General features: G+C 38.9%; 11 protein-coding genes across 11 annotated transcripts; 6 read left to right on the top strand and 5 right to left on the bottom strand.

Moving 5' to 3' along the window:
* The first annotated feature begins 2,858 nt into the window (after positions 1 to 2,858).
* On the top strand, positions 2,859 to 3,666 carry PSV08DRAFT_301651 (uncharacterized protein). Its single transcript, XM_014217106.2, has 2 exons — positions 2,859 to 3,015; positions 3,070 to 3,666. Exons 1-2 carry the CDS (start codon positions 2,930 to 2,932, stop codon positions 3,635 to 3,637), a joined length of 654 nt encoding a protein of 217 aa, XP_014072581.1. The 5' UTR covers positions 2,859 to 2,929; the 3' UTR covers positions 3,638 to 3,666.
* Positions 3,667 to 6,008: 2,342 nt separating this feature from the next.
* On the top strand, positions 6,009 to 6,761 carry PSV08DRAFT_301641 (uncharacterized protein). The gene is made up of 2 exons (XM_014217105.2): positions 6,009 to 6,307; positions 6,370 to 6,761. The coding sequence occupies exons 1-2, from the start codon at positions 6,037 to 6,039 to the stop codon at positions 6,675 to 6,677; spliced, it is 579 nt and encodes a 192-aa protein (XP_014072580.1). The 5' UTR covers positions 6,009 to 6,036; the 3' UTR covers positions 6,678 to 6,761.
* A 24,484-nt stretch (positions 6,762 to 31,245) lies between these two features.
* PSV08DRAFT_410013 (uncharacterized protein) lies at positions 31,246 to 32,487 on the bottom strand (the record flags this gene model as incomplete). Its single annotated transcript, XM_014217057.1, has 1 exon — positions 31,246 to 32,487. One exon carries the CDS (start codon positions 32,485 to 32,487, stop codon positions 31,246 to 31,248), a length of 1,242 nt encoding a protein of 413 aa, XP_014072532.1.
* A 127-nt stretch (positions 32,488 to 32,614) lies between these two features.
* Positions 32,615 to 33,472, bottom strand: PSV08DRAFT_180635 (heterokaryon incompatibility protein-domain-containing protein; the record flags this gene model as incomplete). Its single annotated transcript, XM_014217056.2, has 2 exons — positions 32,615 to 33,096; positions 33,157 to 33,472. The coding sequence occupies 2 exons, from the start codon at positions 33,470 to 33,472 to the stop codon at positions 32,615 to 32,617; spliced, it is 798 nt and encodes a 265-aa protein (XP_014072531.2).
* Positions 33,473 to 34,076: 604 nt separating this feature from the next.
* PSV08DRAFT_410012 (uncharacterized protein) lies at positions 34,077 to 35,691 on the bottom strand. Its single transcript, XM_014217055.2, has 4 exons — positions 35,342 to 35,691; positions 35,194 to 35,288; positions 34,555 to 35,139; positions 34,077 to 34,502 (listed from the first exon to the last, which is right to left on the bottom strand). The coding sequence occupies exons 1-4, from the start codon at positions 35,640 to 35,642 to the stop codon at positions 34,302 to 34,304; spliced, it is 1,182 nt and encodes a 393-aa protein (XP_014072530.1). The 5' UTR covers positions 35,643 to 35,691; the 3' UTR covers positions 34,077 to 34,301.
* A 138-nt stretch (positions 35,692 to 35,829) lies between these two features.
* On the top strand, positions 35,830 to 37,751 carry PSV08DRAFT_203301 (uncharacterized protein). The gene is made up of 2 exons (XM_014217054.2): positions 35,830 to 36,215; positions 36,279 to 37,751. The coding sequence occupies exons 1-2, from the start codon at positions 35,860 to 35,862 to the stop codon at positions 37,294 to 37,296; spliced, it is 1,374 nt and encodes a 457-aa protein (XP_014072529.1). The 5' UTR covers positions 35,830 to 35,859; the 3' UTR covers positions 37,297 to 37,751.
* A 272-nt stretch (positions 37,752 to 38,023) lies between these two features.
* PSV08DRAFT_224028 (tRNA-splicing endonuclease subunit sen54 N-term-domain-containing protein) lies at positions 38,024 to 39,603 on the bottom strand (the record flags this gene model as incomplete). The annotated part of the gene is made up of 3 exons (XM_014217053.1): positions 38,024 to 38,203; positions 38,370 to 39,429; positions 39,500 to 39,603. 3 exons carry the CDS (start codon positions 39,601 to 39,603, stop codon positions 38,024 to 38,026), a joined length of 1,344 nt encoding a protein of 447 aa, XP_014072528.1.
* A 480-nt stretch (positions 39,604 to 40,083) lies between these two features.
* On the top strand, positions 40,084 to 41,403 carry PSV08DRAFT_391115 (carbon-nitrogen hydrolase; the record flags this gene model as incomplete). Its single annotated transcript, XM_014217052.2, has 4 exons — positions 40,084 to 40,172; positions 40,236 to 40,489; positions 40,537 to 41,098; positions 41,149 to 41,403. The coding sequence occupies exons 1-4, from the start codon at positions 40,143 to 40,145 to the stop codon at positions 41,401 to 41,403; spliced, it is 1,101 nt and encodes a 366-aa protein (XP_014072527.1). The 5' UTR covers positions 40,084 to 40,142.
* Positions 41,404 to 41,833: 430 nt separating this feature from the next.
* PSV08DRAFT_203297 (uncharacterized protein) lies at positions 41,834 to 43,256 on the top strand. The gene is made up of 2 exons (XM_014217051.1): positions 41,834 to 41,931; positions 41,987 to 43,256. The coding sequence occupies exons 1-2, from the start codon at positions 41,872 to 41,874 to the stop codon at positions 42,959 to 42,961; spliced, it is 1,035 nt and encodes a 344-aa protein (XP_014072526.1). The 5' UTR covers positions 41,834 to 41,871; the 3' UTR covers positions 42,962 to 43,256.
* A 107-nt stretch (positions 43,257 to 43,363) lies between these two features.
* Positions 43,364 to 44,766, top strand: PSV08DRAFT_391113 (uncharacterized protein; the record flags this gene model as incomplete). Its single annotated transcript, XM_014217050.1, has 3 exons — positions 43,364 to 44,109; positions 44,182 to 44,270; positions 44,348 to 44,766. The coding sequence occupies 3 exons, from the start codon at positions 43,364 to 43,366 to the stop codon at positions 44,764 to 44,766; spliced, it is 1,254 nt and encodes a 417-aa protein (XP_014072525.1).
* A 32-nt stretch (positions 44,767 to 44,798) lies between these two features.
* Positions 44,799 to 47,095, bottom strand: PSV08DRAFT_402175 (major facilitator superfamily domain-containing protein). The gene is made up of 2 exons (XM_014217049.2): positions 45,661 to 47,095; positions 44,799 to 45,590 (listed from the first exon to the last, which is right to left on the bottom strand). Exons 1-2 carry the CDS (start codon positions 46,812 to 46,814, stop codon positions 44,927 to 44,929), a joined length of 1,818 nt encoding a protein of 605 aa, XP_014072524.1. The 5' UTR covers positions 46,815 to 47,095; the 3' UTR covers positions 44,799 to 44,926.
* Positions 47,096 to 60,343: the final 13,248 nt, after the last annotated feature.

Genomic DNA, 60,343 nt, shown 5'->3' with positions numbered 1-60,343 from the left:
AGATAACTAGTCTTCAACTGAATAGCTTCTAGAAAAAGAGCATATATCACGAATAGGCTTCTTACTTTTCCTCTTCCGCCGATGTCCGTCGTCTTGGTCCGCAGGGGCGGAAGCGATGTTGTTGGTTGATGCAAATCTGGCAAATTCATGTGCATCTGCAATATCAAGGAGAAGTCCGGATTCTTGGATATCAGATAACAACTGTCGAAGTTGTGGCGCAGTCCCGCGTCGTAGGAACTGTTGAAAGCTTTCTCTTGCCTGCCAAGCCCATTAGAATTGCTCACTTTCGACAAGAGTCCAGTGAAAAGCCCTTACCGAAGAACTCACCACATCCCCCGGCGATATTTTTCCAAGAACCCATTGCAGGACTTGTATAGGATCAGAGTCAGCTCGGTCCATATCTGGCAAAGTAAAGAGAGGATGCAATCCAGGGGCCGAGTAGACTGCAAATGTTGTACATGATATACTATGCTACATGGCAAAAATAATGTATGTGGGCCATTAGCAAGGGGACAATACAGGCCAGGGTGAAGAGTAAGCCCTATACTATAAAGAGTACCCTCTATACTCTATATAGTTGTGATTATTCAGAATATCTCTATAATGAATAAAGTTTTGTTATCTGAAGAAGATCCTAATCTTTATTTTAGCGCGCATCAACACATAACTTGTGCCATGTAGCGTTGTATGAGATAAGTCTGCTTCAAGTTTCCGAATTCTGTGTAACAGAATGCATGTACACGATTCAGATTTCGCCTATGAATTCCGCCGAAGATCACATGATACCAACGTTACCGGTTAGAAAGTTCGATCAAGACTAGCTTTCGCCGCGTCATCAGTTGCAGGGTCAAGGTTCAGGGAATGCTATCCCCGCATTTTCGCCGCGTCATCAGTTGCAGGGTCAAGGTTCAGGGAATGCTATCCCCGTATGTTCGCCGAGAAGATTAGCGCAGCATCTTCTGTTTCGGGAATAATCAACGTCATTCAGTAGCAGCAGATTTGTACAACACAGCAAACTAAGCTTAACAGAAGAGAGACATCATATTAACGTACACATCATATGTAAAAAGTTGGTGGTTGTCAAAAACGGATCTTGCTGTGACAATAATATTGATTCACTGTGCAGGGAAATCGGATGTTGTCTACTATGCTACATGGCAGAAATAATGTATGTGGGCCACTAGCAAGGGGACAATACAGGCCAGGGTGAAAAATAAGCCCTATACTGTAGAGAGTTCTCTCTATACTCTATAGAGATGTAATTATTTAGAATATTTCTATAATAATATAGTTTTGTCGTCCGAAGAAGAGCCTGATCTTCATTTTAGCGCGCCCTTACACACATAACTTGTGCCATGTAGCGTTGTATATCATTTTGTTTGGTCACAAGGGAGACGACTCAGTTCTGTCAGGGTAGTCGAAGGCTTCGGTGAGATGCTAGAACCTATTGTGCCGCTCAAAACACTCTGTCGTTGGACGTCGAGAGAGCAACGGAGTTGTTGATCCCCGACCCTGAAGTTGGGCAATCCGACACCAAACGAACATAATCAACAACAAAATAAGTTGTTAGATATCTAACTTCATGAAGCAGCCCGACTTAATAGTTAGCAAACACAAACTAGCCCCATGTAAGAATGAAGAATGTCAAGTCTACTAGATTGGTCTTAGCTCCAGTCTGCGCTCAAAGCTTATTCTTTTCTCTCGAATTCGGGTTTTCACAGGAAATCAGATGAACGGAGCATAAACCCCCTCAATGAAGTAGTGCATATCGCTTCTAGAATAGGACCGAAGGAGTGGCAACTGGGCCCACGTTTCACCAATTTTATGGTATGAATGGAGGAATTATCGGTACATGACTATCTCCATTCTGATAAGATGCGCAACAAACGGGTCCAGTGAGGCAAATTATCTGGAGCCATTACCATTTGCATGACTCTGGCCCTGCCTAGTTCACAGCTATCTGTATCCCTACAGGATCGTATAGAATGCGCTCTATCTTTAAGTAGTATGTACACACGTACATCCCTACTCTAGATGTAGCGCTAAAGTTACCTTCTATTGGTAGATCTAATTGAGATAACGATATTGCGGAGTCCCTGGATGTCCCTACTAGGGAGTTTGTCCTTTTCCCCTAGTAAGGTACCCTTGATCCCTGTGGGGTAGTTGGCCGAAGTAGATCTAGAACATAAGGTGCGTATACTTATACTTCCGTAAAGTCAATACGAGGTCGGTATGGCCAAAGCTGGGCATGGATGATGAGGCATTAATCTTCCGGCACTTCCGAAGGACTGTAGCTACAATGCGAACTTCCATTCCATACTGACACTCACTCCAAACAATTCTACCGCTTTGCATAAATCTACTGCTACTATTGCTGCTACATGCCTCTCTCTGCTAAGCAGATGCAGTAAGTATATAATACTTGACTTAGTTCTGAGGTTTGCGAGGGCTATATATCGGCCCGGTCCGGTGGGGCCTATCTCGGTTCGCTGGTATCCTACATAGTACAGCATGTCGGTACGTCGAGGTCCTTTGTCGGTGTTATAGGGTTTTATCTCGGTGCGCTAGGGTCTTGTTCCAAATCTTTGGGGTTCAGTTTCGATTTTGGTATCCTGACAGCGGATGAAGGGATATGTGCGGCTGACCCATTCACGTGCATGCTTTCTGTGGGATCTTAAGGTAGATCTTATTTCATCCAAAGAATACATATAATGGGGCAAAGCCTGCGCAATTAACCTCGTATCAACATCTGTACTGGGAACATACTCCAACATTTCTCACAAGCGGCACAAGAATGGTTACTTTCCAGAAGCTTACTCAACCGTATGGCATTTCACTTTTCGCCATACTCGTGGGTCTTTCAATCTCTTATATATGGCCAAGCCTCTCCTCTTCAATCTACAATGGTCGTCCAGTACACAAATACTCCATGCGAGTCCTCTCTTTCGATCCGCTATTGATACATCTTGAAGGATTTATTACAGACTCTGAACGCACGCATCTGCTCAGACTTGGGTACATTTGCTCTGCCCGTTTTCTGGTATATAGACTTTGCTAATCAGAGCTTAGAGAGCATCGGTATAATAGCTCCAAAATCAACCTGCCAAATGGAACCAAAATTATATCCCAACGGCGCACAAGCGACACGGCTCGGCTCCCCACTGACGATCCTATTGTACAACGTATTGTAACCCGGGCTTCAACTCTCCAGGGCTATACTCCCGAAGTAAATATCGAAACTCTACAATTGACCAAATATAATCCAGGCCAGTACTATATGGCCCACTGGGATCATTACCAAGATGTCCCCGTGCCCGAGAACGAATCCCAAAGAATAACCACAATATTTGCTATCTTAGATGCAGATTGCGACGAATGTGGTACTCAGTTTCCTAATCTGTCTGTAGATTGGTCAAAAGAAGACTCTAGGTGGTGCGAGTTCGTTGATTGTAACAATACTGGAGGCATTACAGTTCGGCCTATTCCTGGCAATGCTCTCTTTTGGAAGAATATTGATGCGTCTAGCAACGGTGTTAGAGAAACGTTACATGCTGGACTGCCTCCATTAAATGGCACGAAGATAGGATTGAACATCTGGACGCGTGAAAAGAAGTGGGAACAATCAACTTTATTATAATTGGTCGCGCATTGCTTCCTATCAACAAGACATACAGAAATGAGCCCTGCTTCTATCCTACATAATGATTCAACTCGTTTCTTTCTCAAGAGTACAGTCAGGAAGTCCTATTAGCTATTTTTCAAACCCCTTGATCCTGCAGGAGCTGTCGCGCCCTTGTTCCCTGTACAATGGAACAAGGAAAATCTTACAACAATTGAAGAGGAACACAATAGGCATGCTTTTTTCTACACGTACATAAGCTACAAGCAAGCCTTTCATATGTTGTAGAGTGTGTCAGAGCCTGGCAATTAGTATCTGCCGATTCACCATGGATGAATTGACATGAAACCAAGCGCGACGTGTCAGCGCTGCAACTTAGCTACCCCTTTATCACTGATCATCCAATCACGTTAAAACGCTCTCAAACTGCCCAGCAGATCGACGCTGACGTACCACTAGCATAAAACTCCAAGGTGCTTGTGTCGCTTGTCATCGTTCTATCACAGTAGCTATCACGATTGTGACTTAGCAAATCCATCTAGGGACTCAGATTCGTTCACACTACCTTGAGTTCCCTGGTAACTCAAAAGTATTAACAGAAAGTGGAATATGGAAAGTTTTGGACACTTATAGTTTTTGTGATCAAATGATAACTATCCGATTTCATAACGTTAAGTCATGGTCACCAACGAATGTTGCAACATTCTAGTTCCATGCTCCACTCATTCTACGTCCTAGCCTTTTCTGCTCTCCGTCACTAGGTAACTAGAAAAGCTTGAACCGACATGCATCCCTGTATCTTTTCCTCAGGTTATGCGTTAGTGACTTGTCCCCAGCATGTGCAATTGGTGCAATAATTCCTCACCTATATCGGTACGCGTTATCGCTCACTATGTATGAATAACTATTCTAGAAATGCTGAACGTTATCTTTCGGAGGTCTCTGTGCCATACTCTGAGACAAATCAGATTGAAGCTCGAGCACGTCTTTCAGGTAGAAAATGCCCTTTCAAACAAAATGCCTAGCGCGGTCGAATACAATGCGTAAGTCTGAGGCTACATCAAGATAAATCTATAAGAAGGCCTCAAATAACCCTCCAAAAGAATATCACACAATACACAACCTTCAGCTTTAACAACAGTTCCACTTTCCAAACAATCCAACTAACCTACTTATCCTTCAATATGAGGTTATCCGTCGCTTTCCTCTTCGCCACGTTGACGGCGTTCGTCGCTGCCAGTCCTTCTTTGCAGTCTCGTGCGAACTGCGACAACGTCTGCAATTACGATGGCCTTTGCTGCGGATGCCCTGGTGGATCCGGTTGCTACAGCTGCTCTGAGGGCAGCGATGCCGGCTGCTTCGGTGTAAGTACCGGGTCACTCCACCTTAGGATGTTCAGGAAAAGCTAAGTCGTGTTTCAAGTCCCCCGAGTAAGCTGCTCTAGTAGCGCTTCATACACCACCAATAGGAAAATTTCAACGTATGCAGTATCCTATCTTCAATTGAACACTCGGTTTCTGACTAATCATAGGGAAGCTTGCAGCCAATATGTCAAAACTCGATTCCGAATAGGTTGGTTGGTTATAGGGTGTGGTGCGGAGAGAATGGAGTAGCTGTAGCGCAGTCAATACCAATCTTCAGCTTCCTCATTCTGTCGTGCCCCTGTCTTGATCAACCTTGCTGCGTCTTATTCTATGTCATGCAACTCCTTTCGGCCCAAATTCGGGACTTGCCGATTTATCCGGGCTTCGGATGCGATCAAATTATTTACGTTTGTAGTGCGATATGCCAGCTCATCTTCAGCCTGTGAGCTTCGCACGCCTTTAACAATTCGAGGCTTTCATTGCTCCAGACAGCGCCCATTCGTAGACTGCTATCTGAAATAAAATTATCGACACAATAAATAACAGATCTGAACATATCTCAGGACATCTTTCGCGCGCAATACCTTCCTGATTCAGCTCTTTGTCATAAAGGTTTCAAGTGCTGCTTCAAGGGTCCCCTTCTAGAACCTCGAATTGCATAAGCACACCCTGATCTTTGCACAGACTGTCTGCTGTAATTCTGCGACAATTATGGCGCCTATAGTTCATAGGTCAATTTTAATGTGTTATATCTCTACCTCAAAACATCTTCTGAGTATTTGCGCAATTTTATGTTGTGGAAAATAACTCTGAGCAGGTCAAACATTCACTTGTGCAGTGTTAATATGCCATGAACTATCATCATCTATCGTGCAGTTTAGGCAGCTTTATTTTGACATGTTGAACTGAAAATCCTCGAACACTAGAGAATTCTGCGCGCATCATCCTCATTGGCTTTCGATAGTTCAGCACATATATAGACCGTTTCTATTGAAGTTTTACATGCTACCAAACTACTGTCTTCCAGGACACCTCATCGCAACATATTCTAAGATGTTCATTACAATCAGTACAGGCTCTTGGCTAGTTCTCGCATCTCAAGTCTTCGCGGTCATCATCCATAGCCTTGCTAAATTTCTAGAGACAACTGGCGATGTGGAACCATTGCAGATTCTTCAGGTCCGAATGTTCATCACTCTTGGCTTGAACTCTCTTTCCCTCCTTGCTTGGTCACCCCTTGAGCTTCCACTTGGCAGTTGTTCAATCGGAGGTTTACTAGCCACTCGAGTGCTGGGCGGAATATGTGGCTCATTTGGATTTTATTGTAAGTATGATGAACTCTCAGACTCATGTACTTTTTGCCATCCGTGAGACTTACATTGAAAGACTCTTTGCGATACTTGTCGCTGGGCGATGCGACTGTCATAAATCTCCTTGCACCTCTAGGATCTAGCCTCCTTCTTAGTAAGAGGATAGACTTTACGCGCATCGCTTCAGTGGTGATCTGTATCCTTGGTGTTGGCTTAATTACCAAACCAAGTTTCGCTATGGACTTGCTCTCTCACGTCAATGAGACAGACCAATCTGACTCCCGTATTGGCTTGATATTTGCGTTCACAGGCGTTCTTGGTGGAGTGGTACATCTATATTCATGCACAAAACGCGGCAGAGTTTCCACTAATTCCATCTCCTAGATAGCATATTCCTCCATCTCAGCCATCGGCCGAAGAGCTCACCCCTTGGCAATCACCAACTGCTTTGCAATAGGTGTATTACTGACCAGTAGCTTCTGTTTCATCACTATCCCCAGTGTTAAATACACATGGAACCTCAGCTTCCTACCCATTCTGGTGCACCTTTTAATTGGAGCTTTTGGTGCTCTCATGGTACGTTTCTCTAATTGAGCCAGAAGCAGATTAACAGGTTTAGGAATTTTTCCTCACGCAAGGATTGACTTTTGAAAAAGATGGCAACGCGGTATACATGCTGTGTTTGCAAGTAGTTTTATCTGTTGCAGCAGATGCATTGATTTGGGACACTTCGCCGGACATCATGTCTCTCGTTGGTTCTTCATTAGTACTCTCTACAGTTGTGTTTATAGGGAAGTCAAATGAAGAAATCAAAGAACGAGACCATGAAGGAATAGAGTTAACAGATTGAAGCCTGTTTGTTGTGAGCTTTGTACTTGAAAATTCATTTTCCTGAACTATTATTATCACTTTGCTGTCCTGCTCTCAATCTACCCTTTTTGCTATTATCTTCTTCTATACTCTCATTACTTAAACAGAACCTATGTTTTGTATACTTCTTTGAAAACAATTTGATGTCTAGTGCTGATATTCTTCTTCTTACGTCGAGAGCTATGCTGCATAAAATACGACTTATCAAGTGCGTCTTGACATATGAGTTGTCTAGACTTGAGGATGTGACGTGCTAGCTGTGGGGATGAGGTGAGATGTGTTTTGGAAAGGGGATCGCGTGGTGAGGTTAATGGATGCGTATGAGGACAAAGAGGGAATGGCATTTGTGGAGGACTGTGGTGCAGTGCTTATGTTGCAGAGAGGCTTTGCGGGAGGAGAAGGGGTGAGCGCAGGGGTTTTGAGGACGAAATTGAGAGAGTGGTGTGGTGATAAATGGGGGTTGGCACAAGGCGGGAACCATGGTGGATCAGATGGCATGTTCGTTTGGGTGTGGGGTGACTGGGATACGTATCTAAGGATACCATACGTTTATGATTGTAGGAGGATCGGATAAGAGAATCGACTCAGCATAGTGATATATGAGGATTATGTACGGTATGGAAGTAGGCATTGCATTTTTATGGCGCATTTGAATGGTGTGGTCGATTCGTTTTGGTTTTGGGATAACGTGGTTTATAAGCGAGCGGGCCACCTAAGCGAGTGGGCCACTTTGCACTAGAGCGTTATCTTTAAGACATTACTATAGTTTTTTACCACAGTTAATACGGATGTGCCTTTTAAAAGTTCTGTCTGACGCTAATTTCGGCGCTTCGGCGTAACTCTTCTTAGCATAACTCTTACCTTTAAGCTAAGCTGTTAATTAGTCGTAGTTATCTATCTACTATGGCTCCTAATACTAATTCTTACACCCGTGCCTTGATTGTAACGTTAAAGTTACCTCTTATTAGTAAGTTAACGTTATAGATCTTAGAGCTTACTAGCGTCTATCCTTATATAGTTAATTGTATCTATAGTAGAGCTATTACTACTAGCTTTAAGCTTAACGTTCTCCCTCTTAAAATCCTCCTATATTACGTCTAAGATACCCCTTGCTTTAGTAGACCTACTAAGTAGATAGAGAAGATAAAGGAGTAGATATTTTAATAAGTATAACGCGATAGATAGAGATAAGAGAAAACCTACGCTAACTTTACTAGTACGCTTAGTCTCTAAAGAGTTAAATATTACAAGTAACAGTAGGAAGGATCCTTTCCCTAGGTATAACGACGAATAGTTAGGAAGCCACTCAGGATCCTAATAAACAGGATAACTATCGCGGGGCTTAAGGTCACGTAATATACCATCCCACTAAGGCTAGCCATCTAGGATAGTAGTGCATAATAGGATAGCAGCGCCATCACAACCATCCCACTAAGATAAGATAGACGGGATAGTAAGACTAGAAGTAATAAGGATATAAGAATAGATAGATTTTATTATTTACTCTCGTTATAGTTAACTTAAATTATACTTTCTTACTAGTTACTTAACTTTATAAGATTAATACTTATTAGTCTATTTAATATAGATTAGAAATTATTAACTTATTATTACTTTCTATCTAAGTACGCCTACTCTACTATATTACTAGATAACTACCTTATAGCGCTCTTTATACTATCTTACTCGCCCTAACTTAGATTAAGCTTAGAGAAGTATTAGTACTAAACTCTATATAACACTTATCTACCTTTCTCTAAATTCTATAGCCTCTACGTTAGTAGTTAATTACTACTAACGTCTTATCTATCTAGATTATATTCTTTTAATCCTCTAATATCTAATCTTTATAGTTAATTACCTACTTAAAATTAGGCTGGTAAATCGGGTCTCCACCTCGGGATCGTTTTTCTTTATTATCTCTCTCAATACTTACCTAATTAGGAAGGTTAGTAGCTCATTTTATAGCCCTTAATTAGAGCTACAATTTCACCTTATATAGTAATAGACTAACTCTAATAGGTAAGAAGATATTAAAGATCGGAGTAAAATGTGGAGACCCAACTCTTAGCACGACGGGTTGCTAAATATCTTCTTACTTATTAGAGTTAGCCTATTACTATATAAGATGAAAATGTAGCTTTAATTAAGGGCTATAAAATGAGCTACTAACCTTCCTAATTAGGTAAGTATTGAGAGAGATAATAAAGAAAAACGATCCCGAGGTGGAGACCCGATTTACCAGCCTACTTAAAATAAGCACTTTTTATCTTCTATATTAACTTAAGCTTCCTTATTAGCTTAGTCTTCTTATATTCTACTTCTCTTAATACTCTCTAGATAGTAGAGGTAGAGATTTTAATATTATATAGGGTTTGGTGCTAATACTTCTCTAAGCTTAATTTAGGTTAGAGTAAGTAAGATAGTGTAAAGAGTACTATAAGGTAGTTATCTAGTAATATAGTAGAGTAGGCGTGCTTAGATAGAAAGTAATAATAGGTTTATAATTTCTAATCTATATTTAATAGACTAATAAGTATTAATCTTATAAAGTTAAGTAACTAGTAAGAAAGTATAATTTAAGTTAACTATGTTAGAATATTGCTACTTAGGTAGCGGAAGTTGCTGCTTGTTCTACTAGTAGCTCAGAGGTAGAGGTCTCTGCCTTCTACTTATCTAGTAATAGACTTAGAGGCAGCTTATTAAAGGTTCTAGTAAAGAGAGATAAATAAGAGATAAAAAGATATTGCTAGGGGAGAGAGAATAGTTAAATTGCCTTCCTAAGGTAGTACTGTAGGATTCGCTCTACTCTTCTCTACTTTCTATCTACTAACTCTTCTACTACTTATATATTCTTTGTCTTAGATTCTAGAAGAGTCTTCTTAGTAGTAGCTTGCGTAATCTATGGCGTAATAGATAGATATTACTAGATAATAGCATAATAGCTTCTAGTAATAGATTAATTGACGAGTTTTGGTTGAAGATTAAGTACTTGTTCTATTGGAGATCAGCTGGTAAGCTTATATCTCCAACAAACTATAATAAAAGTAAATAATAAAATTTATCTATTCTTATTGTTACATAGGGTTTAGGTCTATACTACTCTAGTTAAGTCTACTACTATAGCTAATAAGCCTTATATTGTAAGTTATAGAATAATTTTTCTATTATTTTATTTATTATAATAGCTATAATAGGTATAGCGTTATATAAATAACTTAGTAATTACTTCTATAACTTATTTATTATTTATTATTTTTAAGCTATTTTTTACTAGCTATTTTAAGCTTATTATTAATTACTAATAAGCTACTTAATAACTCTTCTTAACTACTATTAACCTTATTTAATAGTAGTTAACTACTAATAACTTTATTATTAATGAAAGATAACTACTAAGAAATTAATTAGTAGAAGTTAACTACTAATTTCTTAGTATCAACGCTAGATCACTGATAGTTATCTTATTAGTAGTAGTTAACTACTAACAAACTAAGTTGTTAAGAGGAGTTAATAGCTAATTAACTGCTAGATAGTTAATTAGTAGTTGATAACTACCGACAAATAAGCTAGTAGTAGTAGTTAACTACTTAATAGTTAATTGGTAGTAGTTAACTACTGGTAAGTTAGCTGTTAACGGTAGTTAACTACTGGTTATTTAATTAGTAGGAGCAGTTAACGGTAGATAACTGCTAATTATATTAAGTTTTTGTTATATTGGACGAAATTGAAAGTTTTAGTCTGTAAGCTTTCTATAAAAGAAGCTTAAGTTCTATAGTTATATCGTCACCTAGCTACAATTATATCTTCTTATACCTATTATTATCTTTATTAATTAGCGATTATTAGTCTGATTACTAAGCACTTACTAAGCTTGATTACTAAGCTATTACTAATTGATTTTCTATAATCGTTAGTAAGCAATTACGTAATTACTATATTAGTAATATATTACGTAATCTTATTCTTATAAAATTCTTATATAAGCTATTCTTTATTTTAATAAAGAAAGTATTATATCCTCCCTACGATACTTTCTTTATAAATTAATTTATATTTATAGCTACTTAAACTCTGCTATATAAGCTAAAACTCCTTTAGTCTACTTTAGATAAGATATACCCTTCTCTACTTAGCTTTTTATATCTACCTCCCTAAAGATATATCTTAATTCCTTCTTTAAGTTAGCCTAACTACTAAATAAGATATATATCTTATTCTTTATTCCTTTATTATTAATATCTATTAAAAAGTTCTTTATATAAGGTTATATCTAGCTTACTACTTTTCTCTTTATATATATAAGTATTAGCTATAAGTATTTTTTCTTTATTATTTAGTATATTATTATAACTATAGTATAACTTAATATTAGTAAAGAACGTCTATAACTCTTCTTAGTTACTATTATATTTATTTAGGGTTGCTATCTTAGGTTTCTTAATAGGCTTTTTATTTAGTATAGCTATTAGCTAACTTATAAGCTAATTAATTATTACTTATATTTTAGCTATCTACTATATATAGATTATAGCCTAGTGCCTAAGATTCTACAACTCTTATAAGTTATACGCGTTATTATCTACTTTATTATTACTTAGGGTTAGTATCTTATTATTAATTACTAGGTTAGGCTCTTATCTAGGACTCTAAACTAGTCTACTAGTACTAGCCTATAACTAAGAGTAATTATAAGATATTTTTAAATTTTAATTAGGCGTCTTAATATTAATCTTCCTAAGTCTACTAAATCTATAGGTAGTTAAAGTGTTATATAGAGTTTAGGTCTATATTACTTTAGTTAGGTCTACTACTATAGCTAATAAGGCTTACGTTAGTGTTTTATAAAGTTTATTTAGTAAGATAGTAGAGTAAGGTACTTAAATAGAAAGATAATAAAAGGTTAGATAACTTAATCTATATTACTATAGACTAATAGGTAATAATCTTATTAAGTAAAGATACTAGTAAGAAAGTATAATTTAAGTTAACTATAACGAGAGTAAATAATAAAATCTATCTATTCTTATATCCTTATTAGACTAGTAAATAAGTATACTCTACTATAGTGTTAGATAGAGGTTAAGTTATAGTTATATAGGCTATAAGTATAGGTTAGAGTTAAGTTGTATAGGCTAAAAGTATAAGTTAAGGTTAGGTTATATAGGCTATAGGTATAGGTTAGAGTTAAGTTGCATAGGCTATAAGTATAGGTTAGAGTTAGGTCGCATAGGCTACGGGTGTAGGTTAGAGTTAAGTTATATAGGCTAGACTAGTAAATAGGTATACTCTACTATAGTATTAGGTAGAGGTTAGGTTGTAGTCACATAGGCTATAAGTATAGGTTAGAGTTAGATTATATAGGCTATAGGTATAGGTTAGAGTTAGGTTATATAGGCTATAGATATAGGTTAGAGTTAAGTTATATAGGCTATAGGTGTAGGTTAGAGTTAGGTTATATAGGCTATAAGTATAGGTTAGGGTTAGGTCGCATAGGCTATAGGTGTAGGTTAGAGTTAGATTATATAGGCTATAGGTGTAGGTTAGGGTTAAGTTATATAGGCTTAGGGTTAGAGCTAGGTTATAGTTATTTTAATATACTAAGAGGTAGGGTTTATTATATTTATTAATTATAGTTACGCGCTAAGCGAAGACGCTTCTAAGCTATATATAGACTCTACTTTATAATAAGTATCTATAATAAATAACTCTACTACTCTTAATAACCTAACTATAACCTAACCTAAACTCTTAGCAACCTAACTATAACCTCTACCTAATAATTTTACTAAGAGTTAGATTAAGTTATAGTTAGGTTGCTAAGAGTTTAAGTTAGGTTATAGTTAGGTTACTAAAAGTTTAGGTTAGGTTATAGTTAGGTTACTAAGAGTTTAGGTTAAGGTTAGGTTTAGGTTATAATTATATAAGACTCTAATCTAATATTATAAGCTAAGGTAAACTACTTATAAGTAATTAGTTTGGAGGATCTAAAGGATGAGGCTGCGCCGTAATCTTTTAACCGTGCCGTAGTTACGTAACTAATTATATACAATTAGATATATCTAGCTAATTAGAGCGTAATTATTAACGATCACTTTATTAATTATATATAATTACTTTAATAGCTAATTAGAACTACGCCTTCTACCTAATTATCTACAATCACTATATTAATTGTACACAATCGCTTTTACTCTCTAGTATATAGTATAGGTATTAAGCCCTTATAGCTTAATATATTTAACTTAAGTTTTAAGTATAAGTATAATATAGAGAGTTATTCCACTTATACGTTACGTCTAATATTATACCCTACCACTCTATCTATAAAAACTAACTAATAAGAAGCTTAATACTAGAAGTCTTATATTACTTCTACTTAAGCTATACTCTTAACACTTTAAACACTCTTATAATAAGTAATACTATAATAGACACTCTAGCCGCTTTCTAGACTAAAGAAACTATAGCTAACGCCTATAAGTCTAACCTTTACTATAGCGACTATAATAAACTTAAAGCCTAGCTCCTCTAAGTTAACTATTACTTCTACTTAGCTAGCGATAAGATTAATAAAAAAGATAAAGTCGTCTTAGCTACTAGTTATTACTAAAGTAATATAGAGAAATAGTCTAACTCTATTATTAAATAATATATAGATAACTCTATTAATAATAATAAGAATACTAACTTAGTTAAAGACTAGGATACTTTTGAAACTAAGATATAATAAAACTTTTTACCCTTTAAGGAATCCCTAATTATAGAATAAAAAATTTAGACTCTACGCTAGACTAGGTCTACTACTAATTATATAACTTAATTCTAGTAATATATAATAAACCTTAAATAGGATAATAACGCTCTTATACGTATATACTAATAGGGCCTTAAGCTAATAGTACGTAGAGAACTTATAAGAAGTAGAGCTAACGTTACTACCCTTAATAAACTTATAGTAGAAGCTATTTAACTTAATAATAAGCTATATAAGCTTGTATTAAAAAAATAACTATTTAACTAGAGAACGCGTAACTATAATAATAAGAATAATTAGCCTTAATAATAACACTACTAATATTTATAGCCTAACTAGGGGTAATAAAGAAGCTATTAGCTTAAAACACTTAGTATATATATAACTAATAGATATAAACCTATATATTTTAATAATATTAACTAAGGAAAGAGACCTAGTAAGCCTTACTATAAAAAGAATAAGGATAATAAGAAGAAAATTAACTACTACGTATATAGTAAGGAAGGCTATATAGCACGTAACTATATAAGTAAGAATAAGATTAAATAATAGCTTAACATTCTAAAGTATAAGTTAGAGCTAGATAATAATAAATTATAGAATGTTATTACCTAATTAGAGATTAAATATTACTTAGATAATATAGAAGTTATTAGTAGATTAGATAATCTAACTCTAACTATATCTAAAAATATATCTAAAGCTAAACTAGTTAGTAATAAGGAATATAAAACGCTAGATAAGAAAAAATAATCCTTTATATCTAAATATAAGAAGATAGTATAATTCTAAGAAGAAAATAGACTATTAACGCCCTATATAAAGAGGTAAAATAGCGTAATACTAGACTTACTTAAGACTTAACTAAGAGATAACCTAGTAGAAGTAGATAGATAGATTAACGTACTATCTATACTACTTAAATAACCTAATAAGACTTATAATAATAATAAGATACTACTTAATAAATATAACACGCTATAGTACCTATAATTAGATATTAACTTCTATCAAGTTATAATAACCTAATAATTACTAACGTATATATATATTATAGCTAATATTAAGAAGTTAGAATAGAGACTTATATCTTAAAAGGTAACCTAAGTATAGAAGACGTAAGAATAGAATAACTCCTATAAACCTATATAGTACTAGTATAACGTAAAGAATAGAAACTATATAAGTATATTATAGACCGCGTATATATATAACTAACGTGGTTTATAAGCGAGCTGATCACCTAAGTGAGCTAATTACGCCCTACTAACGCGTTAACATTAACACTATAACGCGTTATGTCTTAATAACGCGATTATTAATTAACTTATTCTAAATTAGATCTTTAACTTACTCTTTCTAATATCTAATTACAACGTGTTTAAAGCTAAAGACGTACTACCTCTATCTATAACGTGCCTTAAAGTACTCTATCTACCTAACGTGCTAGAATACGCCCTTAACGCGATTGTAAAGTAAATTTAAAGCGCCTAAATAAGCTAGAAGAGGAGGCTATTATTAAGCGTATTCTTAAAAAGTCTACGTAAGGATTTACTCTTATAAAGGCTAACGTTCAAGTAATAGCTAATAAACTATTAGAGGAGCGCGCTAGTAACCCTATTAGTAAGAACTAGGTTAATAACTTTGTTAAGCGTACTTCTAAGCTCTATACGCGCTAGAGCTGTCTCTATAATTACTAGTAAGCTACCTACGAAGATCTAGTAGCTATCTAGCGCTAGTTTAATCTAGTTAAGATAATAAAGTAGAAGTAAGATATTATAGATAATAATATCTATAACTTTAATAAAACTAGCTTTACTATAGGTAAGATTTTATTATAGTTAGTTATTATAGGCTTAGAAAGATATAGTAAAAAGAAGTAAATATAGCTAGGTAACTATAAGTAAGTTACTATAATCTAAGGCGTAGGCGCGTTAAGTCACTAGATACTACCCTTTGTTATCTTTATAGGTAAGGTACTTATTAATATCTAGTTTAAGGATTTACCTACTAACTAGGTTCTTAAAGTTAGTCCTAATAGGTAGACGAATAATTAGCTTACTCTTATGTAGTTAGAGCACTTTAATACCTATATAAAGAGGTATACTATAGGTAGGTATTAACTACTTATTATTAACGGCTATAAGAGCTACTACTTAGTTAATTTTTAAGATCTTTATAAGGAGAAGAATATTATCCTTCTCTATATACCTACGCACTTATTTTACCTATTATAGCCTCTTAACGTCGCCTATTTCTTACTATTAAAGCGTAAGTACAGCGATGCTATTTTAGGCTTAGTATATAACCGCACTAACTATATTAGTAAGGAGACCTTCTTACTAGCCTTTAAAGCTACTTTTAAGCAGTCTATTATAAAGGAGAATATCTAAGCTAGCTTTAGAGGCGCTAGTTTAGTCCTACACGACCTATAAGCTATATTATTAAAGCTTAATATAGTAGTGCAGACGCTAAAATAATTACTATAATAGGTAGCTACCTAGGAGGCGTAGACACTACGCAACGCGCGCGAAGTCGAGGCTTAAAGTACTCTTATTTAATAGAGAGTAAGAAACTATCCTAGGTCTTCTATAAGCTCTTTAGATAAAAAGATTACGTAGCTTAGTAAGAGTACGCAATAGATAGTATATAAGATAGTGTTACTACGTAAGAAAGTAAGTAGTCTTAAAGTAGCTTTAGATATAGCAATAAGACGTAAGAGCTATAAGCGGCGATACGTATAAATAGAAGAGACTCTTACTATTAGCAAGGTATAAGAAGTACTAGCTAAATAGATAAGTAGCAGCTATAGTAATGATAAGAGTGCGTCGAAGAGAGTGCGAGGAGAGAGGTGGTACAGGCGTTACAAGTAGACTAGATATAACGCTTATACCTACGTAGTTAAAATAGATAGTATAAGTAATAGTAGCGATTTAAATAATTAATTTAGTATATTATAATAGTTTATTAACTATTATAAAAGACTATAATAACGTGTTAACGTTAACACGCTAGTAGGGCGTAATTAGCTCACTTAGGTGATTAGCTCGCTTGTAAACCACGTTACTACTTAACTTACTACTTAAATAAGAGAGGAGCTAGATAGAGCCTATAATATACTAAAGATATATCTAAGTATAAATAGCTATAGTATAAATATAAGAATAATAGCTACCTAAAACACCTATAGAATAAGTAAGAAAGAATACACTTTCTAAGATAAGAAGACCCCTAGAATATTATATAAATATAGATAGTATATAAAGTATAGTACTTAGACAGCCTCTTAATAGAATATAAGGAAGACTAATAGTATATATACTTTAGTAATAAATATAAGAAGTATATAGTAGTAAAAGACTACTATAAATATTAATAAGAAGAGTCTTTTTTAAGCTAATAATAGAGTAATAAGGCCTCTTTAGGGAAATTAATATACTAAAACCTCTAAAATTAATAAAGCTTAAGATAAAGCTTAATAGAATATAGATATAGGCACTAGTAGATTTAGAATTATAAATAAACTATATTTTAGCGTATATAGTAGCCTAAGCTAAACTTAAGGTATAATAGAAATAATAGCTATATCTACTATATATAGCTAATAGCGAGCTAATACTAAATAAAAATAAGATTATATATAAGGTTAGAAAAGTAATACTTAGTATCTAGAAGTATATAGAGAAGATTAACCTAGATATTATTAGACTAGCTACTTATAATATTATTTTAAGACTCTTATAGCTTAGAAAATATAACTTATAAATTAACTAGAAGTTAAAGGTATTTTAATTTAAGTGCTATAAAATAGACGTAACTATAAGCTAGCCTATATATTAGTAGAGTTTAATAGTAAATAAGAGTAATATTACTAAGTAGTATAATAACGCTAAAAAGAGAGCTTACTTAAAAAGTAGTTCTTAAAATAAGAAGCTATACTCTATAAATACTAAAACTAGGCTAATAGATTATAAAGTAAGAAAAAAAAAATAGTATAACTCTAGAGTTCTCTAAATAGTATAAAAAATATAAATATCTATTTTAAGAAGTAGTAGATAAAATAGTATTACTAAAGTATAAACTCTAGAACTATAAAATAGTCCTATAAAAAGGAAAGACACTAACTTTTAAGCCTATATATTAACTATTAAAAAGAGAGCTTAAGGTACTAAGAGAGTATATTAATAAGAGTCTAGCTAAGAGATATATATAACTATTAAAGTTACTAGTAAGATATCTAATTATATTTATACTAAAGAAGGATAGTATAGATTAACTATATATTAATTATTAGTAACTTAATAATATTATAGTAAAGAATTAATACCTACTACTAAATATTATAAAGCTTAGAGATTAATTATCTTATATAAAGATCTTTATAGCGCTAAATCTCTAAAATAAATACTACCTTATTGGAATAAAGAAAGGTAAAGAATAGAAAATAGTATTTAGAACTTAATATAGATATAATAAGTATTTAGTTATACAATTTAGGCTTATAAACGCCCTAGTAATATTCTATAAACTTATTAATAATATACTTAGGCTATACTTAAATATATTTATTATTATCTACTTAGATAATATTCTTATCTTTTTAGAAGATAAGAAGGATTATATAAGATATATAAAGATAGTACTTAAGGCTTTAAGTAAATATAGCCTTAGACTTAAGCTAAAGAAGTATAAATTCTATAAGATTAAGGTTAACTTCTTAGGCTATATAGTAAGAGTTAATAAAGTATAAATAAGTAAAGAGAAGATTTAAGTTATTAAGAACTAGCTAATACTAACTATAGTTATAGAGATCTAATTATTCTTAAGATTTATAAACTTTAACTAGTAATTTATTTAAGACTTCTTAAAGATTATAATACTAATAATATAACTTACACGTAAGAATATACTATTTATATAAAGTAAGAGAGTAAATAAAGCCTTTAATAAGCTTAAGATAGTATATATTATACTACTATACTTTAGAATATTTACCCTAGGCGTACTAATAAAGATTAAAATAGATATATTAGACCTAGCTCTAAGAGGCTATACTAGTATACTTATTAATAATAAATAGCACCTAATAGTATACTATTTAAGGAAGTTCTTAGAACTAGAAGAACGATATAACGTATATAATAAAGAACTACTAGCTATTATAGTATATTTATAGTACTAGAAAGTATATAAAAAAAGCTACTTAGAACTTATAATCTATATAGATTATAAGAACCTAGTACACTTTATAATAACAAAGGTACTTAACTAAAAATAGACTAGATAGGCTAAACTACTAAGATAATATAAGTTTAAGATTATCTATATACTAAGAAAAGAAAATAAAAGAGCTAATACTCTTAGCTAATAATATAATATTATAGAAACTAAGATAATAGTTAATAGACCTATACTTAGAACTAATAAAGATAAAATATTAGAACCTATATAAAAACTTAATATTATTATAAAAATTAGAAACGACGTACTTAAAAAGGTATAATAAACTATTATTAAAGAATATTATAATAATTCTATATATAGACACTTAGGAATTACTAGAATAATAAAACTTATTTAACGTAATTACTAATTTAAGGGTATAAAAAATAAGGTTATAGTATATATCACTAAATATATAGAATATTAAAGAAATAAGCATAGTATATATATACTATATAGAGAGATATAAGCTTTAGAACTACTATAGGAACTATAAGTAGATATCTCTATAGATTTTATTATAGGATTATTAGCTTTAAAGGATCTAACAACTAAGGTTACCTATAACGTAATACTTATTATAGTAGATTACTTTATAAAGTAAGTAGAGTATATACTATTTAGAAATAACTATATAGTAGTAGACTTAGTATATATTATCTATAATAGAATTATTTAATATTATAGAATACTAAAGTTAATTATTAGTAATAGAGATAAACTATTTATATCTAACTTTTAGACAACGTTACTTATAGTAATTAGAACTAAGAGAAAGCTATTAATAGCTTACTACCTATAAACTAATAGATAAATAGAATAAATAAACTAAATAATAAAGATATACCTTAGGATTTACGCTAATTATTAGTAAGATAATTAGGTATAACTACTACCTATAGCATAGATAGTATATAATAATAAAATATTAGAAGTAATAAGTAAACTACTATTTTTCGCTAACTATAGATAATATCTAAATCTCTTTATAAGAATATATCTAAGTTTAAAGATAAAAGTAGCTATTATAATAGCTAAATAACTTAAGAGAATCTATAAAGAACTATAAGAGTTACTTAAATAGGCTTAACGCTAAAGCATTTCCTATTAGAATAAGAAAAGAAAAATAGTACCTTAGCTAAAAAAGGGAGATAGAGTATATCTACTTATAAAGAACCTTCGCACCTAAAGTCTAAGTAAGGGACTAGACTACGTTAAAGTTAGACTATTTTTAATTTTAAAGTAAAACGGACTAGTTACTTATACACTTAACTTACTAGCTAACGCGAAGATATACCTATAATTCTATATATAACTATTAGAACTAGTAGACTTTAAAACGCTACTATAGAAAATATTCTATTACGAACCTAAAGAAGAAGACGAATTTAAAGTTAAAAGAATTATCTTATACTAAATAAAAAGAAATAAAACTAAATACCTAGTTAAATAGTTAAGATACCCTAATAGTAAGAATATATAAGAACTAGAATCTAACCTATCTAACTACAAATAAAAAATCTAAAAATATTAATAGCGACAATAGTAGAAATTGAACAAAGCACCTACGAGTAAAAAACTAAATAACGCTTTACCTAGACTATTAATCTAGATAAATTATTATCTATAATAAAATAATAAATAAAATACTATATATACTAAGGAAAATTATACTACGTACCTTAAACGAGACTTAAGCTTATAACGCCTAAGGTTATAATAGACTTATCTAATATCCCTAATATTACTTATATTATAGGAGAAAACGTAGTACTAATTAACGCCGCTAGATAATCGCTATTATCTACTACCTTAGTTTCTCCTAACTCTTCTATTTTAGACGTAAGACACAACGCCTTCTTATGCGCACGCTCTTTAGTCTACTTTAATATTTTCTTATTTTATAATAGCTATAAAATAACTTTAGCTAATAACTTTTTATTATTATTAACTTTCTTTTAATACTCTTTATAAGTACGGTCTAATAACTTCTAAGATATATTTATACACTTCTACCCTAGATAAGTATACTTAGTATAATAAAAATAAGAATTAGATATAATATAGTAAATAATATCTTATAGAAAATAATAATTATAAAGAACTTTAGCTAGATAGTTTGTATAAAAAATTTTAGAGCTTAATTGTAAGCAACGCTAGTAGAAGAAAGAAGAAGAAAAAAATATAGTTACTACTTACTATATAATATAGGGCAACCTCTTAGTTATTAATACACGCTTTAGGTAGAACTACGTAATTTAAGAATAAATCTAGGAAGAGAGGAGGTAGTATTATAAGCTAAGGTAAACTACTTATAAGTAATTAGTTTAGAGGATCTAAAGAATAAGGCTACGCTATAATCCTTTAACTATACTATAGTTATATAACTAATTATATATAATTAGATATATCTAGCTAATTAGAGCGCGATCGTTAACGATTGCTTTATTAATTATATATAATTACTTTAATAGCTAATTAGAACTACGCCTTCTACTTAATTATCTATAATTACTATATTAATTATACACGATCGCTTCCACTCTCTAGTATATAGTATAGGCATTAAGCCCTTATAGCTTAATATTGTTACAAGCAACAAGCAGAAGGATTCACTCCCCGGGTATGACGATGGTTAGTTGGGAAACCACTTGGGATCCTGACGGGAAGGATGGACATCGCGGGGCTAGGTCACGTGATGTGCCATCACGCCAAGACGGTGCCATCAGTGATGGCAGGACCCGTATGTGATGGCAGCCATCAGAAGTGGAGACGACCATCAGTGATGGCAGGTCAATGTTCTGATGGCAGGACTGGAAGCAACGAGGATATAAGGATGGATGGATTTCATTATTTACTCTCGTTGTGGTCAACTCAAATTGTACTTTCTTACTAGTTACTCAACTTCACAAGATTGATACTTGTTAGTCTATTCGATATAGATTAGGAATTGTCAACCTATTGTTACTTTCTATCCAAGCACGCCCACTCCACTGTATCGCCAGACAAATACCTCACGGCGCTCTTCACACCATCTCACTCACCCTAACCCGGATCGAGCTTAGAGAAGTATCAGCACCATACCCCGTGTAACACTTTGACCACCCACGGATTCAGTGGACTTAGGAAGATTAACATTAGGACGCCCGATTAAGACTTACGATGTCTCACAACCACTCTCAGTCACAGGCTAGTGCCGGTGGACCAGTTCAAGGTCCCGGACCGATGCCTAACCCAGCAATCGACGACGAGATGTTGACTCCCAGCGACGATGAGGAGGAGACAATGGATAACCCTAGGCAAATGGTTCATAGTCTTAGGCGACAGGCCGAGATCCATGCACGGCAGATGGCCGAGATGCAAGCGATGATCAATCAGCTCACGAGCCAGCTGATGGCCACACCAAACGAAAAGCCTATCCAGAAACCCAAGATGGCAACCCCAGACAAATACGATGGTAACCGCGAAGGGTTACGAACGTTCCTCACCAACATTGAGTTATACTGCGGATACCACGAGGTACCTAACGATGCAGAAAAGATACTCATGGCCAACTCTCACCTAAAAGGAAAAGCAGCCAGTTGGATGCAACCCTACGTGGAGGATTTTCTATTGGACATCAACAACAAGGGAACTAAGGACGAGACGCGTACCTTATTCAGCAGTTGGGCCAACTTCAAGGAGGAAATGGGACGCATCTTTGGGGAGGTAGACGCGGAAAGCCAGGCGGAGAAAGCGATATCTCGCCTGAGGCAGACCAAAGCAGTTTCGGCCTATACGGCGGAGTTCAAGCAACTACAAGCGCGAATCAATTGGGACGATTCGGCACTCCGGACGGTATACGAAGCAGGTCTGAAGGAAAACATCAAGGACGAACTTGTACACTACGACAAGCCAAAGGATTTGTACTCGTTGATCGAGTTGGCAACAAGAATCGACACGCGATTATGGGAACGGAAGGAAGCCCAGAGAGGATATCGACCAGGGCTACCCTTTGCCAACACCCGAAGGTATCGGAGCAACAAGGATCACGACGGAGACACCTATATGACTGGCAAGGTACAAGACAGGTCCAAGGATAAGAAAAACACCCGAGGAAAGTTTAACGACGGTCTTTCCAAGGAAGAACGCCAGAAGCGTTACGACAGTAAGGCATGCCTCCGCTGCGGCGAAGTAGGACACTTCCGCAGGGACTGCCCGAAGAACGAAGTCAAGCAAGGAGCAGTTAAGATCGGGATGCTACGGATAGCAACACCCTACCCGACCGAGGAGCCAGACGAAACCCTCAGCGATTTAGACTTATACGACGAGGCAAGACAGGCCGATTATGAGGCCTTCCTCAGCAAGACATACGAAGAAGTCATGGAGGAGGAATTCGAAATGGTGAAAGAGGCACTCGGACTCAAAGACTTCAAGTGGGACGAACCACTACCAACGGATTGGCAGGTTGAAGGGGCAGAAGTATTACGCCGCCTAAGAGACCAACAGTGCTGGATTTGTGGAAATACCAGGCACCAAGCCAACGATTGCGATATCGAAGGACGAATCACAATCACGGGACCCCGAGCAGAGGAGATCGCCTGCAGGGCTGCCCAGGAACAACCCAGATTCAAGGAATCTGATGACGAGGAGACGCCTCGGACGTTCAAGGAACGAATGGAGCAACACGAGCGCCTACGTTGGGTTGACTGCCCAAGACAGTGCGATTACCACTTGAGGAAGCGAGAGGAAACCAGGAACAACGAGGACGATTGCTGCCACATCAACTTATGGCATAACGAGTGTCGAGTACAACATTGTCAGATGCACCAGCCAGGAGAAAAGGAAGCTCACGAAGAGCTATGCTGGACCAATTGTACGACCAATTGCCAGTTCCACAGGGAACAACGACGGAATGCTCGAAAGGTAGACGACTACTACCATAGCACGATATCCGCCGAGGAATGCAATGCGAAGAACTGCAGGATGCACAGAGCTGCAAGACCAAGAGTCACGACGACTAGGGTACCTAGGCAGGGTCAGGAAAGGTCCAACAAAGAAAAGAGCCACGAACGACTCTTATGGACGCATTGCAGGAAGGGATGCGCCTTCCACCGACAACAGTTTGAGGATGCTCGAGGAGTAAACGATTATCTCCATAGCACCCTGTCAGCAAACATCTGTGAGGCAGACGGATGCCCGATTCACAGAATGCAGAAGCCGGGACCAACGAGGAAGGTTGCGAAGGATAATATACCGCACCAGAATACCCATTGGAGCTTCTGTTACGACGATCAGTGTACAGTACACTATGCCGCCAAGGAAGGCGAAGGCTACTTTCCTAAACAGAGGAAAGGTAAGCAGACAAAAAACTAGGATGCCGCCAGGGACAGGGTCACGCTGGTGAAGGCAGTCCTAAAACGACCCTCAAGGAGGTACGCGAACTGGGAGCGCAGGATTTGCGGCTGCAGGCTACGGTACTTATAGATGGACACGAGGTGACGGCGCTCATAGACAGTGGGGCCGCACGAACCGTTATCTCACCCCGAGTGGTGGAGAAGAACAACATACCCTATCGGACCAAGAAGGTGCCGATGCGAGTGGTATTAGCCGACGATAGTCCCACGACATACGGGAACGGCTGGATTCGACTTGAGACCGAGGCCGTATCGTTACGCCTGGCTGGTCAAGAAAGCCGAACGAAGATTAGTATTATGGATCTTGGTGAGACCGAGATGATAATTGGCTACGACTGGTTGTTAGAACACAACCCTGCCATCGACTGGCAAAAGAAATCGATACACAGCCGAGAACCTGTGCACAAGGTTGCTGGTGTACGACGAGAAACACGCCCGACGGATCAACGCGCAAACCCAGATGGGAGATTCGGTGTGATTTCGCCGCATAAGATCGCGAGAATCTATGCGAAGGACCCTCAGAGAGTAGGAGTCATCTGGATACGGCAGGTCGCGACCACGAAGGAAGGACCGGTACCACAGGTTGCGTCCGTTCATGACGAACCACTGCTGGCGGTTCCAGCAGAATACCGAACATCAGAGTTCAAGGAACTGTTCGAGGAAAACGAAGCAACAGACTTAGCAGAACACCAGGATTGGGATCACGAGATCATCCTGGAGGAAGGAGCAAAGTTGAGCCCAGGAGGAATGTACCCTATAGCGCCCGAGCACGATGCTGAGCTGCGGGATTACCTCCAGAAGAACTTGAAGAAGGGATTTATCCGACCAGGATCAGGCCCGATGGCCTCGCCTATACTGTTCGTAAAGAAGCCTAACGGGAAGTGGCGACTATGTGTCGACTTCAGGAGGTTGAACAGCGTTACTCGGAAGAATCGATATCCCTTACCACTGATTACAGAGCTCATGGATCGACTCCAAGGAGCTAAGTGGTTCACGAAGTTCGACGTTCGGGAAGGATTTTACCGAATCAGGATCAAAGAAGGTCACGAGTGGATGACGGCGTTTAAGACGAAGTATGGACTGTTCGAGTATACGGTTATGCCATTCGGGTTGACGAATGCGCCGGCAACCTTTCAATCAGTCATCAACAACGCGCTCCACGAATACCTCGGAATCTTTGTTACCGCGTATCTGGACGATGTACTAGTGTACTCCAGCGGCACACGCGAAGAACATGTCGAGCATGTTAAGAAGGTTTTATGGAAGCTTAAGGAATACAAGCTATACCTTCAACCAGGAAAGTGTGAGTTTCACACGCAGGAAACGGAGTTCCTCGGATTTATCATCTCAACCGAAGGAGTGAAAATGAACCCAAAGAAGATACAGACTGTACAGGAATGGCCAAAACCCAAAACAGTCAAGGATGTTCAATCCTTCTTAGGATTTGCGAACTATTATCGAAAGTTCATCAAAGATTACTCGAAGATCACGACACCCCTTACGGAGATAACGAAGAAGGAAATAGGTTTCAAATGGGAACAGGAACATCAGGAGGCTTTTGAACGAATCAAGCAGATATTCCTAGAGGCGCCAGTACTCGAGATGTATAACCCTCAACGACCCACCAGAGTCGAGACCGACGCGTCTGACTACGCACTCGGAGCTGTATTGTCACAGCAGTGCACGGATAAGAAATGGAGACCGGTGTTCTACCATTCACGGAAGTTCTCAGGAGCAGAACTCAACTACGACGTTCACGATAAGGAACTACTTAGAGTAGTCGATGCCTTTGAACAATGGGAGGTGTACCTATTAGGACTCCCCGACACGATCGAGGTTTTTACCGATCACCAGAACTTGACAAGTTTCATGACAACGAAGAAACTCAACCGACGACAAGTACGATGGGCAGAGACGCTGGCCCAGTTCGACTTCAAAATCACCCACAGGGCCGGAACGCTCAACGGAGCAGCGGATGCCCTTAGTCGACGAAGCGACTTACGAGAAGAAGGTCATAAGGAACCCCACGAAGCAATGCTGAGGCAGATGCCCGACGGCAGTCTGAAGTACAATCAGCCGGAACTAGCTAAGATAGCAACCACGGTGGTTCACCAAGTAATGACGCTTCAGCAGCAGTGGCAAGAGAAAGCCAATAGCTGGCAGTTCGAGCCCGAGAGCTCCGATGGACTGTTACAAGACGAACAGGAGTACCGATGTATGGTTTCGAAGGATCGAACATACATACCCCCACACATGAGACCGGATCTCATCAAGGAACTGCATGAGTCCCCCGAGTATGGACATGCAGGAATCGAAGAAATGGTTAGACGACTGTCTAAGGTGTTCGCCATACCACGTATGCGTACGAAGGTGCAGGAAATACTAGGCAACTGTTTGGCATGTCACCAGAACAAGCCCAAGAGGCATAAGCCCTACGGCCTGTTGCAACCCTTACAGCCACCATCTAGACCATGGACAAGCGTAACGATGGACTTCATAGTGAAGCTCCCGAGATCGTTAGAACCAGGATCAGCTCGATTTTGCGACACAATACTAGTAATCGTGGACCGATTGACTAAAGCAGCAAAGTTTGTGCCAACGGAAGAGACTATTACGGCAGAAGAATGCGCGTACGAAGTCCAGAAAGCACTAGTGTCAGAGCACGGGATACCTGAAGAATTCATTACGGACAGAGACAAGCTGTTCACGTCCTTGTACTGGACAACATTCCTGGCAAAATTAGGTGTGAAGAAGAAGCTTTCGACGAGCTTCCACCCAGAAACAGATGGCCAGACGGAACGAACGAATCAGACATTGGAGCAGTATCTGCGGATGTACGTCAACAAGTTACAGGACAACTGGGTTGAGTACTTGCCGGCAGCGCAACTGGCTTACAATAGCACGAAATCCGCAACAACAAGGCAGTCACCACACTATGCGAACTACGGATATGAGCCGGTAGCTCATCGAGATCCAAAAGACATTGAAAGTATCGCCGATAATGCAAACGAGAAAGCACGCCTTTTGCGAGAATTGCACGAAGAACTAAGCAAGCGTATCGCTCAGAGGAACCTCACGACATCCAAAGCAGCGAACAGGCTAAGGATCGAGGGACCGACCTTTAAGGAAGGGGACAAAGTTTTCCTGTCAAGACAGAACTTGAAAACTAAAAGACCATGCAAGAAACTGGACAATCTCCGAGTAGGACCATTCGAGATCCTAGAGAAAATAGGGCCGGTAAACTACAAACTACGGCTACCACCAGGCATGAAAGTACACCCCATATTCCACAAGAAGCTTTTGGAACCAGCACCCCAAGACGCCGAACTAGCAGAAGACATCGAACTCGAGAACGACGAGTATATGGTCGAAGCGGTCAAGGACCTACGGAAAATCGGTCGTCAGTGGAAATACTTGGTCAAGTGGCAAGGATGGCCGGATAGCCAGAACACTTGGGAACCAGAAGGAAATTTAACGAACTGCAAGGAATTGATACGAGCGTATCACAGGCAGCATCCAGAGAAGAGAGGACCGGGTCCTCAAGGGAAAGGAAGTAATCAAGGGACAAAGGATCGAAGGAGTCAGCCTGTAACCAGCCCGGATCAGCCGTTGGTCCGGATAGCGATGATGCAGCAACAGGAAGGTCCGTACCAGGGGCGGAGTTCCCCTCGGCCTGCTCTTTCGCGCGATCTTGAAGATTCAAGATGGCAAGATCTCGATCAGCGAATTCTTGCTCTCGCGCCTCAGCCTCTAGGAGTTCCAACTCGCTTTGAGCTAGCTGAGCCTTTAACCGCGCAACCTCCAGACGCTTTGCGCGCTTTTCAGCCTGAACCTTCTCCCACTCATCTTCAGACACGAAAAGACTGCACGACGCAGCAACAGAAATACAACCAGCACAACGCCCAGTGGCGGTGTCCACGAAACAACGAAGATTCTTCTCCTCACAACGCTTACAACGGAAAGTCATTTCGTTCCCCTGCTCTTTCACACGGTCAGCACGAGCGCGGCGCTCGGAAGTTGGACCCTGGGCACGAACACGGCGAGAGGACGGGACCTTGGGCATGGTTAGGAAGGCATGAGGGAAAACGAGCGTACGACACGACGGGCGTACCGAGACCTTATATGCAGCCGGCGCTTCAACACGCGGCACGGGAAAACGTTAACCCCGGGTATCGAGACGATAGCCCTAAGGGGGGAGGTGATGTTACAAGCAACAAGCAGAAGGATTCACTCCCCGGGTATGACGATGGTTAGTTGGGAAACCACTTGGGATCCTGACGGGAAGGATGGACATCGCGGGGCTAGGTCACGTGATGTGCCATCACGCCAAGACGGTGCCATCAGTGATGGCAGGACCCGTATGTGATGGCAGCCATCAGAAGTGGAGACGACCATCAGTGATGGCAGGTCAATGTTCTGATGGCAGGACTGGAAGCAACGAGGATATAAGGATGGATGGATTTCATTATTTACTCTCGTTGTGGTCAACTCAAATTGTACTTTCTTACTAGTTACTCAACTTCACAAGATTGATACTTGTTAGTCTATTCGATATAGATTAGGAATTGTCAACCTATTGTTACTTTCTATCCAAGCACGCCCACTCCACTGTATCGCCAGACAAATACCTCACGGCGCTCTTCACACCATCTCACTCACCCTAACCCGGATCGAGCTTAGAGAAGTATCAGCACCATACCCCGTGTAACAAATATATTTAACTTAAGTTTTAAGTATAAGTATAATATAGAGAGTTATTCTACTTATACGTTATATCTAATATTACACCCTGCCGCTCTATCTACGAAAACTAACTAATAAGAAGCTTAATACTAGAAATCTTATATTACTTCTACTCGAGCTATACTCTTAACACCTAACCTCAACCTAAACTCTTAGCAACCTAACTATAACCTAACCCTAACCCATTTACTAGTCTAATACTTATTACTTCTGTTCTAGTGCTCTCTATTCTCTCTTCCTTATAGAAGTATTAGGAGTATAGTTCTTCTAAGGCCCCCTATGCTCTAGAAGTAGAGCTCTTAGCGGGAGTATATATATTACGTAACTATAGCCCCGCGGTGTTTATTACCTTCTAACGTAGACGTGGTTAGCCTCTAACCCTCGTTATCCTGCGTTAAGGAGAGAATCCTTCTTATTACTTATAATATAAACCTCTTTTACTTAAGAAATAAATAAAGAGAAAGGTCTAATATACTAAAAGAGTAAATTATATCTTAGTGCTCTATATATTAGAGAAGATAAAGATTTTAATCTTTTAGACTAGTAGAGGGTTAACTTATTAACCTACCTTTACTTTACTAAAGTTACTAAGAATATTCTTACTATATCTATTACCTAAGTTAGTATAGAGTAAGTTTTTAATATTATAAAGGATATAATTAGAGACTAGAGATATTATCTTAGCGCTTAAATAATCTAGTAGATAATAATTCTAAAGAACGCTATTACTAAAGAACTTAATTAGTCTCTTAATAAATCTAATTAAGATAAGCTACTACTAGACAAAGTTAGCGATCTTTTTACTCTTCTAGGTAATATAGAGGAGGTAGAAAGTATAGATAAGGTAGTTATAAGCAATATTATAAAGAATTACGTAGAGAACTCTAAGATAGTATAGCTAGCTTAAAAGCAGCTTCGCTTAGCGCGTAACTATAATTAATAAATATAATAAACTCTAACTTAACCTAAATCTAGGCCTATACGACCTAACCCTAACCTATACTTATAGTCTATGCAACCTAACCTTAACCTATACCTACAGCCTATATAACTTAACCCTAACCTACACCTGTAGCTTATACAACCTAACCCCAACCTATACCTACAGCTCGTGCGACTATAACCTAACCTCTACCTAACACTATAGTAGGGTATACCTATTTGCTAGTCTAGCTATAGGTATAGGTTAGGGTTAGGTCGTATAAGCTACAAGTATAGGTTAGGGTTAGATCGTACGAGCTATAGGTATAGGTTAGAGTTAGATTATATAGGCCGCGGGTATAGGTTAAGGTTAGGTTATATAGGCTACAGGTATAGATTAGAGTTAGGTTGCACAGGCCTAGGTTTGGGTTAGATTAGAGTTTATTACGTTTATTAATTATAGTTACGCGCTAAGCGTTAGGGTTAACCCTAACTCTCTTAGTAACCTAACTATAACCTAACCTAAATCTTAGTAAAATAATTAGGTAGGGGTTATAGTTAGGTTACTAAGAGTTTAGGTTAAGGTTAGGTTAGGGTTATAATTATATAAGACCCAACCCAACCTCAACCCAAACTCTTGGCAACCCAACCACAACCCAACCTCTACCCATTTGCCAGTCTAAGCTAGCGTACTCTAATAACCTTACTATATATACTTAATAAAGTACTTTAGCTACTTAACTTCTAGCTTATTAGTCGTCTAGCTATTATCACTAACTGCAATCGCCTAGTCGCGTAGGATTTCTACCTCCTTATACTAGGTAGATAGGTAATACTTACTAGTAAAGATAAGGAATAGAAGAATAGACTAGCTAGCGATAAACGTTACCTACTCTCAGCCACCTAGCTTAGTAACTCTGGCGGCATCTCCGGCCCAACCCGCACCTCAGGAAGAGCACATGGTCTAATGCCATCAGATGGGTTAGCAACTGCCGAATGCTAAAATCCAAACAAGATCTATCCTCTGCACTCCCAAATCTCACACTATTCTCAGCATCGCTACACCCCTCATACCCGTCCAAAACTCCGCCGGCGACTCCGCCCCCATCATCGTCTCTATCCACTCGCCCTCCATCCACCCCTGCACAAAGCACGTCCCAAGAACCGTATACGTCTCATCGTCTTTTTCCTGTAGAATGAGTGGAACAGAGCATCCGGCTATAACAGCGAGATGGCACTGTCCTCCTATTTCCGACCATTGATCAGCAATGTATGTAGGTATCAAGCCCATATATCCGGTGTTTGATATGAATGGTCGCCGACCGCGCAAGACTTGTCTGACTACGTTCCGGGCTTCAGATTTGCGGTATCCATGCGCCCATGAGGAAATGTGTTTTGAGAGCTTTGTCTGGCATGTGTATGGATAGCCGAGAGGGGGCGTGAAGCCAGGGTTAGGTGGCCATGCAGCAGTGTTATCGCCATGGCACATTGCCCAAGCTGCTCGTAGGGGATCGTCGTAGATGCTTGAACCGAAGTTTCGGAAATGCTGGGTAAGTTCGATAGTCCAGCAGTAGAATTTCCGTTCAGAGCCAGCGTATTGGAAATGTTCTGTTTCACCTGATAGCTGTGGAGGTTCTTGTAAGATGGTCCCAACTTGATCTATGATGAGTCCAGTGCAATGTAGCAAGTTGTCCTGGAAACGGAGGAAGGGTTCTTCGAATGTGTCGTGTGTGGTGTCACCATCTGCGACGTACAACCTTCCTTGCTGGTCGTCTACTATCGAGATAAATTTCATTGGAATGTAGTCCTTGCGTACAAGACAGCTGGCTTGAGTAGGTACACTCCAATCCGGCGCCCAAGATGGCGTTTTTCTGTAAAAGGAACAGCTACTTTCTGACGCTTCCACTGCTCCCAATATATCTAGCGAATGCTTCTGGTTTATCCAGGCTCGAGCAAAATCAGCGTAGATGCGTTCATACGGCTCTGTGTAATGAGGCTTGAAGTCTAGGCCGGTCTTATCTTGAGCGAGATTCCATAATGCGAAGATCTTATCTCTGGGATCGGTACTCTCGAAATCGCGAGCCATTACGACTGCTTCTAGAAAACCTGGCGCATCTTCGCTCGTTTGGACGAAGACGGAGCCTAGTCCGATGCCACCATTCGCCAAATGTCGAAAATAGAAGAGCTTGCGTGCATAAGACAACATATTCATGTCAGAATCCTTTAGAGCTGGATCGGCTTCGTGCATTCGCTTGGAAAGTCTCTTATCGCGGCTCAACATGTCCTGAAGCTTATGCGCAGCAGATTCAAGATAATCCCAGCTATCTTTTTGACCGGGGATGCATAATACCGTTGGATTCGAAGCATAAGCAATTTCCTGGCAAATTCTTAGTTGATCAACATAATTTTTAAGGTTCAGAAATCACCTGTGACATCCATATCCGCCGGAAGTATTGCCTAGTCAAAAGCTTATATAAACCAGCACATAGCTTTGCGAGTTGATCAGGCCGGATGGTATTCTCGTTGTCGTCGCTTTGGCCACGTAGGAAGTCTTCCGATGGGAAATGAAACTCGTTGGACTCATTGATGCGGACGATTGGGTGCTTGAAGAGTTCTTTTGTAAAAGAGAAAACTGAATCACTCTCTTCGGTGGGACTTCCGATATATGAGAAGACTGCGATAGCACAGTCATATATCTCCCCCATGCGCGGCACCTGCCGAGCACGCTCAATTGAGTCTTTTTGGTTGATTGATAGAGCATCTATCCACACTGGTACGACGACGCGAGGGTTTCTTATGACACGAATAGCTTCAGCAAGGTTCCTGCGGACTGTCATCTTTTGCCCTGCCATTACAATTTGTTCTTGAGTATCATCCACACCCCAACAGTCTTCAAACCAGAGTTAGTTATGTAGGTTTGTTTCCCTTCCATTTATATCCAAGAACTTACAGGAGAGAGCAATATAGTGTTCGTCAGTGTTAATCGGACAATGTGCCACATGAATGACTATGGGCGCATGAGCATCCTGGGCAGGCATGATACACATGATTCTGATCTCATCAGCCACCATATCTAGTGGCATGTATTGGAAGTCTATGGTCGGTTCGTCGAAACTGGCGTTGGTACCCAGACGGATGGAAAACACCCTAGGTACGACTAGCTGGTCTGGAAAACCATACCATTTCTTGTGTTGCTCAAAACGACTTCGAGAAACGACGCGACTAAAGTAGCCACTCTCCACAAGACGGTTGTTAGTCTCGTGCATATCAAATACTTCACAAGCCTGTGTATACATGAATTGCTAAAATCGCGCGTTCAATATGCTTTCTGCTCTTGTTGGTCTGATTCCACTACACAGGCATATCGTACCCAAATATGTGTTGGTCTGTCAACCGTTGTACGAAAGTAGCGCAGAAATCTCTCCAAGGCAAACGAGAGAAACAAGGCCGCCCCATCTACTTCTATAGGCTGTCTATACTCTCGGTGTCCTCTTGCATTCTCGATTGCAAAAAACTGAGGAAGATCTGTGAGGGGGTACGTTTCAAGGGTGCAGCAAACATGCTCAGTTGCTTCATCTGCTGGGTGCAAGAGCAACAAACGAGCCTCGCGCGGATCCAGACGAAGTGGTGTGTACTCCATTTGGGGTACGAGCAACCTATCCGGGCCATCTTTGGTGGCGATGTAGAGATCATTCTTCAGCCGGGACACGATCTTGGGCGATGCGGGTTTACTGGTTGTTTGGTCAGAGAGTGTGTCATTGTGTAGTCGTGGTGCCAACAGAGGGTTATTAGTCAAAGACTGTTCGTCTGTTACCGAGATCATTGAATGTAGATATGGAGAGATAGAACAAGATAAGGTGACAAAGAGCTCTGTGGACTAGTGCATGTTACTTTGATTGCTAGCTTAACCTTTTATTGACGGTGTTTGCGTAGCGGGGTACACAACGGTTGCCTAAACATAGCTCAGATAAGCGAGATTGTACTAGAGCTACTGCTGGCCAAGGACAGCGCAACGAATTAGCTGGGGGTGTCGCATAATGAATCGCTTTCAGCTCGTAAAATATTGTTCTCGATCGTGATTAATCCGATGATGTACTATACAACCTCGAACTCGTAATAGACGTATGCAGTATACTCCTGGTCGCCCATGTGGCCAGCTTGTTGCATGTCAATGGACATGGACTGGTCGTCCTTCTTGATGCGACCTTTGCTATCACGGCCGAAAGCGTTACCACCAAGGTATGAGTAGGCTGCATCAAGGTTTACCTTTGCCTTTTTCGCCGATTTGGCATCGGTCTAGGTCGTGTTAGTATACATGCAATAGTACGGCTAATGTAAATGAACTCACCTGAACAATGCCGCATACAAAATCCAGCGGTAGGCCGTACCTAAGCACGGTTTCTACAAACACTCTGAGTGCCAAGACATGAATCCAGATCATGGCACTCTCGCTGTACCCTGTGCGACCTAGCCGCAGTGCCTCACCCCAGAGCTTGCGCTCGTCCTTGGCCAGTTGGTCGGCCTCCTTTGCCTCCTCTTCCTTTCCCCCTTCCTTGTACGTGTATTCTCTCGGGGTCCACCGCTTTTCTCTGCACTTGTGGACAAACTCGTTGGAGTGCTTTTTGAATGTTGTGACGGCGAACAGGGTAAACTCGTCGTCCTGTGCAATCTTGTTGGCGGAGCGGGGGACAACCATGGGGCTCAGCTCTTCGTATGCCTGGTAGAAGTCTTTTACAGCCGTGTTAGGAACAGCAATGAGGTGTGTGTCGAGGTATTCAGAGTCGCGGACAATGGACTTGGGGTTGACGACATTAACGAGGGACTTGGTCGACAGGTTGCCGGTGCGCTTTCGCTCTGCGGCTGCAAGGGCGCCCTTTGTCTGGTTGTACTGGCTGAACTTGGACTTGACATCATTGTCAATACCTTGTATCTCCTGCGCGCAGGGTTAGTCTGCTGGGTGGTGCCATGACTATGCGCCGGTGCCTACCTTTTGTAGTGCATCTATGAGATCTGCGATGGGCTTGTCTGCGCGGTACTTGACCTTGTTCCACTGGAAGCTGCGCAGGTATTGGTCGACGGGCTCTGCACTATGTGAGCTCTTGGGTACCATTCACTCGGCCGGTCCCCCCACGTACTGTCATTTATCGTCTTCTGTTGCTGCACCTTGGACTCGTCGCCGTCGAGAATCTGGCGCAGACTCTCACCGACCTTTGCGACCACACCCTCACAAGCATTACTAAGCTTCGAGAGTTCATCGGCCTGCTGAACGAGGGCATCCAGGGTTCCGATCTTAAAGTTGGGTATGGCAAACGGGGAAGTGTTGCCAACGTCATTGGTCACGGTGGAGCGCAAGGCCGTCAGGGCGTCATCGTGGTGATTCGAGGGGGAGATAGACGTCGGCAGCGACACCAGTAGGTACTTGCTGCCCTTGGACATGGTTGCTGCAGTCGTCTCGGGGCGATCGGGTCGCGATATAGGCAGCTATGGGAACGATGTCTGCATTCGTGGATGCAATCCAGCTTCGGAGCTTGGATCGCTGGGCGGCCCAGCTATCCGCCCGCCGGCGTCATTGGCGCTCTGACTACATAACTTCCATCCGCCGCCGATACCCGTCGGACAGCCAGCAACAGCATTTCCTCCTCACCCACACACAATGGCCGCCAGAAAAGCAGTCGCTGCGTTGCGCCCAGTAGCCAATGCCTTTGCGCCACAGTTTGGAAGACTTCAATGCCCAAAAGCCGCCCGGTATTCAACCAGAACATCCACATTGCCAGCCCCGCGACCCCGCAACTTCACGGGACCAGTGCGACAGCATGCGCGATGGGCTTCTTCACAGGCAGCAGGCGAACAGCTGGGTAAGACTGGCTTATACGAGTTACATAGCAAGTATGGCGCCAAGTTTGTGCCCTTTGGCGGATACTTGATGCCCGTCCAATACAGCGACTTGAGCATCATCGACTCGCATAATTGGACGCGCGAAAAAGCCAGTTTGTTTGATGTCGGCCACATGTAAGATGCCATACACAGCTAGGATGGTGGTGAAAGACAACCCTGGAAGCTAACCATGTTCAGGGTCCAGCACCACTTTTCTGGCCCCGGTGCCGAGGCCTTCCTCGAGGGCATCACTCCCTCTGCCCTTTCTACCCTGGCCAGGCATCAGTCTACTCTCTCAACCCTGCTTAACTCAAATGGTGGCATTGTTGACGACACTGTCATCACGCGCCTCGCCGACAGGTTTTATGTTGTGACAAATGCAGGCTGCAGAGAAAAGGACACTGCATACTTCAAGGCGCAACTGGATGCATGGAACAGCAAGCATTCTGACCAACCAGTCGAATGGCAGATCCTAGATGGACAGGGCCTTGTGGCCCTCCAGGGGCCCCTCTCCTCCGAGATACTCTCCCGCGTACTTGACGATAAGTCAAAGAAGGATCTTGAATCGCTCTACTTTGGCCAGTGTGCCAATGCGACCATCAAGGGCACAGACGCCGAGGTGCTTGTCAGCCGTGGTGGCTATACTGGCGAAGACGGGTTTGAGATCAGCATTCCTGCCTATTCCACCGAAGCCATCACTCAATATTTGCTCGACTCGGCCAAAGATGAACTACGATTTGCAGGTCTCGGAGCGCGCGACACCCTCAGACTGGAAGCCGGTATGTGTCTCTACGGTCATGACCTAGACGACACCACAACACCTGTCGAGGCCGGCCTTTCCTGGATCATTGGCAAAGACCGCCGCGCAAAGGGTGGCTTCCTCGGCGACTCTGTTATTCTGCAACAACTTAAGAAAAAGTCGGAAGGCGGAGGTGTTTCACGCCGCCGAGTAGGTCTCATCGTTGAGGGATCCCCCGCCCGAGAAGGCGCTGAGATTGTCAATGAGGCTGGTGAGAAGATTGGCAACATCACTTCTGGCTGCCCTTCACCCACCCTCAAGAAAAACATCGCCATGGGTTACATTCAAGATGGTATGCACAAGGCGGGCACTGAAGTCGATGTTGTGGTTCGTGGTAAGAAACGAAAGGCCGTCGTCACAAAGATGCCATTCGTACCAAGCAAATACTTCAAGCAGCCAGCCAATGTAAAGGCATAGATGGCTGCTAAACATCCGGAATTTTGGCATATTCAACCTGCCATTGCCTCTCTGAGCGAACCATTGCACCGAGCTAATCAAATTCTCACAGCACTGGTGTTTTGCCCAGTCTCCCTCGCGGCTCTTAGTAACTGCCAGCGATTTACATGACGAGGATTTGCGCAACGCATTGCATAAGAATATTATTATGCCTAAATCCTTTGGTCCCCTTCTGTTAGTCTGTGCCCATTGGCGCAAGCCTAAGCGGTATGCTCCTCGAACATGTCTGTAAAACTAGTAGAGAAGTACTTAGTCCAAGCCAAAAATAAGACTTAACACCCGAAACCTCAACATGGTTTGGCTCAGGATGATCCTCACACGCGAAACGGCAACTATACCGCCGCCGTAGAATAGATACGAGATAGTACCGCGAATCAAGTCGCTTATCCATGACCAATTTTACACTTCCATCTTTGGAAACTAGCCACTTGCGTCTTGAGATTGACTCTCACGGGGTCTTTTCCGTCGGGTCCGTTCGCATTTCACCGACCCCAGATCTAGTTCTTGGCAACGACTCCTAACTACATGGTTGCCCGACGGCAAAGGCAATGGATGCTATTTCTTCTACGCCGGATATTTCAGGCTATGGGTCATGCAAGAACTTGAAGCGTATTTGTTAAGTTTAGTAACAAGTAAAAGTAAGAGGGCTAGAGAAGACTGAGATGAAGAACGTAGTCACGTAGCCATGTCAGAACTCTTTGAATGACACCGCACATGATGATGCAGGATCGTAGCTGAATATTCGTTCAAGACGGATTGTATCAAGAACCAAGGGCATAGCTGAACTTTTAGCCATGTATACATCCACCATGACCATTTTCACCGAGGCAACCATCCTATCTTTCAATCTTCGGAGATCCATGAACATCTGGCATTTTTATGCCATCAGATCCCGTCATGAATCCTCACAAAAAATCACAAACTCTTACTCCCAAACTTCACCGTCCCCTCCCCCTACCTCTTCCTCTCCCCCGTCCTCCACCCCGTCCCCGTCCCCCCTTGCCCCTCGGCCCCGCCCGTTCATAAATTCTCACATCATCAAACGCACTATCCGCCACGCGAATATAACTCGGAATCCCATTATCCACCACAGCAAGCACCACATTCCTACGCCCATGCTTCAACCTCTGATACGGCTGGTCTGACTCCTTTGGCAGATCATCGGGCACCTGCGCCATGAGATCGTTGAGCTGTGCGCCTGTAGGGATGGGTGTGGTGCGGGCGTCAACGACACAGATGCGGAAGTCGGGGGGTCCACGGGCGGATTTGCGAAACTTGGAGGTTGTGCGGTAGACGTCGAAGTGGATGCGGTAGGGGTTTTCTGCAGAGGAAGGTAGGAGGAAAGTAGGTGGTGCGGTGCGATCATGGGTCGGAATTAGTTTTAGGAGGCGGTAGATATCAGTGTAGGACCTGAAGAGGCCGGGTTTGAGGAGGGGGCCGAAGGCGAGGTTGGAGGTAGGAATGGTGTAAGTTGGTTGGCTTAGGCGGCGCCAGATTTCGGAGAAGAAGCGGGCTATGAGGTTGGGGCTGGAAGTTGTTTCCTGCTCGGATTTTGGGGGTGCTTCGACGATTTCGCCTCGGTCGTGGTCCCATGATCCGGTTCGAAATATGACATAGCCTGATCTTTTCAGACCGGCGTAGACGTTGTACATTTCTAGTGTAAGTTTCCCTCCTATACCACCCTCAAACCCTATAAAGGCTGCGTAGGCGGATTGCAGACTCATCGGTGCGCCATCCTCAGTCCTGTATACCGTCTTGTCGCCGATTTCGCGTTTTACCGGCCATCGACAGTCCAAGGTTCCTCTTTCTAGTAAGAACAGCGCTTCTTCTGGCAATAGCCACTCTTTTCCCCCTTTGTTTGTGCCTATGGTTTGGAAGTGCTGTGACTTCACTTTGTCTACGCAAGCCATGTTGCACTCTGGGTCATACATGGCTAGGACATGGCCCTTTTGCGTGTGTGTACGCTGCCATGATAGGACGCCATGCATGGCCCGGCGCGAGGCCTCGAGAGTGTCGAGCTGGAGGTTTGTCTCATGGCTTTCAAAGTCCTTCTCGCCGCGCTTTGGTAGTGTTGGGTGTGCGCTATCTTGTGCTCTGTCGCGCGAGCATTAGCATTTCAGAAGCATGGAAAAAAACTACAGGCTGCGCATGCGAGATGACGCACGTCAATTTCTCAAGAAGTCGAAAGTCTTGGGCCTCCTCAGTGGGATCATAATCTGTCGCGTCAGGTGCGCGCAGGTGCGAGATGTCCTCATCTTGATCGGCCATGGCCGGGAAAAATGCTTGTGAGTGCGACGACGGGACTCTGGTGGGGAAAGGTGGCGGTCGGCACTGCGAACGTTGTGGGCGAGTTGCCGCGGCATCCCATCGGCATCCCATCGGCACCAGGCCGAGAGTGTTTCGACGACAGTGGGCTGCCTCGTCCGAGCATTTTGCCTGTCAAAGTTCATCCTCAACCCACTGTTATGGTATACTAGTTTATCACTACGGGGGCTTTCGGAGCTCGATTCATCCCATGTGCTGCCGATGTCACACGATTTGGGAAGCTTACTGTAACACAGAGCGGGGAAAGACTTTCAGAATGCATGCAATGACAAAGGAAGAGCGTCGAGACTGATCCGGGAAGTGGCATGAGCAGAATAATTGATGGCAGGGTAATATGTTGGATGTATAGATTGGAGATGCATTGACTTGCAAAAACGCTATATAAACTCTCTCACGTCTGCTGGATTGGACCGTCACACATTCAAACACAATCTATTCATTCAATATCAACTATCTTACGTTCAAATTCGAAAACTATCATCATGCCTCTTACCAAGTACAAGGCCGCTGCCGTATGTTTCGCCCTGTTCGAACACTCTGGGATAATATCGAAGTCAATCTAATTCGAACCCTAGGTCACTTCTGAGCCATGCTGGTTCGACCTCGAAGCTGGTGTCCAGAAAACCATCAACTTCATCAACAAGGCTGGCCAAGCTGGTTGCAAGCTCGTTGCTTTCCCAGAAGTCTGGATTCCGGGTTACCCTTATTGGATGTGGAAGGTCAACTACCAGCAGTCACTTCCTCTGCTGAAGAAGTACCGCGAGAACTCCCTCCCAATCGACTCTGAGGAATTCAGACGTATTCGCCGCGCTGCCCGCGACAACCAAATGTAAGCCAAGATTTCCTGCACTTGTAAGCATCTCTGACACCGCCCAGCTACGTCTCTCTTGGCTTCTCCGAGATTGACCATGCCACCCTGTACCTCACTCAGACTTTGATTGACCCAACAGGCGAGGTCATCAACCACCGCCGAAAGATCAAGCCTACCCATGTTGAGAAACTGGTCTACGGTGATGGTGCTGGTGATACTTTCAAGTCGGTCACTCAGACTGAACTTGGTCGTCTCGGTCAGCTGAACTGCTGGGAGAACATGAACCCCTTCCTCAAGGCGCTCAACGTCTCTGAGGGTGAGCAGATCCATATCGCAGCGTGGCCGGTGTATCCTGGTAAAGAAACTCTCAAGTACCCTGACCCGGCCACTAACGTTTCGGACCCTGCCTCTGACCTGGTTACGCCCGCTTACGCCATCGAGACTGGCACTTGGACCCTTGCACCCTTCCAGAGACTGAGTGTAGAGGGACTCAAGAAGAATACCCCTGAAGGTGTCGAGCCTGAGACTGATCCTACCACCTACAACGGCCACGCCCGCATCTACAAGCCTGACGGCACGCTTGTGTCTAAGCCTGACCCAGACTTTGATGGCCTCCTGTTTGTTGACGTATGTCCCCAACCTAACCATATCTGTCTGTATTTTACTAACAAAAAAAGATTGATTTGAATGAGTGCCACTTGACCAAAGCACTTGCCGACTTCTCAGGCCACTACATGCGACCCGATCTCATCCGGTTGCTTGTCGACACCCGACGCAAGGAGCTTATCACCGAGGCTGATCCTCAGGGAGGCATCTCTACCTATTCTACCCGTGACCGTCTTGGCTTGAACACACCGCTTGATGGAAGTGTGAAGAAGCAGAAGAAGGTCGTTGCTGCTGAAGCCGAGTCTGCCAACGCTTCTGCGCTCTAGATTTTATGGCGCAGGAAGCTTCCAGAGTTCTAGTTCTGGCTTTGTATCATAGTCTCATAACGTTAATACGCTCAAATTGATTACTTTACTCTTCTTGATTACTTGATCCCCTGAAATGGGGCTTGACACATGCTCCAGCAAATGATTAGTTGACATGCCGGCTACACTTCATTGATTAGTGCATCAATGCGTGCATCCTGGTCAGTTTATCATGACATACTAAACCTTTTCTGATCATGTCAAAATCTAGTTGATAGCGGGCCGTTGGGTTGCCGACCAGAATCTGGTGATGGATAGCGTGAAGATCAGTTGACACGTGATATGTGGCGGATTTAGAGTTCACAAGATCCGAGCTGAAGCTAAAAGGCGGTGGCAGAATCTAGCGCGAACTGATCTTCGCGCGCGCAACTTTTCGAAAAGTTACCACTTCATAGTTCATCGCAAACGACAATCCACACGGCCCCCACAATGCCATCCACACATAATGTAGATAAACCCTGGGATACGGACGACATCGACAAGTGGAAGGTATGTTTGCGCCGACAAAATTGATCCGCACCCGCCAGATCCTAATTTTGCGCAGATTGAGCCCTTCAAGCCCGAAGACAACAAAGCCGGCGCATTCACAGACGAGTCCCGCTTCAGCACCCTCTTTCCCAAGTATCGCGAGCAGTATCTCAAAGGATCATGGAAGTTCATCACCCAAGCATTGCAGAGACTGGGCATCGGATGCGAGCTCAATTTGGTTGAGGGCTCCATGACCGTATGGACCACACAAAAGACGTACGATCCAGCCGCAATCCTGAATGCACGCGATCTCATCAAGCTACTTGCTCGAAGTGTGCCAGCGCCTCAAGCTATCAAAATCCTTGAAGACGATGTGGCTATGGACATTATTAAGATTCGGAACTTGGTGGGCAACAAGGAGCGTTTTGTCAAGAGGAGACAGCGTATTCTGGGACCCAACGGATCAACGCTCAAGGCTCTGGAATTGCTCACTGAGTGCTATCTGCTTGTACAAGGAAACACAGTAGCTTGTATGGGTCCGTACAAAGGACTCAAGCAAGTACGGCGTATCATCGAGGACACCATGCACAACATCCATCCCATCTACGCTATCAAAGAGCTCATGATTAAGAAAGAGCTTGCCAAGGATCCTGAACTCGCCAACGAGAGCTGGGATCGCTTCCTGCCAAATTTCAAGAAACGATCTCTCAGCAAGCGTCGCATACCTCATAAGGTCAACGACAAGTCGAAGAAGCCGTACACGCCATTCCCACCCCCTCAGGAGAAGAGCAAGGTCGACTTGCAGATCGAAAGCGGAGAATACTTTTTGGGCAAGCATGCAAAGGAGAGGAAAGCTCAGGAAGAGAGGGAGGAGAAGATGAAGGAGAAGATGGACGCCAAGAGGAAAGAGAGAATGGCCGAGTATGTGGCACCAGAAGAGGATGGCGACAAGAAGAAAAAGAAGCGCAAGCGGGAAGAAGGCGAGGGAAAGGACAAGAAGAAAAAGAAGAAGCACAGTGCCGAGGGCGAGGCCAATGGCGATGCAGCATGAGACATCTCCTTTTTGTGAAGTTCATTGCGAGACGACATTTGCATTCTTTTCTCTTTATGCCACATCAAATTCTGAGAGGTCAGGGTTGCATCGACTGAATGGTGGAATAAAAGTACAGCAGTCTGAGCAACACTCCGTAGCATTTTTAGGTGTTTAGGTTATTCGGATAAGTTGAAATACCCATTTTCTCTTTGCCCGAAAAGGTCACACTCAAAGTACTGCTAACAAACAGTATGTGTAAGCGCAAGACTTGGCACTCTAAACTTAGCGATATGGGTCAAACATCTTATGTCTCAAGTTCTGACATAACACGTCCACGTCGATTTCCACTCATCATGCCTACTTGGCCCTTCTGAGCGTTCAAATATTTACTTGCAATCTGGTTTATACCCTCATCTCAAGATGCGCACTTACATTTCTGCACAGAATGCTGTTTTCTTAGCGTGTTCTCCACAGCTGGTCTGGGGATGGCACTGCTGGAGTAAAAGTCCGCTATACACGATTGATCTCCAGAGCTCTCTCAACAGCTTGAAAGAATACGCGTTGTGTTCTCAATCACTAGGATCCTCGGCCTTGGCAGATGACACGAAAAAGGAAGACTATGGGCCATGGTCACATGCGCCCGTCTGCACCTCTATTCTCCCAAGCATCAACGACAAGCTATGCGTATATACCGATACATCTTTCGCTCAAAACCGAGGCATCTCTATATTCACTACGCCAAGTCTGGCCAAGGACTTCGCATCGCTACCAGCCTTTCGTGATGCATCGGCCCTCGTATCTCAGTCCATCAACAAGCCCACAGATAGCTACCACGCCACATCCATCCCTGGAAAAGGCATCGGAATGCTCGCCTCGCGGCCCCTGAAATTTGGAGAGCGGGTCACGGCCTACACCCCTGCATTCCTAGCCTACTTGGAATCCGAACTATCCACACTAGACCGCGAAGCCCTCTGGCGCACCGCAATCGAGCAACTCCCCTCGGACCTGAAAGAAAAGTTTCTCGGTCTCGCGACCGTATACGGCGACCCTAGAGTCCAGGTACAGGACATTGTCAAAGCGAATACATTCCAGGTTATGCTAAATGGGGTGAATCATCTCGCCGTGTGGCCGGAGACTAGTCGCTTGAACCACGCTTGTGCACCAAAGTACGTACTCGTATTATCCTACCGCCAGAGAAAAAAACAAAGAAAACCAGAGAGCTAATGGAAGGAAAACAGTGCACAATACGTCATTGACACCGACCTTTTATCCCACACAGTCCGCGTCACTCGGCCCATTGCTGAAGGCGAGGAAATCACCATATCATGTATACTCCCCCCCCCTTCACTCCCTCCTACCTTCCGCGATATTTTTGTTTTATGCAGAGCTAATGCACTGCGCTAGATACCTCACCCCTCGAACCAACAGAAACCCGCCAACACCACCTCGCCCAAGGCTTCCACTTCACGTGCACCTGTCCTCGCTGTTCCTCCCCCATAACTGACATCACCCTCTCCATCATCAACGACCTCCAAGCCCAACTCAATGACTGGTCCGATGCATCGCTGGGTTCACCCCAGGTAGCCGAGGAACTCCTGATTTTGTATCGCGAGGAGGGGCTGGAGGGGTTCATGGATACGCCGTATGGGTTTGCAGCGCTGGCGTATAGTGCGGTAGGGGATGCGGAGATGGCGGTACGGTATGCGGAGATGGCGAGGGCGGCGGTGTTGATGAAGGATGGAAAGGGGGCGCGGAATTTGGGGATTTGGGAGGAGATGATTCGGGGGGTGAGGAAGCACTGGAGTTGGAGGCGAAGGGCTTGAAAAAAGGTGGATTTGTGTGTGTGTGTGTGTGTGTGTGTGTGTGTGTGTGTTGGATTGAAGTATTTACATGATTAAGTATGTTTAATCTAACCAGAGTGTGTACGTGAGGAATCATTTAATCTAACAAAATCAAAAACCATCACAGACGTTAAACAGAAATTTATGCTCCTCCTGTAGCCATAATCTTCTTGCCCTTGACGCTCTTTTGCTCCATGCCCAAGCTCACGAAGAAAGCAATGCAACTCGTTGCAATGGCCAGAATAAACGCCGTAACAATCGAGTTGTTGTATCCACGCAACACGCCTGCCAACAACTCCTTGGGCACTACGTTCCTCAAATTTGTAGCTCCGGCGTGCGCAACCATCCGTCCATCAAGTCCAGGCGCGTACTTTGGAATTTCTTGAGCCAGGGTATTGACAAAGATATTCTGCGCAATGGAAATGGACAGCGCACCACCGAGCGAATTGAAGAACATGACGCATGCGTTGGCAGTCGGCATATCCTTCTCGCTTGACACGACTTGCACGGCGACAAACGGAATCTGGACGCCTGCTCCGGCGCCGATACCAGCGAGGATTTGGTACCCGATCCATTGGCCGGCGGGAGACCTGACTTTGAGTGTGTACAACAGGCCTGCACCGATGGCGAAGACGGCGCTGCCGAACCACATGAAGGGGGCGTACCAGCCGACGACGGTGATGAGGGCGCCAATGACGATGGAGGAGCAGGTGATGCTGACGAGGTAGGCAATGGTGCGGATACCGGATTCTTCGGCCGTGGTACCTTTGATGGCTTGGAAGTAGAAGGGCAGGTAGAAGATGTGTCTGGTTGGAGTTAGTAAGTGTTAGATTTTAGATGGAGGGGAGGGGGAGGGTTGTTATCAGAGAGACTTACGTATACAAAGCCATGGATAGCAACGTCGAGTACAAGCTACTGACTAGTACCGTACGCTGAGTAAAGACACGCACGGGCAGCGTAGCACGTTCACCCTGTCTGATCTGCAAGAAGATGAAAACGCTGATGAGTAAACCGAATCCGAGCAGGGTACCCCATACTTTGGAGTTGCTCCAAGCGTAGGTAAAGCCACCCCATTGCAGTGCCAGCAGCAGACAAACAATGGAACAGATGAGGAACACGGCGCCAGCAATATCGATGTTCTTGAGTCGTTCTTTGACAGGAATGTGTGAGTATTTCCGTTCAGGGTTGGAAAAGAAGAAGAATACGACGGCGAGCGAGACACCTCCAAATGGCAGATTGATCCAGAAGCACCACCTCCAAGAGAGACGATCGGTAAAGGCACCTCCGAGGATGGGACCAACCACACTAGCAATACCGAACATGGAAGACAAAGCCGCAATGTAGATGGCTCTCTTCCTCAGGGGCACCGAGAAACCGATAATTGTCATACCACCCGAGTACAGTGCCGCTGCACCAGCACCCGCAACTGCTCTTCCAATAATAAACATGGGCGAGCTCGTTGCGGCGGCGCAGATAATGGAGCCAACTTCGAAGATAACCAGTGCACCAAGATACGTGTATTTGACATCGAAGTAGGTGTAGATTTTGCCAAAGGACGGTTGGAGCGAGGTTGTTGTCAGGAGGTACGAAGAGCCGTACCACCCAACATCCTCGAGACTGTTGAAGACGGTGGTGATTTTTGGGATGGCTGTGGCGATGATTGTGTTGTCGAGTGCGATGACAAAGGTAGTGAGGCATAGGCCGATGGAGAGAATGGCAAGCTTGAAGCCGGTCAAGTATTTGGACTCGTCTTCGACTTCATCTTCGGCATCACCATCTTCTTTTCCAGTAACCTCCAATCCACCTTTTTCCTTTTCTGTCTCGGCGACAGTTGTGTTCTCCCGTGGCGCGGTATCTGTGCTCTTTCGCGGCTCACTAGGCTGCGCTTGAGTACCGTCGTTGGTGGCTGTCGTTGCGGTCTGTGGAGTATCTTCCAGCTTTGTTGTGTTCTCGTCGACGCTCCCTTGCGCATGCGATCCTTGGTCGCGAAGTGTTGTGGTTGCGCTGACAGAAGTGTCTGTTGGCAGCATCTTGCCTGGGTACCCAGAACGACCCAGCGTAGATCAGGCGGTCTCGGGGTATTATGTGCTATTTGATAACTGGCAATGGATACTCAACAATGTATTAAGCCGCGGCACGACAAAATGTATGCTTGTCGTGTAATGTACAACCTCGCGAAAGGCCTCACAGAGAAAGACAAAGAGATGTCTATGAGATTCGAGCAAGGCATTACAGCAGCCTTGAAGGACTTAAAGAACGGTATGCAACGCTGCCCACGCGCTACAATTACTGTGCAACCACACCGTGCCATGGCCGTATTCTGTACGGTCTGCTCATGGTCAAATGAACTACTCTAACCGAGCATGCCTCGACTCGGGGCAATGTTGTTCCGGCACGGACGGCCAATGAGAATGTGAAGGAGCAAATGCGAACGCGACGTTTGTCCTTGGCAGCATGACTCTGGTCTAGCTATTGGCTTGTGTGGCTTCGTGGTATCCCGGAAGAATTTGCCCTGTGCCGTACTCAGGGGTCTGGCCAATCTTGCGCCATCGAGTCAAGGAGAATCCTCGGCTCATGAGATAGTTCGACGACTGCTTCTTTGTTTCAACGGCATATGGAAAATCACGCGATTAGTCAGGTAGATGGATCGGATGGGCGCTGCTGTGCCAAAAGGCTTGCTACAAGATAGCTCGTAGTTCCATTGATCCTCCGGAATGGTGTACGAGATTTGAAAAAAAAAAAAAAAAACTCCAACGCGAATGAATCGCCACTGGAATCTCCATGAGAAGGGTGTGGTGGCTCCGCGGCGGTGAGAACTAATTCGTAGCGATGTTGTGCAAACGCACGTGCAGTGCACTGGTGGCGGGGTAATAAAAGTTTTTGTTTTTGCTACATACGGAGGTATCAAGGGTAAGTAATAGCACTGGTCAGAGCTCTGCAAGGGGGTGAGCTCGGGATTTGGTAATCAGCTAGGCCTAATATGCTGTATTGATTACTTCTTAGTACTTTGTAGCTCTACCATGCGCAGCGATTACAGCCTTATACCTCTCTCTTATACTATTTACTAGGGAGGAGAGGTATTCTAGAGTAATTTGATCCTATGCCTCTTGTATAATAACTTAAAGCTAATCTGTTATCCTTTAACGCCTATCTAGTAGATTAGGATACTCTATAGCTATCTAGTCTTTTATCTTATTCTAAACTAACTTAATAGAGTTAAGATCTAGTGAGAAGGTAGGCTAAGTAATTGTTACAAGTAATAAGAAGGATTCTCTCCTTGACGCGGGATGACGAGGTTAAAGACCAACCACGTCCACGTTAGAAGGTAACAGCTATCGCGGGGCTAGAGGTCACGTGATATATATGCTCCCGCTAAGAGCCCTACTCCTAGAGCACGGGGGGCCTTAGGAGAATTATACTCCCACTACTCCTATAGGAAAGAGAGAATAGGGAGCACTAAGATAGAAGTAATAAGGATATAAGGATAGATAGATTTTATTATTTACTCTTATTATAGTTAACTTAAATTATACTTTCTTACTAGTTACTTAACTTTATAAGATTAATACTTATTAGTCTATTTAATATAGATTAGAAATTATTAGCTTATTATTACTTTCTATCTAAGTACGCCCACTCTACTATATCGCTAGATAAATACCTTACAGCGCTCTTTACACTATCTCACTCGCCCTAACTTAAATTAAGCTTAGAAAAGTATTAGCACCTAACCCTATATAACACTTTAACTACCTATAGATTTAGTAGACTTAGGAAGATTAATATTAGAACGCCTAATTAAGACTTATAATATCTTATAACTATTCTTAATTATAGGCTAGTACTAGTAGACTAGTTTAAGGTCCTAGACTAATACCTAACCTAGCAATTAATAATAAGATATTAACTCCTAGCGATAATAAGGAGGAGATAATAGATAACCCTAGATAAGTAGTTTATAGTCTTAGGCGATAGGCTAAGATCTATATATAGTAGATAGCTAAGATATAAGCAATAATTAATTAGCTTATAAGTTAGCTAATAGCTACACTAAATAAAAAGCCTATTAAAAAACCTAAGATAGCAACCTTAGATAAATACAATAGTAACTAAGAAGGGTTATAAACATTCCTTACTACTATTAAGTTATACTATAGCTACAACAATATACTAAATAATAAAGAAAAGATCTTTATAGCAAACATACACCTATAAGGAAAAGTAGCTAGTTAAATATAACTCTATATAGAGGATTTCTTAGTAAATATTTATAATAAGAGAACTAAGAACGAGACGTATACCTTATTTAGCAGTTAAGCTAACTTTAAAGAGGAAATAAGATATATCTTTAAGAAGGTAGACGTAGAAAGCTAGGTAGAAAAAGTAATATCTTATCTAAGGTAGACTAAAGTAGTTTTAGCTTATATAGTAGAGTTTAAGTAACTATAAGTATAAATTAATTAAAATAATTTAGCACTCTAGATAGTATATAAAGTAGGTCTAAAAAAAATATTAAGGATAAACTTATATACTATAAAAAGCTAAAGAATTTATACTTATTAATTAAGTTAGTAATAAGAATTAATATATAATTATAGGAATAGAAGGAAGCCTAGAAAGGATATAGACTAAGGCTACTCTTTACTAATACTTAAAGATATTAAAGTAATAAGAATTATAATAAAGATACGTATATAACTAGTAAAGTATAAAATAAGTCTAAGAATAAGAATAAAACCTAAAGAAAGTTTAATAACAGACTTTCTAAGAAAGAACGCTAGAAGCGTTATAATAGTAAGGTATACCTCTACTATAGCAAAGTAGGACACTTCTATAGAGACTACCTAAAGAATAAAGTTAAGTAAGAAGTAGTTAAGATTAAGATACTATAAATAGTAACACTCTACTTAACTAAGAAGCTAGATAAAACTCTTAGTAATTTAGACTTATATAATAAGGCAAAGTAGGCTAATTATAAGGCCTTCCTTAGTAAGATATATAATAAAGTTATAGAGAAAGAATATAAAATAGTAAAAGAGGCACTTAGGCTTAAAGACTTTAAGTAGAATAAGCTACTACTAATAAATTAGTAGGTTAAAGAGGCGGAGGTAGTACGCTACTTAAGAAACTAATAGTACTAGATTTATAAAAATACTAGGCACTAAGCTAATAATTATAATATTAAAGGACGAATTATAGTTATAAGACTCTATATAGAGGAAATTATCTATAAAGCTACTTAGAAATAACCTAGATTTAAGAAACTTAATAATAAAGAAATACCTTAAATATTTAAGAAATAAATAGAGTAATATAAGAGCCTACGTTAGGTTAACTACCTAAGATAGTATAATTATTACTTAAGAAAGCGAGAAGAAACTAGAGATAATAAGAATAATTACTACTATATTAACTTATAGTATAATAAGTATTAAGTATAATATTATTAGATATACTAACTAGAAGAAAAGGAAGCTTATAAGAAGCTATAATAGATTAACTATATAACTAATTACTAATTCTATAAAAAATAATAATAGAATACTTAAAAGGTAGATAACTACTACTATAATATAATATCTACTAAGAAATATAATATAAAGAACTATAGAATATATAAAGCTATAAGACTAAAAGTTATAATAACTAAAGTACCTAGGTAGAATTAAAGAAAGTCTAAAAAAGAAAAGAGCTATAAATAACTCTTATAGACATATTATAAAAAGAGATATACTTTCTACTAATAATAATTTAAGAATACTTATAAAGTAAATAATTACTTCTATAGTACTCTATTAGTAAATATCTATAAAGTAGATAGATATCTAATTTATAAGATAAAGAAGCTAGAACTAATAAAGAAGGTTATAAAGAAAGATATACTATATAAGAATACTTATTAAAGCTTCTATTATAATAATTAGTATATAATATACTATTCTACTAAGAATAATAAAGGCTACTTTCTTAGAAAGAGAAAAAGTAAGTAGATAAAAAACTAAGATACTACTAAGAATAGAGTTACGCTAGTAAAGGTAGTTCTAAAATAACTCTTAAAGAAGTATATAAACTAGAAGCGTAGAATTTATAGCTATAGGCTATAGTACTTATAAATAGATATAAAGTAATAACGCTTATAGATAGTAGAGCTATATAAACTATTATCTTACTCTAAATATAACAGCTAAGCTACTAACACGACCAATATCTAAACAGGGTCCAAACTAGTTTCTCTTAAAGATTAGTAGGAACTATAAAGATATAAAAGCCCGCCACCTATAATAGCTTATCTAATAGTTTTTTAATATTCTTTTATATAAGACCTATAGGTATTAAATTAAATCTTAGATTACTTATATCCTACGCACTCCTATATACCTCTAAAGTAACCCTATATTTAAAATAGATCTAATTTATCTTACCTACGCTGTTATATTATATTAAAAAACTTACTACTACTAGTAACAGCATTTAAATAATATTATAATAGTCTGTTTAGACCTCGTTAAGACTAAGGACTATTAGAGTTAACCTATAGTTCCTTCTATAGTAACCTTAAATATTTACGTAAATAGGATCTTATAGATCTTTTATTAACTAAAGTCTTTAGGTTTAGAACTTCTATACTCCCTATAAGATAGATTACCTTTAGAAAAGTTATATAGAGTGCGCTAAGATAAAGATATAGAGACTATTAAGAACCTATTAGCTTAAGAGACAACTACTATAGCTAACTAAAACTTATTAGATTTAGCGGAACCTTTAAAGTAAGCTACTTACTAAACTCTACACCCTTAAAAGAAGGCAACTAAAAAGAAGCTAGTTATTAAGATTAATAAAGAAGATTTAGAAGATAATTAGGCAAGAGCTATATAAGCTAAGATTACTAAACTAAATATATAAGTTAAATAGTTAATACGTAAAAATACTCTAGCTAAAGATATCTCTATCTACTTAACTAAAACCCCCCTAATAATAACTAAATAACCTATCTTTAGATTAGGAAGGTTTCTATTAGTTACTCTAGACCCTCCTAGCGTTAAACTAAGCGAATGCACTCTACCTATTAAAAACTTTAGTAATAGAATTAACCTAATATTCTATTAATAGTAAGTATTTATATAAGACTAACTAGATATTAACTTAGATTACTATTAGAGTAAACGCGTAAGAATAGCTCTAGTATAGAGTTATACTATAGGTATAGCTAAAGAATACCTAGAACTATAGTACTTTACTAAACTAGGTAAGAACTAGTTTAAAACTACTAAAGATATAATTTCTCTTCTTAAAGCGTATTTTATATCTAGTAATAAATAGGTAAAGAGTTAAGTAGCTTTCTACTAACTATTAATAGAGAAGAAAGAGACTTTTTTAGAATTTAAGGCCTAATTTATTAGCGTAGTAATAAAAAAGTCTATATTTAAGTTAGAATAGTTCTTCTACTTATAGGAAAAGATTACGCTAGTATTAAGAATACTAAATTTAGAATTTAAATATTTATAGGTAGATTTATTTAAAAAGATAATATAATACCTAACTACTTTTAATATAGAATAAAGAAATACTTTATTTAGGCTACCCTTAAACTATTAATCTAATTTAGAGTTACCCTCCTTAATAAAATAAAATTCTTAACTAAATTAAAAATATTATTTATATTATTATAACGCTAGACCTAATTTAGTTCTAACTCTTCCTTACGCTATTTCTTCTACCTTAAAACTACTTTCTAAGACACTAGACCGTAAAAAAGCTAACTATAATAACTACTATAACTATAGTAAGCCTAAATACTATATAAGTAATTATTTAATCTCTAGAGTAAGAGAGATTAAAGCTAAAAAAAAAGAATTTATAGATGCCTAAAATTACTACTTAGACTTAAGCTAGATAGAAAATAATAAAGCTTAAGAAAACTCTCTAGCTTAAGTATAAATAAGTATAACCTTACTAAGATTAACTTTTTAAACTTATTTAGAGGAAAGTATTTCTATATTCTTATTATTTTATACTTAAAGAGCTACAGCGTTAATTTATAATTATTAATTAATACTAAAGCTTAAGAGTTTCTTTTCTTAAATTCTATAATTACTTATTTAATTTTTAGGTCCCTTTAGGTTCCTATCTAAAAGCTACTCTTTAAGATTATAGTAAAAGAATTTTAAGACTAAGTCTAAATCTAAGTAGATAAGTATATCTAACTATATATTTATATCAATAGCTATAAGGTTCTTAACTATCTCTTTATTATTATAGATTTAGGTTTGTAAGATTATATTATAGAAATAAAGTAGTTATAACGTTTTTAACTTTAGCTAAATATAGCTTAGAGTAGAATTATATAGCTAGCTAAGTATCCTTCTACGTATAATTCTAGCCCTCTTCTCTTAGTATAGTTAAAATAACCTATATATAATATAGATATAGAATTAGATATCTAGCGCTAAGACGCTCTTTAGAAGAAGGATAACTATTAGAGATATACTAGCCCTTATTAAGAGAGAGTTTAATAAATCTATAGTTATTTTAAACTCTCTAAGGTGCGCCTACTTTCGCTAGTAACTAAACCTCTCTAGACTCTATTTAGACTTCCCTTATTACAACCCTATCTTCCTATATTATAGTTATTTCTACTAACGCTTTCTACTATACTATAAAATAAAAGAAAAATATATTCTTTACTACTAGTATCTATAAAATTAATTAGATCTTATAAGAATAATTAGATAAAGACGATCCTAAGAACATGAAGCTTATTTAGAACTAGCTTCTACCTAACTATAATTCTTACTATAATATATTTAGTAAATCTACTATAGATTAACTACTAGAATATTATTAATATAACTATAAGATTATACTTACTAAACCCCTTCTAAATTAGTTTAGCTCTCTATATAAGTAAAGTACTAAAGAGCTAAAAGCTATAAAAGCCTTTATATTAGAGAACTTATAAAAAGGATATATTAACTCTAGTGGTAGCCCCTTCACCTCCCCTATCTTATATATTTAGAAGCCTAATAGCAACCTCTATATTTACGTTAACTATTATAGGCTTAACTTAATTATATAGAAAGACTCTTACTTAATTAAACTAGTAAACGGGTATACCCTACTATAGTGTTAGGTAGAGGTTAGGTTGTATGTTACACGGGGTTTGGTGCTGATACTTCTCTAAGCTCGATCCGGGTTAGGGTGAGTGAGATGGTGTGAAGAGCGCCGTGAGGTATTTGTCTGGCGATACAGTGGAGTGGGCGTGCTTGTATAGAAAGTAACAATAGGTTGACAATTCCTAATCTATATCGAATAGACTAACAAGTATCAATCTTGTGAAGTTAAGTAACTAGTAAGAAAGTACAATTTGAGTTGACCACAACGAGAGTAATAATGAAATCCATCCATCCTTATATCCTCATTGTTTCTGTCCTGGTGCTCCCTATTCTCCCTTTTCTTTGGGAGCAGTGGGAGCATAATTCTCCCAAGGCCCCCCGTGCTCCGGGAGCAGGGCTCTTGGCGGGAGCACACATATCACGTGACCTCCAGCCCCGCGATGGTCGTTACCTTCTGACGTGGACGTGGTTGGTCTTTAACCTCGTCATCCCGCGTCAAGGAGAGAATCCTTCTTGTTACTTGTAACATAAACCTAGTATTATTAGATTATTATTATCTATTTTTTGCTATTTAGATTGGGAAATCTATACTTAGGACGTTTAACAGGCGTTTCCTAATATAGAACTAGATAATAATAATACTTTAGTATAACTACCTATAGGCTTAGAAGAATATATTCTTAATAAAGCCTTATTTACTATTAAAGATAAAGCTTTAATAAAATATATTAAAAATATAATAGCTACTAAAGACTATAAAAATATAGTTTATAAGCTAAATAAAGCTCTTTATAGGCTAAAATAAGCCTCTAGGTAGTGGTAATTATTTCTAACTAAAATATTAGAAGAGTTAGATTTTAAAAGCTTAAAGATAGATAATAGCGTTTTTATTCATAAATTTAAACCTATTATTTTAGCTACACACGTTGACGATATACTAGTATTTGCTAAAAATAAAGATTTAATTAATAATCTTTATTCTAGTATTTCTAAAATATCTAAATTAGAAATAACTAATTTAGGAGAAATAAAAGAATTCTTAGGCGTTGAAATTATAAGAGATATATCTAAAAAATTAATTATAATAACGCAAAGAAGCTTTATTAATAAAGTCTTATTTAAATATAATAAGCTTTTAAATAATAAGAAAACTCTACTCTTACTATAAGGAACTAAGCTATTAAAAAACTATAAAGATAATAATCCTACCTTAATAAAGGATTTTTAAAAAGAAATAGGTAGTTTAATCTATTTAACTATCTTTACTAGGCCTAATCTAGTATTTAGCGTAAATTACTTAGCTAGATATATATCTAATTCTAGCTTAGAGCATTATAAGTACTTAAATAATATATTTAGCTACTTATTAAATACTAAAAACTATAGATTAAATTTATTCTTATAATCTTAATTACAGAATTATATAAAAAATACTATTAATTTAATAGGTATTGTGCCGGTGCACACGGTCACTAGTGGCCGTTGTGCGAATAGTCCCTACTCACTAAGGACGATGGACTATAAATTATGGCAGGAGAACTTCAGGATAAGGGCATGCTTCGACACACTCGAGTAGAATTCAAGTTTTGCTACCTCTCATCTACTATTCCCGCACTAAACTAGCCCTCTGCGAGGAGGGTCGCGACCGAACCGTCCACCACAGTAGAACTTGTAGCTGCAGCACACTCTACACTCGTTCAGTATTAGTAATTTAGATTGGGGGGGTGATATAGATAGTAGAAAATCTACTAGCGAAAATATTTTTATTTTGTAAAATAATTTAAATAATTAGCAAAATAAAACTATAGCTATTAGTTAGCTATTTAAACTACAAAAGATAGTTGCAATTTTAAGCGCTGAAGCTAAATATATAGCTTTGAAAGAAGCTACTAAAGAAACTATTTATTCAAATAACTTTATTAAAGAGTTATTTAGCTTTAATTTAACTAAAGAATTTATAAGTATTTTTAATACTATAAACACTATCTAAATAGATAGCTAAAGTGCTATTAAACTAGCTAAAAATCTAATTGACCACGCTAGAACAAAACATGTTGATATTACTTATCACTTTGTTAGGGAAAACTTAATAGAAAGTAATATAAACTTAATCTATAAACCTATAAAGACTATATTAGTAGATAATTTAACTAAAGCTACTAGTATTAATAAGTTTAAAGACTTTGTTAGTAGAGTTAATTTAGTTAATTTAGAATAAATAAGTTATTTAACTTAATTTATTCATTTGTTATTAGATATTCAACTACTAATAGCGTTAATTATTAGTTCTAACAACTAATAAATTTTCATCTACTATTTAGAAAGTTATTATATTAGCATTATAATTAACGTGGTTTATAAGCGAGCTGATCACCTAAGCGAGCTGATCACGCCCTACTAACGCGTTAATATTAACACTATAACGCGTTATGTCTTAATAACGTAATTATTAATTAACTTATTCTAAATTAGATCTTTAACTTACTCTTTTTAATATCTAATTATAACATGTTTAAAGCTAAAGACGTGCTGCCTCTATCTATAATATACCTTAAAGTACTCTATCTACTTAACGTACTAGAATACGCCTTTAACGTAACTATAAAGCGAATTCAAAGCGCCTAAATAAGCTAGAAGAAGAGGCTATTATTAAGTATATTCTTAAAGAGTCTACGCAAGGATTTGCCCCTATAAAGGCTAACATTTAAGTAATAGCTAATAAACTATTAGAGGAGCGCGCTAGTAACTCTATTAGTAAAAACTAGGTTAATAACTATATTAAGCGTACTCCTAAGCTCCGTACGCGCTAGAGCCGTTCTTATAATTACTAGTAAGCTACCTACGAAGATCTAGTAGCTATCTAGCACTAGTTCAATCTAGTTAAGATAATAAAGTAGAAGTAGAGTATTATAGACAATAATATCTATAACTTTAATAAAACTAGCTTTACTATAGGTAAGATTTTATTATAGTTAGTTATTATAGGCTTAGAAGGATATAGTAAAAAGAAGTAGATATAGCTAGGTAACTATAAGTAAGTTACTATAATCTAAGGCGTAGGCGCGTTAGGTCGCTAGATACTACCCTTTATTATCTTTATAGGTAAGGTGCTTATTAACGTTTAGTTTAAGGATTTGCCTATCAACTAGGTTCTTAAAGTTAGTCCTAATAGGTAGATAAATAATTAGCTTACTCTTATATAGTTAGAGCACTTTAATACCTATATAAAGAGGTATACTATAGGTAGGTATTAACTACTTATTATTAACAGCTATAAGAGCTACTACTTAGTTAATTTTTAAGATCTTTATAAGGAGAAGAATATTATCCTTCTCTATATACCTGCGCACTCGTCTTACCTATTATAGCCCCTTAACGTCACCTATTTCTCGCTATTAAAGCGTAAGTACGGCGATGCTATTTTAGGCTTAGTATGTAACCGCACTAACTATATTAGTAAGGAGACCTTCTTACTAGCCTTTAAAGCTGCTTTTAAGTAGTCTATTATAAAGGAGAATATCTAAGCTAGCTTTAGAGGCGCTAGTCTAGTCCTATATAACCTATAGGCTATACTATTAAAGCTTAATATAGTAGTATAGACGCTAAAATAATTACTATAATAGGTAGCTACCTAGGAGGCGTAGATACTATATAACGCGCGCGAAGTTAAGGCTTAAAGTACTCTTATTTAATAGAGAGTAAGAAACTGTTCTAGGTCTTCTATAAGCTCTTTAGACGAAAAGATTACGCAGCTTAATAAGGGTACGTAATAGATAGTATATAAGATAGTATTACTATATAAGAAAGTAGGTAGCCTTAAAGTAGCTTTAGATATAGTAATAAGACGTAAGAGCTATAAGCGGCGATACGTATAGATAGAAGAGACTCTTACTATTAGCGAGATATAAGAAGTACTAGCTAAATAGGCAGGTAGTAGCTATAGCGACAATAAGAGTGCGTTAAAGAGGGTGTAAGGAGAGAGGTAGTACGGGCGTTGCAAGCAGACTAGACACAACACTTATACCTACGTAGTTAAAATAGATAGTACAAGTAATAGTAGTAATTTAGATAATTAATTTAGTATATCGTAATAGTTTATTAACTACTATAAAAGACTATAATAACGTGTTAACGTCGACACGCTAGTAGGGCGTAATTAGCTCGCTTAGGTGATTAGCTCGCTTATAAACCACGTTAGCTAAACTATAATAAAATAAGTAAACCTAGTAGATTTAATTTTTAATTTATATTTATATTAGTAGTTTTAATAATTGTTTAAGAATAAGCGCTTACGTTTATTTCTATAAAATGTAATATAAATATAAGGAAAATAATAAATAAAAAAACTTATAAATATATATATATATAGGATTATATATATCTATATTAGTTTTACTTAAGATTCTTAAGCTAGTAAAACTATAATACTTATCTTTATTATTATAATAAAATAAGAGTATAAAAATAATATAAAAATTATAGGGTTGTGTAAGTTATAGAATATTTTTTCTATTATTTTATTTATTATAATAGCTATAATAGGTATAGCGTTATATAAATAACTTAGTAATTACTTCTATAACTTATTTATTATTTATTATTTTTAAGCTATTTCTTACTAGCTGTTTTAAGCTTGTTATTAATTACTAATAAGCTACTTAGTAACTCTCCTTAACTACCGTTAACCCTATTTAACAGTAGTTAACTACTAATAACCTTATTGTTAATGAAAGATAACTACTAAGAAATTAATTAGTAGAAGTTAACTACTAATTTCTTAGTATTAACGCTAGATTGCTAATAGTTATCTTATTAGTAGTAGTTAACTACTAATAAACTAAGTTGTTAAGAGGAGTTAACAGCTAATTAACTGCTAGATAGTTAATTAGTAGTTGATAACTACCGACAAATAAGCTAGTAGTAGTAGTTAACTACTTAATAGTTGAATGGTAGTAGTTAACTACTGGTAAGTTAGCTGTTAACGGTAGTTAACTACTGGTTATTTCATTGGTAGGAGCAGTTAATAGTAGATAACTGCCGATTATATTAAGGTTTTGTTATATTAGATGAAATTAAAAGTTTTAGTCCGTAAGCTTTCTATAAAAGAAGCTTAAGTTCTATAGTTGTATCGTCACCTAGCTACAATTATATCTTCTTATACCTATTATTATCTTTATTAATTAGCAATTATAAGTCTGATTACTAAGCACTTACTAAGCTTGATTACTAAGCTATTACTAATTGATTTTCTATAATCGTTAGTAAGCAATTACGTAATTACTATATTAGTAATATATTACGTAATCTTATTCTTATAAAATTCTTATATAAGCTATTCTTTATTTTAATAAAGAAAGTATTATATCCTCCCTACGATACTTTCTTTACAAAGTTAATATATAGTTACTACTTCTTATTAGGCTTCTTTATAAATAATATAGGCGAGGCTATTAAGCTTAATTCTAGTTAAATAAATCTCTTCTTTAAGTTCTTCTAAAGATAATCCTATAGCTTAGTATTATACTTAGGCGCTATAAGGTATATTTCTTTTAAGCTTAACTTTACTTCTTTCTCTAGAATAATCTTATAATACTAATTCTAATATTCTACTAAGTCTATTACTTTATTTTCTTTAAATAGTTCTTTAAACTCTAATATTTAGTATTTTACTAAAACTACTAGTAGTAGTTCGTTATAAATAAATATAACCTATAGTACTAGTTCTTTCTTTATAGTTATAACTTACTATATCTAAATAACTTCTATTCTTTAAGAGTTCTTTATATAGATTATTATAATCTTATATAGTAAAATTATACTAAATCTCTTATCTAGGTGCGCGTGTTAATTTATTAGGCGTATTTCTTATTATATACTAGTAACTTTATATATAGGTTCTTAGCTATATATTAATTTCTTTTACTAGTTCATAGTAGAGTTATATTCTAATAACTAGTTATAGCTAATTATTATCTTAGTCTTACTAAGATCTATAATATTAATTTTTATTTAGCTGTCTTAACTAGTTAGGTATAATAATACTTCTTTAGTCTTAAGTTAAATCTAGCTATTTCTATATATTATAAGACTATTATTAGCTAATACTACTTATATTAGTACCTTCTTAGTCTAATAGAGTATATTATTCTTCTTTACTATTTAGTGTAACGGCGTAGGTAAGATAAATTAGATCTATTTTAAATGTAGAGTTACTTTAGAGGTATATAGGAGTGCGTAAGATATAAGTAATCTAAGATTTAATTTAATACTTATAGGCCTTATGTAAAAGGATATTAAAAAACTACTAAATAAGCTATTGTAGGCGGCGGGCTTTTATATCTTTATAGTTCTTACTAATTCTTAAGAGAAACTAGTTTGGACCCTATTTAGATATTAGTTATATTAGTAGCTTAGCTATTACACTACCCCCCCCCCTTCTTTAATAG

This window comes from Bipolaris maydis, assembly GCF_028858645.1.
Source record: "Bipolaris maydis strain C4 unplaced genomic scaffold PSV08scaffold_7, whole genome shotgun sequence".
In the NCBI taxonomy this organism is placed as follows: domain Eukaryota; kingdom Fungi; phylum Ascomycota; class Dothideomycetes; order Pleosporales; family Pleosporaceae; genus Bipolaris; species Bipolaris maydis.
This window is presented reverse-complemented; position numbering and strand designations above follow the sequence as displayed.

Coding starts and splice junctions, on each gene's coding strand:
- PSV08DRAFT_301651 (XM_014217106.2), top strand. CDS start 2,930: ATGCGAGTCCTCTCTTTCGATCCGCTATTGATACATCTTGAAGGATTT. Junction 3,016..3,069: donor ACGCATCTGCTCAGACTTGG/GTACATTTGCTC, acceptor ATCAGAGCTTAG/AGAGCATCGGTATAATAGCT.
- PSV08DRAFT_410012 (XM_014217055.2), bottom strand. CDS start 35,642: ATGTCCAAGGGCAGCAAGTACCTACTGGTGTCGCTGCCGACGTCTATC. Junction 35,140..35,193: donor TCATAGATGCACTACAAAAG/GTAGGCACCGGC, acceptor CCCTGCGCGCAG/GAGATACAAGGTATTGACAA. Junction 34,503..34,554: donor TTGTATGCGGCATTGTTCAG/GTGAGTTCATTT, acceptor AACACGACCTAG/ACCGATGCCAAATCGGCGAA.
- PSV08DRAFT_402175 (XM_014217049.2), bottom strand. CDS start 46,814: ATGCTGCCAACAGACACTTCTGTCAGCGCAACCACAACACTTCGCGAC. Junction 45,591..45,660: donor CTATCCATGGCTTTGTATAC/GTAAGTCTCTCT, acceptor AACTCCAACCAG/ACACATCTTCTACCTGCCCT.
- PSV08DRAFT_301641 (XM_014217105.2), top strand. CDS start 6,037: ATGTTCATTACAATCAGTACAGGCTCTTGGCTAGTTCTCGCATCTCAA. Junction 6,308..6,369: donor TGGCTCATTTGGATTTTATT/GTAAGTATGATG, acceptor TTACATTGAAAG/ACTCTTTGCGATACTTGTCG.
- PSV08DRAFT_203297 (XM_014217051.1), top strand. CDS start 41,872: ATGCCATCCACACATAATGTAGATAAACCCTGGGATACGGACGACATC. Junction 41,932..41,986: donor ACGACATCGACAAGTGGAAG/GTATGTTTGCGC, acceptor AATTTTGCGCAG/ATTGAGCCCTTCAAGCCCGA.
- PSV08DRAFT_203301 (XM_014217054.2), top strand. CDS start 35,860: ATGGCCGCCAGAAAAGCAGTCGCTGCGTTGCGCCCAGTAGCCAATGCC. Junction 36,216..36,278: donor TTGTTTGATGTCGGCCACAT/GTAAGATGCCAT, acceptor AACCATGTTCAG/GGTCCAGCACCACTTTTCTG.